At 44.4% G+C, this 72,089-nt stretch overlaps 1 protein-coding gene across 1 annotated transcript; it reads right to left on the reverse strand.

The window, feature by feature from the left end:
* Nucleotides 1-35,885: 35,885 nt before the first annotated feature.
* MGAT2 (alpha-1,6-mannosyl-glycoprotein 2-beta-N-acetylglucosaminyltransferase) lies at nucleotides 35,886-58,033 on the reverse strand. The gene is made up of 2 exons (XM_068254152.1): nucleotides 57,833-58,033; nucleotides 35,886-37,782 (listed from the first exon to the last, which is right to left on the reverse strand). The coding sequence occupies exon 2, from the start codon at nucleotides 37,485-37,487 to the stop codon at nucleotides 36,183-36,185; it is 1,305 nt and encodes a 434-aa protein (XP_068110253.1). The 5' UTR covers nucleotides 37,488-37,782; nucleotides 57,833-58,033; the 3' UTR covers nucleotides 35,886-36,182.
* Nucleotides 58,034-72,089: the final 14,056 nt, after the last annotated feature.

The following is a 72,089-nucleotide window of genomic DNA, read 5'->3' on the forward strand; positions in this document are numbered from 1 at the left end:
TCGCTCTCACTTCAGGTGCCCTTTAAAGAGAAACTGTGGGCTGAAAATAACGTACTGAACAACTTTTTTTTTTTTTTACAATATTAATTTGTACATTTTTTAATTAGTGTTTGCCCATAGTAAAATCTTTCCTCTCCCTGATTTACATTCTGAAATTTATCACTGGTAGTGACATGTTTAGTCCTGCCAGGTGATCTCTGCAGAATGTTTGTTACTGAGAGTTCTATGCACAGAGGGAGCTATTCCTTGGCAGTTAGAAACAGCCGTTATTACCCACAAGGCGACAAGGTTCAGAAAGCAAACTCTCAGGGCCATGGCCCTGACATCACACTGTGGGAGGGGTTTCACCACAAATCAGCCATACAGATGGCGCTGATGATCTATTTGAGAAAAGATAAAGATTTCTCATGGGAAAGGGGGTATCAGCTTCTTACTGGGATGAAGTTTAATCCTTGGAGTTCCTCCTTCACCTGCAGTGTTCCAGGTCACAAAATCAGATTTTATACACAGTAAGTAAATTCAGCTACTGAAAGCTTTACTTCACACAGAAATACTGAACACTGGGCACGGATTTTAAACCAGGGATTGTGGCTCTAATTTCCTTCTTCTGTTTTCACTACCAGTATTTGCCTTTGTGCAGAAGTATGTTCTCTTCTTTCAGCGGATATAGCTTGTAAGGTAACCGGCCTGCAGCAAGTGCGTCATCAGTGCCGGAAAGGGAGCCAAACCTCTGTTCATATCTTTTGGGAGGCTTGTTGTTACCTTAGATCAAAAGCACAGGATGTCATCACTTTCTGCGCATCGCGGTCCAGAGTCTTACACCAGTGAACGGAAGAATGATGCAAAAGCAGCTCTACTGCCCTAGAGCAATAGGTGGTAATTATAGTAAGGAGTGGTTAAACAAACCAGAACAAATGGAATCTGTGGTTGTGGCATGGGAGTTAAAAAGGGCTTGGAAACCAATATAGCAACGTGACAACCACTAAAACACAAATTCTGTGTCATGGTCTAACCTGCTGAAGAAAATGACAGCAAGACTTATGCTACATACACACTTCAGATAAAAGTCTTTGGAAAAGGCAAGATCACAGACCAATTTTACCCCCTTCCATGTACAGGATCTTCTCAAAAAATTAGCATATTGTGATAAAGATCATTATTTTTTGTAATGAACTGATAAACATTAGACTTTCATATATTTTAGATACATTACACACAAGTGAAGTAGGTCAAAGCCTTTTATTGTTTAAATATTGATGATTTTGGCATACAACTCATGAAAACCTAAAATTCCTATCTCAAAAAATTAGCATATCACGAAAAGGTTCACTAAACGAGCTATTAACCTAATCATCTGAATCAACTAATTAACTCTAAACACCTGCAAAAGATTCCTGAGGCTTTTAAAACTCCCAGCCTGGTTCATTACTCAAAACCGTAATCATGGGTAAAGGTGCGTACACACATGCGACTATAGTAGTTTGTAACGATCGTTCCCCGATCTTTACCAACGACGATCGTTACAAAAAATGAACCAACGACTATTAAGGCAAACGACGAACGAGCCAAATCGCTCCAAAAGAAAGTTCTGTCTCGGCGGATTTTAACCAACGACGATCGTTTGCAAAAGTAGTACATCGTTGGAAACGGTCGTTCGTACTAGGCTTGACATGCGCATTTCACAATTTCTTCATGAAACTTCTCATTTTTATGCGCAGGCGCAATAGTTGCTTTACGTGATGTAACGTTCGTTCTAACGATCAGATCGTTACACACCTTTTAAAACTAACTTTACTTAGGTCGTTCTTTCATCAATTAAAAGTTCGTTCGTCGTCCTCAACGAACGATCGTTGTCGCATGTGTGTACGTAGCATTAGACTGAAGACCTGACTGCTGTCCAGAAGGCCATCATTGACACCCTCAAGCAAGAGGGTAAGACACAGAAAGAAATTTCTGAATGAATAGGCTGTTCCCAGAGTGCTGTATCAAGGCACCTCAGTGGGAAGTCTGTGGGAAGGAAAAAGTGTGGTAGAAAATGCTGCACAACGAGAAAAGGTGACCGGATCCTGAGGAAGATTGTGGAGAAGGACTGATTCCAGACCTTGGGGGACCTGCGGAAGCAGTGGACTGAGTCTGGAGTAGAAACATCCAGAGCCACCGTATACAGGTGTGTGCAGGAAATGGGCTACAGGTGCCACATTCCCCAGGTCAAGCCACTTTTGAACCAGAAACAGCGGCAGAAGCGCCTGACCTGGGCTACAGAGAAGCAGCACTGGACTGTTGCTCAGTGGTCCAAAGTACTTTTTTCAGATGAAAGCAACATTTGCACGTCATTCGGAAATCAAGGTGCCAGAGTCTGGAGAAAGACAGGGGAGAGGGAAATGCCAAAATGCCTGAAGTCCAGTGTCAAGTACAGGTCAGGCGCTTCTGCCGCTGTTTCTGGTTCAAAAGTGGCTTTATCTGGGGAATGCGGCACCTGTAGCCCATTTCCTGTACATGCCTGTACACGGTGGCTCTGGATGTTTCTACTCCAGACTCAGTCCACTGCTTCCACAGGTCCCCAAGGTCTGGAATCGGTCCATCTCTACAATCTTCCTCAGAGTCCGGTCACCTCTTCTCGTTGTGCAGCGTTTTCTGCCACACTTTTTCCTTCCCACAGACTTCCCACTGAGGTGCCTTGATACAGCACTCTGGGAACAGCCTATTCGTTCAGAAATTTCTTTCTGTGTCTTACCCTCTTGCTTGAGGGTGTCAATGATGGCCTTCTGGACAGCAGTCAGGTCGGCAGTCTTACCCACGATTGCGGTTTTGAGTAATGAACCAGGCTGGGAGTTTTTAAAAGCCTCAGGAATCTTTTGCAGGTGTTTAGAGTTAATTAGTTGATTCAGATGATTAGGTTATTAGCTCGTTTAGAGAACCTTTTCATGATATGCTAATTTTTTGAGATAGGAATTTTGGGTTTTCATGAGCTGTATGCCAAAATCATCAATATTAAAACAATAAAATGCTTTGAACTACTTCAGTTGTGTGTAATGAATCTAAAATATATGAAAGTCTAAAGTTTATCAGTACATTACAGAAAATAATGAACTTTATCACAATATGCTAATTTTTTCGAGAAGATCCTGTAGTACGAGAGCCATACCTACACAGTCTATTCTATGGAGCTGAACTCCTCATCAGATACAAATCTTTACAAGATGCTGCACACAAAGATGCTGCACACATGCAACAGATCAGTATCTGCAAAAGATCTGTTCCTGCAAAACATCCGTTCTTGAAAAATGCATTCATAGTCTATATGATATCTGGAGTTACTCATACACACCTTGTTTAACGGACAATTATCTGCATATCTGACAATCATCTGAAGATCCATCCTGGTGGATCTGATCTGCAGATGACTGTCTGTGAAAGGGACTCCGAGCTCTACTTAAAAAGTAAAATAGTACTCACCGGGGGCTTTCTTTAGTCCAGCGCTGGTCGGGAGGTCCCACAACGGCGTCCTGGCTCCGCTCCTAGGCCCCGCTCCGGAATGGCTGGACGGCGGCAGCCCGGGCGACACTCGGCTGAGTGTCGGGCTCCTTCTTCCGCGTATGACGCGGCTGATGTCACACGCCGGCCGCCTCGCATCATCACGGCGGCCGGCGTGGCAGTACGGCGCATGCGCGCTTTAATCGCGCATGCGCCGTACTGCCACGCCGGCCGCCGTGATGACGCGAGGCGGCCGGCGTGTGACGTCAGCCACGTCATACGCGGAAGGAACAGCCCGACACTCAGCAGAGTGTCGCCCGGGCTGCGGCCGGTCAGCCATTCCGGAGCAGGGCCTAGGAGCGGAGCCAGGACGCCGTTGTGGGACCTCCCGACCAGCGCTGGACTAAAGAAAGCCCCCGGTGAGTACTATTTTCCTTTTTAAGTAGAGCTCGGAGTCCCTTTAACAGACAGTCATCTGCAGATCAGATCCACCAGGATGGATCTTCAGATGATTGTCAGATATGCAGATGATTGTCCGTTAAACAAGGTGTGTATGAGGAACTGCAGATATCATATAGACTATGAATGCATTTTTCAAGAACGGATGTTTTGCAGGAACAGATCTTTTGCAGATACTGATCTGTTGAATGTGTGCAGCATCTTTGTGTCCAGCATCTTGCAAAGATTTTTATCTGATGGGGAGTTCAGCTCCATAGAATAGACTGTGTAGAGTATGGCTCTCATACCAGGGCTGTGGAGTCGGAGTCGAGGAGTCGGAGCAATTTTGGGCACCCGGAGTCTGAGTTGGAGTTGTGGTTTCATAAACTGAGGAGTCGGAGTCGGGAGTCGGGTGATTTTTGTACAAAATCCACAGCCCTGTTAAATATTAGACTAAGGAGTTGGAGTCGAGGAGTCGGAGCCATTTTGGTTACCCGGAGTCGGAGTTGGAGTCAGAGTCGTGGTTTCATAAACTGAGGAGTCGGAGTTGGAGTCGGAAAATTTTTGTACCGACTCCACAGCCCTGTTTCATACTACATGAAAGGTGGTAAAATTGGTCCGTGATCTTGCCTTTTCCAAAGACTTATCTCAGGTGTGTACGTAGCATAACTATTTGCCCGAGGCAAGATATATACTTTAAAAACGTATTAGAATTTAATCTCCTCTCGTGCTGAGCATACAACTATTCTAATTACCTTATGCTGGGAACACGCAATGCTATCTCCCGCCCAATCGATCAATGGGAATTGGGCAATTATTTCTTATATGTCCGATCCGTTTCCGATGGATCCAGAAAATCGTTCCCTTTATCAATCGGGAGCAGTTTGGACCTGTACAACTTCCTGTCTGATCAACCGTCAATCGGACGGGAAATTGCATCGTGTGTTCCCAGCATTAATAGTTGTTATGTATGTGAATCTGTGTCTAAATCCTATGTAGTACAGCAAACCTGTAAAAACATTATACTGTACTTGTTGCTAGTTAATAGCATAGTAATTGCCATTATTAATTATTCATATAGCACCAAAATCAGACTGTGCTGTGGAGTTTTGCTTCAACAGAATGTTTCAGATAGTAACATACCGGTAAATGAAAACAGCTTGGACAAAATAATGGGACCCTTTACCCCACAAATTATGGCAAAGTCGTTAAGAGACAACCGTTAGAATCAAGTGATTTCTGAGAGACTTCTGCACCTGTCTTCAGGCAGTGTGGCCCACCCTTCCTGAGGTAACTGCTTTAGCTGTGCCAGGTATGAAGCATAGCTCCCAACTGTCCCTCTTTGGGAGCCCTGTCCCTCTTTCCTCCTTATTTGTCCCTCTTTCATGACGTTGTCCCTCTTTCTATGTAAATATATGTATTTGTCTACTGTAAATGTGTTTAATTGCCTCTAAACTTTATTCCCATCTTTTAAATTGCTATATTTCTTATTTTCAAATGTTAATATGAAGGAAAATGCACCAGGATAGAAAGGACCAGTGTGGTATGAATTATAAAACAACATATTTTTCTTATGAAATCTTTATGGTACGCGTGACTAGGGGTGTGCCGGGGGGCGTGGTTAGGGGTGTAGCCAGGGAGTGGCTTAAGTGTCCCTCTTTCTCATCTCCAAAAGTTGGGGAGTATGTATAAAGGGTGCCCTCTCCACACACTGCACCTTTCATTTCTTTACAGAAATATGTCATGGTGTTCAAATAAGGCTATATATATATATATATATATATATATATATAAGACCACATCACAATAGTCCATTGTTTTGTTCTTAGCTTTTCTTATGTGCTTTTATTCATTATCCTGACAGAAGAGCCACCATGACCCGTGACTGAGGCAGGGTTTTCTGACCCTGGCCACTGCCTTTTGCTACAGCATGTTTTGTGTCATTGTTCCCTTTCAAAGCAGCCCCAAAACTATATCAGTTGTTGTTTACTGCCTGGCTGGCTGGGTTTGCTATGGTGACTTTTCCTCTAGGGTGGAATAAAAATGGTTCCCTTTCAAGCTGCATATACAAGATCTGCATAATACCGTTTCAAAGAGCTGTTATAGTATCAACAAATTTGCCCCCACCTGTATGTATATATATTTCACCACTTTTACAGATAGAAATGGGCATGTACAAGATGGTGTATAATGCAGGCTAGATACACTGAGAGGCCTAGTGCACACCAGAGCGTTTTCGCTGCGGTTTGCGATCCGCTTGCGGGTGCGGATCCGCTTGGGTAATGTATTTCAATGGGCTGGTGCACACCAGAGCGGGAGGCGGTTTGCAGAAACACATACTCCCGGGCTGCTGCAGATTTTGGATTGCGGATGCGTTTCTGCCTCAATGTTAAGTATAGGAAAAACGCAAACCGCTCTGAAAACCGGCACTTCAGATCAGTTTGCCAGGCGTTTTGTTACAGTAGCTGTTCAGTAACAGCTTTACTGTAACAATACATGAAATCTACTACACCAAAAACGCTTCCCAAAACCGCAAAATGCTAGCTGAAACGCTACAGAAAAATAAAAAGCGTTTCAAAATCTGCTAGCATTTTGCGGATCTGCTAGCGGTTTTTGGTGTGCACCGGGCCGTAAGGGCTCTTTTTCATGAGCAGCTGAAAGCGATTAATTCACTTGCTAGTGCTCGCCATACGCAGTGGGCAGGCAACGCTCCCATGCAGTAGCCCCCCCCCCTCCCCCTCCCTTGCAATCGCATCTGAGTATGAAACATGAGACATGTTTTTCACCACCGGGTAAAGCCGCCACGGAACACTGCTACGTGTCAAACATGACACACGTGATGTTACTAAAGTGCTGCCATTCAGCTGAATGTAGTTGCAACCAAACGGCGTTTGTGGTCAGGAGTTGGGAGCCTGAACTTCACGACTAATGAGTAGGGATGATCAATGAGATGCAAATATTTGAGATTATGCAGGATTATGTAAAGTTGTAAGCAAATTTAGGCCTCTTTTTCACAGACTGTTGATAGGTGGTGAAATGCCTCTCAAACTCTCACAACTGCTCACTGCTGCCTGGTAATTGCTTGCTCAGCACACAGTTAAACAGTCCATGGAAAAGAGGCCTAATGCAGTTTGAAAATGGACCAATCAATTTAACTGCTACAAGACCGTGTCACGCCGATGGGCATGGCAGCCCCAGAACCGCCGATCGGTGTAAAGTCCTGGGACTGGCTTTTGCAGGAGATCGCGCACACACTCTGCCTTCAGTCTCCCAGTGGTGATCGCCGTCTATTTAGTACGTACAGCGCTGCGATCTAAGGCAGTGCTGTACAGGGGACCGCCGTGTCACTCGGCTGTCCCCTCCAGAGGGACAAAATTGCTGATTGGCTGGCAGGGGGGGGGGGGGGGGGGGAGGAAATATATTTTAAAAAAATAAATACATTTATGTAATATTTATTAAAAAAAACAAACAGCTGGGGTGCGATCAGACCCCACCAATAGAGAGCTCTGTTGGTGGGGAGAAAGGGGGGGGGAATCACTTGTGTGCAGAGTTGTGCGGTCCGGCAGCGAACCCTTAAAGCTGCAGTGGCCATTTTTGTAAAATATAGCCTGGTCTTTAGGGGAGTAAAGCCTGTAGTCCGGAAGACGTTAAACCTTGGTGGGACTTCATTGGTCCATTTTCAAGCTCATAATCATGCATCAACTCAGAAATATTTGCATCTCATTGGTCATCCCTACCTACCATTTTGAAAAGTGCTACTGCAATGTAATGTGTATGGCAGTGGTCACACTTAAGGCTCATACACACATCAGACCATAGTCTTTTGAAAATGAAAGATCACAGACTAATTTTACCCCCTTCCATGTAGTATGAAGGCTCATACACACATCAGACCATGGTCTTTGGAAAATGAAAGATCACAGACCAGTTTTACCCCCTTCCATGTAGTATGAGAGCCATACCTACACAGTCTATTCTATGGAGCTGAACTCCCCATCAGAAAAAAATCTTTGCAAGATGCTGCACACAAAGATGCTGTACAGACACAAAAGATCAGTAGCTGCAAAAGATCTGTTCCTGCCAAAAATCCAACCCTGCAAATTGCAATGATAGTCTATGAGATCTGCAGATCATCATACACACATGATTTAACTGACAGATCTGCAGATCTGAAAATCCAACCTGGTGGATCTGATCTGCAGATGAATGTCAGTTAAATCATGTGTGTACGATGATCTGCAGTTCTCATAGACTATCATTGCAATTTGCAGGGTTGGATTTTTGGCAGGAACAGATCTTTTGCAGATACTGATCTTTTGTGTCTGTACAGCATCTGTGTGTGCTGCATCTTGCAAAGTTTTTTTTCTGATGGGGAGTTCAGCTCCATAGAATAGACTGTGTAGAGTATGGCTCTCATACTACATGGAAGGGGGTAAAACAGATCTGTGATCTTTCATTTTCAAAAGACTATGGTCTGATGTGTGTATGAGCCTTGAGAGCCATACTCTACACAGTCTATTCTATTGAGCTGAACTCTCCATCAGACAGAAATCTTTGCAAGATGCTGCACACACATGCTGTAGACATTCAAAAGATCAGTATCTGCAAAAGATCAATTCCTGCTAAATGCATTCATAGTCTATGATATCTGCAGATCATCATACACACCTTGTGTAACAGACATTCATCTGCAGATCAGATCCCCCAGGATGGATTTTCAGATCTGCGGATGATTGCTTGATCTGCAGATGAATGTCAGTTAAATCATGTGTATATGAGGATCTGCAGATATCATAGACTATCATTGCAATTTGCAGGAACGGATCTTTGGCAGGATCAATGGAGAACTGTAGTAGTTTGTAGATGTTTATAGATAAAAGGTTGTTTTATGAACAGAAACAGATAACACTGGATTAAGAATAAAGGTAATGGGAAATAAGAACCCAAGAATTGACAACATCAGAGACCTTAACTTCAGCATATTAACACTTCCTGAATTTGACTGGAAAGCTCTGATGCAATGTTATTTCGCATACCTAAAATGTCATTGAGAAACTGTTAATGTGACATAGAAAAATATTGATACAAAAATGTGTAAAAGATTGTTGAATAGAAGAATTAGCATTTTGTATGCACAATGCTAATAAAAATATTTGAAATTTTTTTTTTTTGGGAATTGCATGCAGTGTGCAGGGAGTCTTAAGGAGGTCTAAAAAGTTGTGGCTGCAGCATAATATGGGACAGCACTAGAGTATAGATAACGGATTTTGGGGAAGTTTTTTTTCTGAGTTATTTTTAGAGTCACCCCCCCCCCCCCCACTCACCCACCACCATTGTGACTCCGATTTAAGCAGAACTGAAAAAAAAAACAGATCTGCTGTAAAAGGAAACCTAACCTGCGTGAATTTTGGGGAGCGAGATGACTGTTTTAATAAATGCTGCTTGCCTAGATCTTGCCTAGACCTCCGCTGCAAATTCTGACCCAGAGTAAGTATACAGATCCAGTGTGCAGGTTCCATGCTAGCTGCAGGCATAGGAAACAAGCATCTGACGATGAAAGAGCAGCATGGCAATTAAAAAAAAAACAAAAAAAAAAAAAACAAAAAACAAAAAAACAAAAAAAAAAAAATATGGCAGCCTCCATAATCTGTTCACTAAAAGTTTTTGTTAGATGTAAAACAACAAACCACGCAACATGTCCAGTGGCGTAGCTAAGGAGCTGTTGGCCCCGATGCAAGTTTAACATCCCTGGTGGTAATCCCGAGCTGAGCTCAGGCTAGCCTCTGGAGGCTCAATGCAGGTCAATGGAGGGCAGCGGGAGCTTTTACTCACCTCCCGGGGAATCCAGACGTTGGTCCAGATGTTCTTCTTCCTTTCCTAGAGGTTCTGAATCACTCTGGTGATATCGCCATCATTGATCTCACCTACATGTTACAGCGCCACCTGCAGGGCGGTGGAAAAATTGCAGAGCTGGAGCCCAAGGAGGTAAGTGCTGGGGCTGATGGCATTCTGGAAGCATGATTGTTTCCTGATTTTAGGGTCAATTTTCAGAAAAGACCCTAAAATTTGGAAATAATCATACCGCCAGGGAGGTTAACATTGGGCCCCCCCAAGCACTTTTTACAGAATTGATATGGCGCACCAAAACCTGCCAATGGCAACTACAGTCACAGGTGCAAGAAGGGGATGGGGAACAGTTTAATGATTACTACTACTCAAAGTATCTATAGAAATGATTATTATGAGCACAGGGCCAATAGAGAGCTAAAACTCTAGTTGAGGGTGGGCCCTTCAGGGTCCCGGTGTGGTCACAACCTCTGCAACCCCTATTGCTACGCCCCTGAACATGTCAATATGGCCATAGTCAGGATACATACACAACACGAAACATACATAGACCTATGACTATGGTAGGGATTAGATTGTGAGCCCCTCTGAGGGACAGTTAGTGACAAGACAATATACTCTGTACAGCACTGCGGAAGATGTCAGCACTATATAAATACTAATAAGTCATCTCAACCACTTAAAGGACCATTAATCGCAAAACAAATGTAAATTACATGTCAACACATACCAATAAGAAGTATTTCTTCCAGAGTAAAATGAGCCATAAATTACTTTTCTCCTATGTTTTTGTCACTTACAGTAGGTACTAGAAATCTGAGATAAATGACAGGTTTTAGACCAGCTCATCTTCTCATGGGGGATTTTCAGCATGGCCTTTATTCTTTTTAAAGCCACTCCCGGCAAAGGATTTATACAAATATGCTAGGCAGCCGCCCTGCTCGCTGACTAGACTATGAATGCATTTTGCAGGAACTGATCTTTTGCAGATACAGATCTGTTGAATGTGTGCAGCATCTTGTAAAGATTTGTATCTGATGGGGAGTTCAGCTCAATAGAATAGAATAGACTGTGTAGAGTATGGCTCTCATACTACATGGAAGGGGGTAAATTTGTCTGTGATCTTTCATTTTCAGACACTACCGAATAAAGAGTACCAGGGAAAATTTACAACACACTTGTCGTCCAGAAGGACATAGCCCTATGGGTACAAATAGTAAAATGCTGATAAATTTACTCTATCAATGTGACGTAATCGTTGCATACATGAGTACCACAATCAAAGTACTCTCCTGTGTGGGTCTCAATTTGGTGTCTGCTGTCCGGGTATGGGGGTCTTTGCTCATCCCCTTAGAAGCACAGCATATAATGCTGCGTCCAAGGTGTAGCTATCACACACTCCTGCGACTGCTGTCCCCATACAGGTAGGTGGTTTGTAACTGGGACAGTGGAAGCTAACTGCCAAACAAAATATGTTAGCTTGTGCAACCACCTATCGTTCGATCCCTCTGTACAAACTGATCCTATGACGGGAGGGTAAAACCTATATACAAAGTGCTAGGTGCTGTACAAGTGCGTTAACCTGAGCATGTTTCACCAAAAGGCTTATTCAGAAAGAGTGCTGTACATATATACATTGCCTACACCACATATTTACATATATTACAAAGTCCCCCCCATCATCAAAAAAGCCCAAGTCAGAGATGAATGGGGCCTGATGGGGAACTTCAGCTCTGACTTGGGCTTTTTTGATGATGGGGGGGACTTTGCCTACACCACATATTTACATATATTACAATGTATATATGTACAGCACTCTTTCTGAAGAAGCCTTTTGGTGAAACATGCTCAGGTTAAAGCACTTGTACAGCACCTAGCACTTTGTATATAGGTTTTACCCTCCCGTCATAGGATCAGTTTGTACAGAGGGACCGAACGATAGGTGGTTGCACAAGCTAACATATTTTGTTTGGCAGTTAGCTTCCACTGTCCCAGTTACAAACCACCTACCTGTATGGGGACAGCAGTCGCAGGAGTGTGGGATAGCTACACCTTGGACGCAGCATTATATGCTGTGCTTCTAAGGGGGATGAGCAAAGACCCCCATACCCGGACAGCAGACACCAAATTGAGACCCACACAGGAGAGTACTTTGATTGTGGTACTCATGTATGCGACGATCTTTCATTTTCCAAAGACTTTTATCTGATGTGTGTACCCACCTTAAAGAGAACCAGAGATGAAGCACCCTCATGTATTTTACCTTATAAATCAATGGGAACATGACAGTAAACGCCTAATCTGCTCTTTGTTTCATTGTTCTCTGTTTAATCTGACTGTTATCACCTCTGATAAGAATCCCCGACTGAGCACTCAGTCTGGCTTTGCTACGGAATGATTATAGCTAAGGGCCTTTTTCCACTACCCTGCGATTTGATTCTGATCGCAAATCGCAAGGTACATTAAACTAATGGAAACTGCAGCAGCAATTACCATTATTGCGATCCGATTGCGATGCGATTTTGGTGAAAACGCGATCATCGTCCTGCCGCGTTTTGGATGCGATTGAGCTTTTTAGACTGAGTATAGTAGCTCAATCACAATCGCATGGTGGAAATTTAAACGCTATTGCGATCGCATTTCATAGTGGAAAAGAGCCCTAAGTCTGTGTTCTCTGGTGTCTTTTCAAGCCCAAGCCTGCCCCCTTGTGGCTCTGCTATAATGACTCAGCTATAATCATTCCGGCAAAGCCAGAATGAATGCTCAGTCGGAGATTCTTATCACAGCTGATAACAGACACTTTTAGCATTGAGAAGAAACAGAGAGCAGGGTAGGTGTTTTCTCTAATGTTCCCACTGATATATATGGTAAAATACACGAGAGTGCTTTGTCTCTGGTTCACTTTAAGCATGGCTGTGTCCCTCGCCGTCGTCCTGCGATCTCCCGTTAAGCCACCATCAACTCCCGCTACGCAGCTCAGTCGGACTCAGTCTGACTGAGTGCCTCAGCCGGGGCCTTCTGCTTGCGCAGAAGGTCTGTCACTGACGTCACTGAGCCGCTTACCGGGGCTTCCTGCGGCTGAACGGGAAATCGTAGGATGACGGCGAGGGACACATCCATGCGTATGGGGCTGGAGAAAGCCCTGGGAAAGTAAAAAAAAGCATAAAGACTTTTCTTCGAGTCTCTTTAAGGACCAGAGACTGCTTGTACAATAACTAGGCTCACCGACATCATGCCACAGGGACCCGTCATTCACATCGATCTCCTGTTGCTTAAGCCACTCGCTCTGCTGTCGCTATGACTGTAGAGCTCAGTGAGCCGGTCAGGAGCCGATTTCATTGGCTCCTGACTGTCATGACTGTGAGCCAATAAAATAGACTTCTGACCGGCTCACAGAGCTCTGCTGTCATAGCGACGAGAGAGCAACGGGTGATCGTCGAAAACGTGCGGTGATTGAAATCTAACCCTGGCAGGGATAACAGGTCCAAACAGGGCATAGATTTCAATTAGCTATGTCCAGATGCGGTAAAGTTTGGTAACTAAAGCTAGACATACATTATACAATTTTTGAAACAGATTAGACGGTAGATATGATATAAGCATAACATGTAATGAAAATCGATAAAAATAAATAAATCACAGGGCACATATTGTATAGTGTATGTTTGCCATTATTATTGATTTGTATAGCGGCAGCATATTCTGAAGAGCTGTATGAATAAAAATTGTATGGGCAAATGAGAGACAAATAAGTAATGGGTAGGATGGAGGCGCCCAATGTGTGTTCGATTTTAGTATTTTAAAATACAAATAAAAAATTATATAATAAAAAGAGAGGTAATTACTTACCTCTCCAGAACATAGACACCAGTTGAACTGAAAAAAGTTTTTATTAAAAAAGCAATCTGACAATGCGTTTCACGGGTCATGGCCCACTTCCTCAGATTAACACAAAATGCCTTGATAGCATAGGGGATAGAGTGCAGGCATCCCATCCATCCTACCCACTACCAGTCAGACCTCCTTTGGAGGTAATAGCTTTGCAGTTGTTCTGGAATGTCTATCGTACTACAGGAGAGCGACCATCCAGTATCCAGCAGGACCTGGAGTACTGAGCAGGGACGGTTAATTCCCTGCAGGCCTATACGGTGGTTGCAGGAACCTACCTTTACCTACATAATTTTATTCTCCATATACCTGATGATACTGCACTATTGGGCTCCCGGTCTCTCCCTACTTCTCACCTAGGTATTCTTTGCCCTTACAAGAATCACCATAGAAAAAAAACAGATAAATAAGGATGTTTTTGAATTAAAACATAGTATTATATCACAAATTGTGGTATACATAAATGGGTCAGGACTGATTATTTTGGATTTATACAGCGCCAGCTATAATGAGATGCAAATAATTTCTCCTTGCATACAAATTACATGTAAATGTTATGCAGCTTGAACTTGGGGCCAATAAAAACTGACAGGAAGTTATTCTGATTAGATCAATTTCAAGCTGCATATAATTTATAGGAAATTTGAATGCAAGGAGAAAATATTTGCACCTCATTGTTCATCCCTATCCATGTACATGTATATTAGCAATACAAAGCTACAGTCTTCAATTTCATGACCGCTCTGTCACTCACATTTTGGCCTCTCTTCCTTGAACAGTTGAACTGTGTGTTCAGCAAGCAGTTGCCAGGCAGCAGTGAGCAGTTGCCAGGCAGTTGTGAGAGTCAGAGAGGCATTTCACTGCCTATCAACAGTCCTTGGAAAAGAGGCCTTTACAGTCCTGGCCAAAAGTTTTGAGATTGTCAAAAATATTAGTTTTCACACAGTTTGCTGCTAAACTGCTTTTAGATCTTTGTTTCAGTTGTTTATGTGATGTACTGAAATACAATTATAAGCACCTCATACATTTCAAAGGCTCTTCTTTTTCAGGACCTCTGCAATTGGACTGGGCATGCTCTCAATCAACTTCTGGGCCAAATCCAGACTGATAGCAACCCATTCTTTCATAATCACTTATTTGAGTTTCTCAGAATTAGGCCCAGTGCACACCAAAACCGCTAGCAGACCGTCAAAATGCTAGTGGTTTTTGGAGCTGATTTCAGAGCGATTCTAGGCATGTTTAGAGACGTTTTCTAAACATGCCTAGCATTTTTTGGAGCGTTTTTGTGTAGCAGATTTCACATATTGTTACAGTAAAAAGCTGTTACTGAACAGCTTCTGTAACAAACGCCTGGAAAACCGCTCTGATGTAGCGTTTTCCAGAGCGGTTTGCGTTTTTCCTATACTTTACACTGAGGCAGAAACGCTTCTGCAAACCGCGAACGTGCAGCAGGAGGCACGTTTGCGGTCTGCTAAAAACCTCAAACCACTGGTGTGCACCATCCCATTGAAATACATTAGCCAGGCATTTTCACAGGCAGATGCGGTTGGCGGATCGCAGCTAAAACCGCTCCGTGTGCACTGGGCCTTAGTTGGTTTTTGCTTGTCCACCCGCCTCGAGGAATGACCACAAGTTCTCAATGGGATTAAGATCTGGGGAGTTTCCAGGCCATGGACCCAAAATGTAAACGTTTTGGTCCTCGAGCCACTTAGTTATCACTTTTTCCTTATGACACGGTGCTCCATCATGCTGGAAAATGCATTGTTCTTCACCAAACTGTTGTTGGATTGTTGGAAGAAGTTGCTGTTGGAGAGTGTTTTGGTACCATTCTTTATTCATGGCTGTGTTTTTTGGCAAAATTGTGAGTGAGCCCACTCCCTTGGATGAGAAGCAACCCCACACATGAATGGTCTCAGGATGCTTTACTGTTGGCATGACACAGGACTGATGGTAGCGCTCACCTTATCTTCTTCTGACAAGCCTTTTTCCAGATGCCCCAAACAATTGGAAAGGGGCTTCATTGGAGAATGAATTTGCCCCAGTCCTCAGCAGTCCATTCACCATACTTTCTGCAGAAGATCAACCTGTCCCTGATTTTTTTTGGGGTGGGAGAGAAGTGGCTTTTTTTGCTGCCCTTGACACCAGGCCATCTTCCAAAAGTCTTCGCCTCACTGAGCGTGTAGATGCGCTCACACCTGCCTGCTGCCATTCCTGAGCAATCTCTGCACTGGTTGCACTTCGATCCCGCAGCTGAAACCTCTTTAGGAGACGATCCTGGCACTTGCTGGACTTTCTTGGATGCCCTGAATCCTTCTTAACAAGAATTGAACCTCTTTCCTTGAAGTTCTTGATGATCCTATAATAAGGAAAATTGTATACTTACCTTCGGTAATTTTCCTTTCCTGGAACAGAAGATGGCGACATACATTGGGTTAGGCCCCGCCCCCTGACCCCTGATAGGACAGTTCACATATAAATTCTCAGAATCCCCCCCCCCCCTGGCCATTCTCATGAAAAATCAGTCCTCGAATGGACCCGAGGGTGGGATTTGTATGTCGCCATCTTCTGTTCCAGGAAAGGAAAATTACCGAAGGTAAGTATACAATTTTCCTTATTCCTGGACAGAGATGGCGACATACATTGGGATATACAAAATCAAACAGAGAGGGAGGGAGTATGCAAAAAATACAAAGGTTTATTTCTCAACTGTAGACAAGACAGCTTCTCCAAACTTTAGAGAAGTCAGGCATGCTGGATTTACATGGTAATGTTTGACAAAGGTATGCACAGAAGACCAGCTTGCTGCCCTACAAATTGTGTCTACTGAAACTTTAGCATAACATGCCCAGGAGGCGGCCATTCCTCTGGTGGAATGGGCATGAATTTCCCTGGGTACTTCAAGACCCTTAGATTTGTAACACATTTGTATAATTTTCACAAGCCAGTTGGCTAGAGTCCTGGCTGTAGCTGCCCCTCCTTTCCTGGCTCCCTGAATATTTATAAACAATCGATCGGAATTTCTGAAGGACTGTGTAACATCAAGATATGTTTTAATGCTCCTCCCTACATCCAATGGATGGTAACCGTGGTCTAAATGAAAGGTTGGTAAGGTCAATTCTTGGTTGATGTGGAAGGAGGAGGCTACCTTCGGAACATATTGCAGAACTGGTCTAATGACTACTCTGTCTGGGAAGAACTGGAGGAGGTTGGCTGTACAGCCTAGTGCCTGTAAGTCAGAAACACGCTTTGCAGAGGATATAGCTACTAAGAATATTGTTTTTAACGTGATATTCCATAAGGAAGCAGATTCAACTGGATGAAAAGGGCTATCCGAGAGTGTGTCCAACACCACACAGAGGTCCCATTGGGGGAAGAAAGGCTTCCGTGGAGGTCTTATCTTTTGTACGGCCTGAATAAACTGAATGACCAACGGATTAAGTGCCCATCTTTCATTTGTCAAGGCAGAGAGTGCCGAAACTTGAACTTTAATTGCGGATAAACTCAGTTGCTTATCTACTCCTGTTTGAAGAAATTCCAGAATGTTCTGAATCGTTGGCATAAGCGGATTAAAGTTACGAGCTGCAAAATTTGCAAATCTCTTCCAGATTCTATGATAAGTGACATTAGTGGACCTCTTCCTGGCCTTTAGTAGAGTAGAAACGACCTCATCAGAGAGACCTAGTGACAAGTACTTTTGCCTTTCAATTTCCAGGCCGTCAAACTGAGATTGTTGACATTGGGATAAAGAAGGTTCTGTTGACTCAGAAGATCCGGAATCTGCGGCAATCTGATTGGTCGTTCTATGGCCAATTCCATCAGGAATGGAAACCAAGGCCTCCTGGGCCAATCGGGTACTATAAGTATGATCATGCATTGCTCGTGTATCAACCTCTGTAAGAATCTCAGGATTAGAGGGAATGGAGGAAAGGCATAGCCCAGGCTGAACTGCCACGGGAGTGTTAGACAATCTGTTCCTATTGCCGATGGGTTGTAATAGCGGGAGTAGAATGCTGGTAGCTTGGCATTGGTTGGAGAGGCAAACATGTCCACCTGTGGTATACCCCAAGTCTCTACCAGATGCTTGAATACTTGATTGTTCAGAACCCATTCGTGTGGGTTCGCAAAGTTTCTGCTTAATTGGTCTGCTAACACATTCTGATGACCTGGAAGGTACACAGCTGTCAGGGTTGATAGATACCTCTGGGCCCACATCATTATGAAGCTCACTTCCTGCATCAGTGTGTGACTCCTTGTTCCTCCCTGCCTCCTGATGTAGGATACTGCAGTCGTATTGTCGATTCGGAGAACAACATCTTTCCCCTTGATCATATGCTGAAATGCTTTTAGGGCTAGGAAGGCTGCTCTTAGTTCTAACACATTTGATGGAACTCCCGTCTGTCGAACTCTCCACTTGTTCTGGACCTGTACCTCCTTGCAGTGTGCTCCCCAACCTGACAGACTGGCGTCTGTGGTGATCACCACTGGGATGTCTGGCTGCAGCTGGAATCCTCTCATCAGATGCTTTTGCTGAGTCCACCACTTTAATGAGTTTTTCACAACCATTGGGAGTAATATCTTCTGTGACATGTCTCCCTTGTTCCAATGACTTAGGAAGTATACTTGAAGTGACCTCAGATTCCAGTGTGCCCACTTCACCATGGGAATTGTTGATGACAATGTCCCGATCAGACTGAGACACTCCCTTGCTGATAGGGCGACTTCTGTTATTATGGATGACACTTTTTGCTGAATCCATAGGATTTTCTGAGGAGGTAGACAAACTTCGTTCAGGTGTGTTCTGAACCTGGCTCCTAGAAAGACAAGATCTTGTGCTGGTGTTAGCTGACTTTTCTTGAAATTCACTATCCATCCCAGGGCCTGCAATGTTTCTACCAGAATTTGCTGATGGTGGAGAAGGAGAGACCGATCTTGACTGACTAGAAGTATATCGTCGAGATAATGGAACACTCTGAGGCCCCTTTGTCTTAGGAAGGCTATTACTGGGACTAATACTTTGGTGAAGGTTCTTGGTGCTGTTGATATCCCGAATGGTAAGCTCTGGAATTGCCAATGTTGACCGTCGACTGTGAACCGTAAGAATTTCTGAAAGTTCGTTCTTATTGGAATGTGCAGGTAGGCGTCTGACAAATCTACTGTTGACAACCAGTCGTTCCTCCTGACTACCTTTATGATGGTCTGTAAGGATTCCATTCTGAAATGATGGATCTTGATATATCTGTTCAGGAACTTCAAGTCCAGAATAGGCCTCCATCCCCCTGAACTTTTGGGTACCAAGAAGAGAGGTGAATAAATTCCCTTGAATTCTTCCTTCCTTGGAACCCTCAGGATTGCTTTGCTTTGTTCCAAACTGTGAACGTAATCTAGCAATATTAGACGTTTCTTTCTGTTGAGAGGCATCTTTGTCTTGACCAAGCGGGAAGTTGGAGGGGTCTTTTTGAAGCTCCAAGAGTGTCCCTTCCTTAACACTTTGGACACCCAATCGTCCTTGATCATATCCACCCAGACCTGCCAGAAGGCGCGTAATCTTGCTCCTACTGGGTGCGCCTGGGCGGACGCACCTTCAGAAAGACTTTTGGTTTGGATTTGCTCCTGAATTAGGCCTTGACTTATTGGTTTTAAGAAAGGACGATTGTGTTCCTCTCCAATTTTTGTTAAATTGCCTGCCAGGCTTGTAAGACTTGGCTTGCTGAAACCTGGAAGAAGAAGAAGAAGAAGAAGCTGATGTCCTTCTAGCTGGCTGTTGTCTGAAGGGCCTTTTCCTATCTTGTGGTAATAGGCCAGACTTGCCTCCGGTTACTTTCGCAATAGCTCCGTCCATTTCTGAACCAAAGAGATGTTTACCATCAAACGGGATCCTACACCAGTTGTTTCTTGAAGACTGATCTGCTGACCATGGCTTCAGCCATAAAGCTCTCTTTGCAGTGACATTATGCAACATAGCTCTAGCCGAGGATCTAATGGTGTCAATTGCTGCTTCTCCCATAAATTCACTTGTTAATTTCAGTTCATCTAAAGCCTTGATGATCTCCTGTCTATCCGTGTCGGAATTGAGGGCCGTTTCAATATTGTCTATCCAAACTTTTAATGCTTTAGCCAAGGATGTTAACGCAACCGCCGGCTTACATGCAGCCCCAGAAGCAAGAAATGCTTTCTTGATATCTGTGTCGATCTTTCTGTCTAGTGGGTTAGCGAATGATACTGCATTGTCCATTGGCAGAGTGACATGGCGGGCAAGTCGCATGATAGACGCATCTACAATGGGAGCACAGTCCACCAGCTTTGCATCTTCTTCACTGAACGGGTAGAGCTTTGCGAACCTGTTTGATAAGGATGGCTTCTGATCTACTTTATTCCATTCTTTAAGAAAAATGTCCTTAATAATCTTCATAAAGGGAAAATTATTAGGTTGCCTATCCAAATGAGGGTAGTATTTGTCAGGTTCCTGAAGGGACTCTTTATCTTCCTCCCAAGCTATAGCGGATTTGATAGCGGTTACAAAAGCTGGTATGAGCGCGAAATCAAATCCCACTGGAGGAAGGCTAGAGGATGATGTGCCTTCCTCTGGTTGCAATTGTGGAACTGCTGTGGCTGGATGTGCGACTGCCATCTTGTTGAATGTATCCTGTACAGCCTGCTGAATGAAGGATAATACCTGCTCATTATCCGCTTCTTTATCTTTCCCCAGTTCCGTAAAGCATGCTTCACATACCATTTTGTCTGGAAGTGCGGGTTGCGCACAGGACCAGCAAAGAGATTTTCCCGGCTGTGAATATCTTTGCGACTCTATATTAATTGTATTGGGGGAATTAACTCTCCTAGGAGGGCTGTATGGCTTCCTATAAGAAGGATATGCGTAATAATCAGGGGAGTATCTTCTCCTAGGAGACCTGCGGTCTCTGGAATCATGTCTATGCCTTGGAGATCTGCTCCTGCCAGACCTATAATCCCTGCTAGAATAATATCTTTCCCGAGACTTCCTAGAAGGAGATTGTCTTTTAGATGAACGCCTTTTAGGCGATTGTCTTCTGTCATGTGATCTCTCCCGTCTCTCAGGGGTTTTCCTTCTGGATGAGCTTGCATCATGGGAGGAATGCTGAGCAGATTGCCCTTCCCTGGATCCTGAGCGTGACCGGGTATGGGCTCCCCCGGAGGACTGGTGACTGTTAGACACCGCTCGTCCCTTCTCCCTTCCCCGCGGACTGTGGAGACATAAAAGAAAAAGGAGTATGTTCCACTAAAAAAATCCGTGTTTTTTTTTTTTTTTTTTTAAATATTTTAGGAAGGGAGAATGCACTCTTTTATATACCCTATAGACCCGTGCTGCTATGAATACTGGATGCACCTCAAGTGAGTATGTATCTAAAAAGGATAGTAGAGTGATCATTGATCACTCTGATACCTTTCACGGTGAGAAGACTGTGATTTCCTATGTCCTACCATCTAAAAATAGACATTGCAAATATCAGCAAGCAGCAGTCAACCGATAAGGAAGATATTACCTATTTCCGTGGAGATCCAAATACCTGCTCCTCCTGATGGGTACTGAAAGAATTCCTTTTGGAACCAGCAACCTAAGCGATTCCGCAGTGAGTACTGCACCCGCAAAAGGTCGTGGAGAGATGCTGCTGCCGACGCTGATTAGCTGACCACCGCTTCCACCATTGCCCGCGCCGGCGTCCTTTTAAACATCCGGAATCCGGAAGAAGATGCATCCACCAATCAGATCATCCTCCCGCTCCCAAGACTCGCGGGAAGATGGCGTCGGAAGGCCTTGGAACGCGGAAGCAGCAGGGTCTATGCTCTTATGCCTTCCGACTTTTAGGCATAAGAGCTGCGAAGGGGAGGGAGGGAACCCCGCATCTATAGGCCCCTTTTAGAGGCCGCAATGCACGCAACAAGCGGGAGAGGCTGAACCCGCGCTGTACGCCCGGCTGGAGGTAAGCTACCCCCCAAAAAAAAGCGCTCACAATAAAAATTTTAAAAAGGAAACAAAAAGGAATGCGAACTGTCCATTCGAGGACAGAAAAAGAGAATGGCCAGGGGGGAGGGATTCTGAGAATTTATATGTGAACTGTCCTATCAGGGGTCAGGGGGCGGGGCCTAACCCAATGTATGTCGCCATCTCTGTCCAGGAAATTGTTGATTTAGGTGCAATCTTAGTAGCCACAATATCCTTGCCTGTGAAGCTATTTTTATGCAACGCAATGATGGCTGCATGTGTTTTTTTTGCTGGTCACCATGGTTAACAATGGAAGATCAATGATTTCAAGCATCACCCTCCTTTTAACATGTCAAGTCTGCCATTCTAACCCAATTAGCCTGACATAATGATCTCCAGCCTTGTGCTCGGCAACATTCTCACCTGAGTTAACAAGACAATTACTGAACTGATCTCAGCAGGTCCTTTAACCACCCTGGCGTTCTATTAAGATCGCCAGGGCGGCTGCAGGAGGGGTTTTTTTTAAATAAAAAAAAAAAAAACTATTTCATGCAGCCAACTTCACTAGAGGGCGCTCCGGAGGCGTTCTTCTGATCGCCTCCGGCGGCCAAAAGTAACACGGAAGGCCGCAATGAGCGGCCTTCTGTGTTTTGCTTACTTCGTCGCCATGGCGACGAGCGGAGTGACGACATGGACGTCAGCCGACGTCCTGACGTCAGCCGCCTCCGATCCAGCCCTTAGCGCTGGCCGGAACTATTTGTTCCGGCTGCGCAGGGCTCAGGCGGCTGGGGGGACCCTCTTTCGCCGCTGCTCGCGGCGGATCGCCGCAGAGCGGCGGCGATCAGGCAGCACACGCGGCTGGCAAAGTGCCGGCTGCGTGTGCTGCTCTTTATTTCATCAAAATCGGCCCAGCAGGGCCTGAGCGGCACCCTCTGGCGGTAATGGACGAGCTGAGCTCGTCCATACCGCTAAGGTGGTTAATGACAGCAATGAAATCCAGTGGAAAGGTTTTTTTTAGATTCAGTTAATTTTCATGGCAAAGAAGGACTATGCAATTCATCTGAACACTCTTCACAACATTCTGGAGCATATGCAAATTGCTATTATAAAAACTTTTCTAATTTCCAATATTTGACAGTCTCAAAACTTTTGGCCAGGACTGTAGGTTCCTCACCATTATCGGATATGACTCATGTGAGACTGAATACATTTGGGCCTGATTAAAACACAGATTCACAAAAGAAAAATAATAATTTTCGCTTTAGACTCAGCAGATGCTGAAATATTCTGGAAGAGTCTATTGTTTGCTACAGACCTTGACCTGTGACCTTTGTCTGCCTACAGATTCTTGGAGACTCTGAATAATTGATTCTTAGCGATAGTGGCTGTACAGTTATCATTCCTAAAACTGTCCCCTGACACAATGCTTGACTACAGCTGAACAGCTTGTTCTGCTCTGTGGATAAGGGAGGGGGATGTGTAGAACAGCAACAGTCATTCATGTTGGTTGTTTAAAACCTGTAATAACTTTCACTTACCTGGGGCTACTGTGCCCGCGTCGTCACTCAACGATCCCACTGGTCCCCTGCCGCGGCTCCATTTCATTTTCGCCGGTCGCGCGCATCTTTTTTCGCACTCTCATCGCCGGGAGCATCCTGCACAGGCACAGTACAAGGTTTTCCTCACATTGCGCCTGCACAGGACACTCCTGGCGACGAAGGTGCGAAGACGCAAGGCCAGAGCCGTGCAGGTGCAGTGGCCGTTTACTTGTAAGTTGGCGAAAGTGAAACGAGCCGCGGCGGGGGACCGGAGGATCGTTCCAGGACGCCGTGGACTGGCAGAAGCCCCAGGTAAGTGAAACTTTTCCTCGAAGTGATCAGCCAGAGGGTTACTAAATGAAGTTGTGGGAAAACTATACTGATGCTACATTTTTACCTGAGATCTCAATCTTCTTAGGAGACAACACCCTAGTGTCTGTTCATAGCTTAACCCTGTGCCACCCTGCCCCTCACACTCCAGAAACAGCAGAAGACTGAAGAAAATGCTGCCCACTGACACTTCACTGGCTGCCATGGTAACACCACATCCTTGCCAGCTTGGGGAAGGCTCAGAAGTCAGCGTGAACAATGCCAGGCACCCTGAATTATTGAGGAAAGATGAACGCTATGCCGTTAAATAAGCGGAGTAAAAATAAACTCCAGCTCCCAATTACAACAGTAGCTTTGTTTTTTTTGGCTCCAGAACCTCAGCAGAGAGGAGCGTCTGTTCTGAAAATGCTGATCAAATGCTAAACTTTATGGATTATGAGAGGCAAATGTCACAATATCTGGTCATTGGCAGCAGGGCCAACTCACTGACATAGCCAGGCAGTATAACAGAATGCAGATGTACAGTGTGTGCTCTGAGTTACTGCATAGCTGGGAAACATGTCAGCTCGTTTCCAAATATACAGCTAATGAATGTTCAGCTGGATTATTGACACCAGTCACCTGGAAGCCACACTATTAAATATGGATAGCCAATCAAATGCATGTAATTCTGGCATTATGCACATTGTATGGTAAGGCTATGCAAATTCAAAATGGACCAGCTGTTGCATTGGATTGGTCAATTTTCAAGCTCTATAAAATTACTGTAAAATTAGCATCAACTTAGAATTTTTTGCATCTCATTGTTCATCCCTAGAATCAATTAGTTTTCATGGTCACTGCAGAGACAATCGCCACTTTTTTTTTTAATCACAACTAGTTTCTCTTGTGACTTCAATGTCTGAGTTCCCAAATAACACTTAGGCCTGGAACCCACTAGAAAGCCCTATCGCTATGGGGGCGATTTCCATGCTCCTATACAATTCATTAGAATGGAAACACTCCCAAAACGCTGCATGTCCTGCGATTGCGAGTTCCTTAACCACAATCGCTCTAGTGGAATCTATCCCATCCATTTACATTGGCAGAGCATTTAGGGAAATCGCTAGCGATTGAAAGCGTTCTCTAAATGTTTAAAAATGAATGGGTTACAGGCCTTAACTGGGAGTAGATGGTAGATTTTAAGCTACTTTCACATGTCACATTGCGTTGCCTCAAACTATAATTGCATGTAAAACACTACCTGATCATATTGTACAGCGCTGCGTAATATGTTGGCGCTTTATAAATACAATAAATAAAATAGTGTTCACATCAGCAGTGTGATGGAACAATGCAAGTTTACAGTTGCAGTGAAGCATACTTTTTATGCTCTGTCTGTGGCCCATTGCACATGTAATGCATTGTGATCCTCTTTTTACAGGCTGAAACTAGCCTAAGGGCTCATTCACACTATGAGCACTTTTAGTTTTTGAAGAGCAATGGCGATTTTGAAAAGCGCTTGAGCAATGTTCCACAATGTGAGTGTTCTCACACGAATGATGAGCTTTTTTTCCAATCGCAAACGCGGCTCCTGCACCATTTCCTGAGCATTTGTGCTTCAATACAAATAGAGAAATTGCAAAGCCCTTTGAAAAGCTATTTGGCGAGCGCTCTCTAAAAGAAATACGTTGTATTTATTAAGTTTCAGGTCAAAGAGTTAACTTCCTGATTGTCGTGGGCGGGCGCAAATCCCAAAACTAAAACACTTTGAAAAATGCAAATCGCTCTGAAAAGTGCAGGGAAAAGCACTTACAAAAGCCATCAGCTCTTGTGCTGGCGATTTCTAATGTGAAGTAGGCCTAATAGCTTACCCATGGTGTAGTCTACAACTTGATGCTAAAAGGGCTTTAATAACACTGCAATAATGCCAAAGGCAATGAGCTGAATCCGCATGATCAGTCTGACATTTAGGCCACTGACTAGACCTAGAGAGCGAAGCTAAGTTCCCACTAGCAGATTACGAGCAGATGGATGGGGGATCTCCGGCGACGAACGATTGTTCCCCGATCCATTTGTCCAAATCTGCAAGTGTCATTTGCGCCATCGGAAACAAAACGAAGCCCCATTGTGTCTTTGGGGTCCCCCTCAGAAAAATCTCTGCACTGGCTTGGTCACGGGCTGCTGCACATTTGCATTCCTCTTTGCGCTCCTCCATCAATCAGGCTTCAGTTGCCAGTAGCTTTATGTGCATGTGCATTACATTCTTTTGCATACTGCACATGTGCATAACACTCCCAGTGACGGAAGCGCGTGTGCAGAGTAACCTGCGACCAAACCAGGTCAGAGCGAACGTATCAGTGGTGAGCTGGGCGCAGGGCGAGGAAAATGGCGACTCTGCCTGCTGCTGCTCAAATCCCCGGTGGCGATAAATACTATTCCACCTCCAAGTTGTAGCAAATTGGAGGGAAGAGTACCCTCATGCGCCCCGCACAGTATAACATTACTGCTATGGCGGCACCTAGTTTTGGCATTCGGTGCTGAGCGCCGAGACCACCTGCTTGGAGACCAGAGGTTTTTCTGAAAGACAGCGGCACAACAAAGGGAACCCCAAAGGCATTGGGGGACCTCAAAGACTACAGGAGGCTGAAAGATTACCTAAGTAAGTAAAAGCCATCTTTTTTTGTTCACCCTCTCAGATGTTTTACTGTTAATGTGTCCACTGATGATACAATTTTACCAAATCTTTGTAGAAGAAGGGTAAAATGAGTGAATATAACCAAATAGATACTATAGGTAGTTACTTATATTAAATAGAAGTAGTAAGATTGTACAATTAAGATTGCATCATTAGTGCATACCTCGATTAAACATTATTGGGGACTGTCAATCATGGCATTTTCAAATCAAAGGCAGTCTTTCCAGAGAAACTCCCATAGGTAAAGTTAGTCATGTGACACAGCATCCCTTCAAAAGACATGCAAAGAAGAGTGGCAGTTGTTTCCCCAGCACAGAGCAGGTCATCTCACCTCACCCACCTTCTCCCTCTGCTGCTGAGAGATTACCTCTGTGTGTCCAGCACTGCCAAAAAGAAACACACCTGTCCTATTAGTTTTATTTTGGGTTGAAGCAAGATAAATATTGGTCCCAAGGTTCTCTGCCCAGAATCTAAATCACAGTGCAGTTTATTCTTTACTCATCTTACTAACCACCGCAGTTTTTTTTTTTTTCTCCAAACAGCGACAATGCTAAAAACAAAAACCTGTGTTATACTTACCAAGGAAAACAGAGTGTAGTGTATTTACCAGCACAACAAACACAAGGTGCTTGCAGAAGATAAGCAAATACTTCAGGTTTTGGCAACCTTTTAAGCACCTGATGATTTACCTACTGTGAACTTTGGCAAAGACTTGTTTGCTTTTTAGCTCGTTTGTCATGTTTTCCTCCACCTGGCTGAAGTATAACTGACCTAGAAATCCCTCTGAGCAGTTCCTGCATGCAGGGATTGCTGAAAAGTAGCACTGAATCAACAATCACATATAGTATATCTAAAGTCTTGACATCTAAATAAAAAGGCTTTGTTCCTATTGCCAAACGTAGACGGCCGTGCGTTCGGAACGCAGTGCGTACGAACGCACGCCATCTGCGTTTGTATGCATTGCTGATCCCATTCACTGAAAGTGAATTGGACAGCCGCGCATTTTGGGAAAAAAATGCATGCAGCATGCGTTCCCGGACCGCATGGTTTCGGAAAGCATGCAGTGTGAACATCAGACAATGCACTCTATGCACTGTCTGATGTTGTGCGTGTCGGCCTCCTGCACACGTTCCTGGAACGCGGAAGGAAATGCGTGCAGTGTGATCGAGGCTTAATTGTTCTACACACAGGTAAGTTTTCATAGCCCAGTGAGCTTTTTATGCAGCGGACAGTAGAGGGTGCAGTCGGGCACATGGTTTTAAGGGCCCTTTTCCACTAGCAATCACTAGCGTTCACGCTGAACGCTAGCGATTGCTGAATCGCAATTATCGGCGATTCCCCGACGTTCGCGGCCGCGATTTTGCTATGCTATGCACTGCATAGCAAAATCGCGGCAATTATCGCTCCGCCGCGCTTTCGCGTTCCCGGCAAAAACGAATCGCAGTAGTGGAAATGACCTACCGCGATTCCCATGTTAAAAAGCAAACCGTAGCGATTGTAAAATCGCTAGCGGTTTGCGTTTTTGCGATTCAGCCAGCGCAAACGCGCTGGTGGAAAAGGGCCCTAAAGGAAACCTTAAAGTGAACCTAAAGCCAAGTAAAAAAAAATGAGATTAACTCACCTGGGGCTTCCCTCAGCCCCCTGCAGCCGATTGGTGCCCTCTCAGCCCCGCTCCGATGGTCCAGGACCCGCCGGAGAACACTTCCGGTTTGGCCGTCACCGGCCGACAGGCATGGCAACGTGAGTGATCGCCCCCTATGCTGCTATTGCGGCCTCCTGGCCTACCTGAGCATTGTTTCGGACCCATCCCTTCATGACCACCATGTACCCATCCTCTGATGGTTACTTACAGCAGGATAATGCACCATGTCACAAAGCTTGAATCATATCAAATTGGTTTCTTGAACATGACAATGAGTTCACTGTACTAAAATGGCCCCCACAGTCACCAGATCAACACAATAGAGCACCTTTGGGATGTGATGGAACGGGAGCTTCGTGCCCTGGATGTGCATCCCACAAATCTCCATCAAATGCAAGATGCTATCCTATCAATATGGGCCAACATTTCTAAAGAATGCTTTCAGCACCTTGTTGAATCAATGCCACGTAGAATTAAGGCAGTTCTGAAGGCGAAAGGGGGTCAAACACTGTATTAGTATGGTGTTCCTAATAATCCTTTAGGTGAGTGTATAAGCAGGGCTGAACTGAGGCTCAAGAGGCATCAGCCTGTGGGTGCGACTGTACCTCCTTGAGTGCCCCCCTCATTAAATATGCAAAGCGTTCTGGTACAACTCCCCCTCTTGGCGCTGCCGGGATCTCAGCCTGTCGCAGTTACAGCATCTCGTCTCTGACACCTTCTAGTGGCGGCTCTTATAATGTGCATCACTGGAGGAGTCAGAGAGGAGACAGTTCAACACGCTGAAGAGAGATCCCGGCGCCAACAGGGGAGTGTTCCACCACGCTCCACATATTGGGGGGTGGGGTCTACCTAATACTGGGTGCACGTCTGGCTACCTATACTGGAGGTACACCTGGCTATCAAATCTGGGAGGGGGGACTGCCCAATACAGAGGCCACATCTGGTTATCGATGTCTGAATGTTCACAGTTCATTCTGGGTATTTGTAAATTGTTTCAGGTTGTGTTTTTTATATGGCAATAAGGCATGCAACGTAATGTAACCTATTTATGCACCCATTACTCTCTCTGGCACTCCCTCCCCCACCATTCAACATTTATGTGCCAGCATGATTAATGAAAAGGTCACATCAGTTTTAACCACACCATGGTGTGTGAAAAGTTAGGAAAAGGAAGTACATATATAGCAATACAACAACATCATCATATACAGGCAAAATAAACAGGTTATTTAACAATAAGAATGGGAACACAACAGTAGGAAGTATTATTTAGTAGCTTAGGAAACAGTAATTAGCTTCCTCTTGAATAAGCAGCTGAAATGCTGATACTAGAGCAGATCTAGGAAACAGACTCCACCCTCTGCCCCTTGCTGGTCTCCTCAGCTTCAGGTGTCCTTTAAATAACAACCGAAGTGAGACGTATATGGAGGCTGCCATAGTGTCGGAACAACACCTGAAACAAGCATGCAGCTAATCTTATCAGATCTGACATTGTCAGAAACACCTGACCTGCTGCATGCTTGTTCAGGGTCTATGGCTTAAAACAGTGATGGCCAACCTTGGCACTCCAGCTGTGGTGGAACTACAACTCCCATGAGGCATTGCAACATTCTGGCAGCTCTAAGCATAACTCGGAAGCAGAGGCATGATGGTATTTGTAGTTTTGTCACAGCTGGAGTGCCAAGGATAGCCTTCACTGGCCTAAAGAATTAGAGGCAGAGGAACAGCAGGACAGTCAGGCTACTGGTACTGCTTAAAAGGAAATATGGCAGCCTTCATATGTCTCTCACTTCAGGTGTCCTCTTAAGGGCAATGCAGACACCCGCCCCCCAGGTTCTTCACTTTTTATTGTTGCAAATGGTCACCTCAGCTTGACCAGCTGACCAGAACAACAAATGCATTGCATCTTGCATTTTTTGGAAACTCTGGAAGGGCTTTTATCTGCAGAACTGATATTCCCAAATGATATCAGACAGCTGCAGCAGACACTAAAGGGTTATTAATGCTCCTGATCTTTCCTGACAGAAGTCTGAACTCAATCTCACTTTCTTGTGACAAACCGTCAGGCAATACTTTCCATTTTATTAAGAGGCCCCCCCCCCCCCCAAAAAAAAATAAAGATTTATCAAAATTAGAATAAGGAAAAATAGGGAAAAGGCTGCAGGGCTGAAGCAGCACCTATGCCCGGATGAAGAATTCTGATTGTTTGATATGAGTGACTGCTCTAGTTTTGCTCCAATTTTTTTTGCATGTGTTTTAATAAATCTGCTCCATCATCTCTGAAAATGCAGCCAGATGTGCATACAACGTGTGGAACTTGCCTCAGAGAGAAAAAGTGACCCATGGCTTTTGTTTGCGAAAGAGCTCAGGTACACTTTAAAGTACACCTGCGAGTATATAAATGCAAAAAATGGGATACTACTCTCTGGAGAGGGAGGCCCTCTGGATGCTCTATCTCTTCCCCAGTTGTCCTCTGACAGGCCGTTCCAGCGCTGAGATCCCCGAAGCTTGTGGCCGCACTGCGTCGGCACGGTAACATGGTCTGTGCTACTGCGCATGCACGAGCCGTAGACAAGCCCTTGTCAACTGTCTTTTGGGGGACACAGTACTGAAATGGCCCAGGGGAGCATCTGGATTATCCTGAAGCTTTCCTCTGAGGAGAGTACCCCTTTGGGGCACTTTTTTTTCCTTACATGTACACTTTAAAGCAGACCATAGTGAAATGTATGTTGCTCTATAACAGTGATGGCTAACCTTGGCACTCCAGCTGTGACAAAACTACAAATCCCATCATGCCTCTGCCTCTCCAAGTTATGCTTAGAGCTGTCAAAGTATTGCAATGCCTCATGGGACTTGTAGTTCCACAACAGCTGGAGAGCCAAGGTTAGCCATCACTGCTCTATAAACATCTAGAGGTGGCAGGTAGATGTACGTCTCACACACTTATAGCAACAAAGATTCTGCAGTGCTGCTACAATATGCACATTACATGATCTGAGGCAGCTCTGGATCATGTTGACACGCAGATGGGAAGGCAGATGCCTCATGTATCATAGGGACGAGTTAAAGAGTTGCTTCTGTACATATTATATCTTCCAGAGACATGAGAAATACTTCATGCACAGCTTACAATACTTTTTACATTTCTTTCTTCATAACCTGTATACAGACTGTCACTTAGCAATTTTCTTGTGTATATAATCCCCAGTTCTAATACGCACAGTACCTGTATCGGAATAATAGTTTCCATCCAAACCAACAGCTCGGGTTTTGTAAACTGACACTGCAGCTACTGCAAGGTGCATGCAAGTATCTTATGCATATGCAACATCCTTTCTTATGTACACAGCCAGCATCAGGTTTACAGCAAACCTCATTCATCAGCTCTTTGACTTGACTCTTTCTGCTATGCACAAACCAACAAGAGCCCCATTATAGTTTAATGTACTCTTCCTGATTTGTGGATGATAGGAATCAGTGGGCCTGGACTCCAGCAAGAGAGAAGAGTCTATTCAGGGTGGGCTCGAGATACTTAAAGGGAACCAGAGAGGATCAAGTATACATACCTAGGGCTTCCTCCAGCCCCATATGCACGGATCGCTCCCACGCCGCCGTCCTCCGCTGCCTGGATCCGCCGATACCGGTTCCCGTCATTACTGCCAGTCGACCGGCGGACGCGGCTAATTCTCCGCATCACAGGGGGCTCCCTCCATACAGTTACGCATGTGGCTGCCTACTGCGCAGCCGCATGCGTACGGGTATGGAGGGAGCCCCTGTGATGCGGCCAATTGGCCATGTCTGCCGGAAGTGACGGGCCCGGTCCTGGCGGATCCAGGAAGCGGAGGATGGTGGGGTGGGAGCGATCCAGGCTTATGGGGCTGGAAGAAGCCCCAGGTATGTATAAAATATTTTTCTATTTTAAAAATGCATTCCTCTCTGGTTCCCTTTAAAGGGAACCTAAACTGAGAAGGAGATGGATGATTCCTTTTAAACAATACCAGTTGCCTGGCAGTCCTGCTGAACACTTTGGCTGCAATAGTGGCTGAATCACAGACCTGAAACAAGCATGCAGCTAATCCAGTCTAACTCGTCAGAGCACCTGATCTGCATGCTTGTTCAGGGCTGTAGATAAAAGTATTAGAGACACAGAATCAGCAGGAGAGTAAGGCAACTTGTATTTTAAAAGGAAAAATCCACATCCTTCTCAGTTTAGGTTCCCTTTAAGGTGCGTACACGCACTACAAAAGGCAACAATGGGTCCGCCGGACCCTCCCGCTGGACGGTCTTTCAGACGACAGTAGCGTGTGTACGCGCTGTCGGCGGACTGATAAGGCTGTTTCTGAACGATCCGCTGTACAGGTGCTAGATGGTTCTCGGCTGAGGGGGGCTGGTCGGGGCACATTCTGCTTAGAATCTAACTTGTGTATGGAGACAGCAAGGTTATTCCAGACCCCGCTTTGTATGAAAATCAAACAACCTGGGGAAAAGGGGGGGAGGGAGTGGAGAGGACAGGACACATACCTCCCTGTTACCCAGCTCAGTCTGCCCTTCAGTTATGATCAGGCTAGAGAAGACTCAAAGAGGAGAGGGGAGAACAGATGTAAATAATGCACTGGGGAGTTGATAGGGGGGGGTCTGAGGGTGTGGGCGGGTGTTTGAGTTCCCGCAAGGGGCAGATTAGGGTCTGATCTGATGGGTAGCAGTGACGGGGTGACGGGTGATTGATAGGTGATCAGGGTGTGATTAGAGGGGAGAATAGATGCAAGCAATGCACTGGCGAGGTGATCAGGGGGGTCTGAGGGCGATCTGAGGGTATGGGCGGGTAATTGGGTGCCTGCAAGGGGCAGATTAGGGTCTGATCTGATGGCTAGCAGTGACAGGTGGTGATTGATGGGTGATCAGTGGGTGATTAGAGGGGAGAACAAATGTAAACAATGCACTTGGGAGGTGATCTGAGGGCAGGTCTGCGGGCGATCTGAGGGTGTGGGCGGGTGAACAGGTGTCCGCAAGGGGCAAGTTAGGGTCTGAACTGATGGGTGGCAGTGACAGGTGGTGATTGATGGGTGATCAGTGGGTGATTACAAGGGAGGTTAGATGTATACAGTACACCGGGGGGAGGGGCGGTCTGGGGTAGATCTGAGGGTGAGGGGTGATCAGGAGCCCCCAGGGGGCAGTTTAGGACCGAATCTAAAAAAAAAAAAAAGTGTTGACAGATAGTGACAGGGAGTGATTGATGGGTGATTGGGTGCAAAAGGGGTCGGGGGGGAGGTGTGTGAGGGGTGCTGTGGGCGATCAGGGGGCGGGGGACAGATCAGTGTGTGTGTGTGTGTGTGCTTACCAGGAGGGCTGCCTCCTGCCCTGGTGGTCCCTCGATCACTGGGACCACCAGGGCAGGAGGCAGCCTGTATAATACGCTTTGTATACATTACAAAGCGTAGTATACGCTTTCTATGTGGCAGATCGGGGGTTAACAACCCGCCGGCGCTGCTAATTGGCCGGCGGGTTGATGTCGCGGGTGGGCGGAGCCTAATGCCGGCGATTGCGCGCGCGATCGCCGGCAATCCCCTCATCCAGGACCCGACGCCTATGGGCGTTAGGCAGTCCTGGGCGTGCCACTTTGCCGACGCCCATAGTTAGTGGGCGGTCGGCAAGTGGTTAATAGAACTGCAAAACTTCCAAACATTAGGCAAAAATTTACGTCATGGAGCATTTATACAGGGACAAACTGAAAATTAAGCCATAGACAGTTGCATAATGGTTATTAAAAGACAAAGTGAAAAGAAAAAAAAAAAACTTATGCTGTAATTATTTTTATGTGTAGTACTGATGATTAATAGAACATTAGTAGACAAGAAAATAATCTAATTTTTAAATTTTTAGATATATAGCTTTCTTCTTCTCTTGCAGTTTACAAACTCCACTCTGTATTTTAAACTATAAAACAAGCAGAACTAATGACCCTTTCAGATTCTCTGAAGTAAAAATCTTATCTACGGCCTTGTACGATCGCAGCCATCTGCGCCGCTGATCCCATTCACTACAGTGAATAGGGTCAGCGCTGCTCTTGCAGACAGAACGCATGCAGTAGTACGATAGAGCATCGCACTGCTGCGCAGCGCCTATGACGTGAACGGCAGAAGGGCTGTCTATGCAATTCTGCTGTTCTTGCGTGTCGCACATACGTGCTTCCAAATACGCAGAAAAGCGCATCATGAACGCGATGTGAACGAGGCCTAAATCATCTGTCTGTTTCTTTGATGTATACGTGCTTCAGAAAACAGCGATCCAAGTGGAGAGCTCAGAGAGGCTCTTTTGCATAGATAACAACTAAAGTTTCTTAACTCTTCCTGTACTGGAAACAATAGACTCATATCTGTGCTACTAATGTTCTATTTCTTAAGGGGCCCATACACCTAACGATTTTCCCGCCGATATACAGCAGATTCGTTCACGGTGATCGAATCTGCTGTGAAATCGTTGCGCAAACGTTGACCGAACGATCAATTTCCGACCAAAATAGTTTGTTCCTGTCCGTGCAGAAAATGTTGCTCGATCGCCGGCGGGTCGGGAGTGCGTCGATAGCGGCGTTCGAATGTCCGACGACCAACGCAATACATTACCTGTTCCGCCGGCATGTGTCCTTGCTGTCACCGCTGCTCCTTTTCCGCTGGGCTCAGAGTCCGGCAGGCTTTACTTCTTCCTGTCTCAGCAGGAAGTTTAAACAGAGCGCCCACCACTGGCGGCGGCAGCAGCTTCACAGACGGTGATCGGTTTGATGCTGAAATCGATTCGCAATCTGTTTGCAGTAAAGGCAGCCATACGATCCCTCTCTGATCGGATTCGATCAGAGAGGGAACTATCTGTTGGTCGATCTGTTGGCAAATTGACCAGTGTATGGCCACCTTTAGCTGTATTACACATACAATTCATTGGCCTCAATTCACTAAGATCATGCTGGAGATAAAAAGGCAAGAGAAAACTTGCAACCACACAGGGAGAGGGTTATCTTATCTCTTCATTCCTTAAGTTACCTCCTCTGTAGTTATTTTCACACGCAGTTAATTAACAGTCTGTCTTTAACTTTAGCATTCTGGAGTTATTTTAAGGATTAAAGTGTTAAATTTAAAGAGAACCAGAAACGAAGCACCCTCATGTATTTTATTACATTTATCAGTGGGAACATGACAGTAAGCACCTATCATGCTTTTAGTTTTATTCTTCTCAGTCTAATCTGTTATCAGCTGTGATAACAATCTACCAACTGATTCAGTCTAGGTTTGACCTGGAATCATAGCTGAGTCACTCTTCTCTGGAGTCTTTTCAAGCCCAAGCCTGCTTCCTCCTGGCTCAGATTTCCTACTCAGAGCTGTTGACATGGGATGGGCTGCTGCTGCCGAGAAAAAAAGCTCTGAAACAGACAAGTGTATCTGTGTGTTTTGTGCAGCCAGCCATTATCTACTGTATGCAGTTTCATTTCTATGAGAGACACTTCCTGCAGGCAGCCACACAGCATGCCAGAATAATAAAGTTGAAAGCACACAGATGAAAGCCTGCAGCAGCCCTGCTTGTCTATAGTCTCAGAGGCTAGACAGCACATCCAGAACAGCTTATAACCTGGAAGCAGAAGGGATATGAGCCGGCGGCCATATTGGATATTTCCTGGAGCAATAATGGATAAAAAACACTCAAAAAGGCACACCAGAGTGGCAAAATGATCAGGTAGAGCATTTATTCTTTACAAGCTATAGACCGATACGTTTATTTTGTATGAATCGTTCATCTCTGGTTCCCTTTAAAGGCAGTTAACTTTAGGTTTGCCTGAGGTAAAAGGTTTCCTGAATGCTAAATGCCTCATCACCATGGTGAGAACTCTAGAAACGTTATTAAAGATAGGAGATAAGCTTAGTGAATTGAGGTCTCATAAGTTTATTTTCACTTCAGATTCCTTTTAACCTTGTGTCTTTGTCCTGGAGAGCACAACATGCTCAAGAGCTATTCAGCTTATAGCATAATATAAACACATGGGAGACAACGGCAAATGTTACATAAAACAGACATCATGTCAGCTCTCAAACAAACAGCAATCTGAGATTGCTTAGTTATCGTTTTTATTTTGAAAAGGACTTCCATGGGCGTTATACACAATGCATCCTTGACTTTGCAATTAGTAAGAAATAAGGAGGTGTAATTCATTTTACCCCAGATTCCACACGAATAGAAATGATGGACAATCATAGGACCAACGACAGACGGGAGGGAAAAAAAAACAAACAAAAAAAAAAAAAGTTGCTGAAATTAGAGAGTAAATTTGTAAACTCCTTAAGTGGGAACATTCCGCCTAGACAGAATGCTTTAGTACAAATGTAGAAAGCCTTTAGAGTCTCTCCCTCATTGCAGTCTACGATAGCTCTTACATAGTTCATGGTCTCTAATATCTCCCCACCCGCCGTTCTTCACTAATGGCGACAAAGCACCCATTGAGTGTCGCCGGCTAATCACCATGTTCTCGGGGAATAGGGAAGGTTGGTTGCCTGTAAACATAGCCTCAATTTTGGCACTTTCTGTGGTTGGTTTGCAAGATTTCTTGTGATGCATTCCACAACTCCCAATGTGATATATCCTAGGGACTTCAGCCACCATAACTTTCCAGAACTTAGGAAGACAATTAACTGTCAGGTGCTGCAGAGTCCAATCCCAATTATAATCATCGTAAGAGCAAAAAGTATCTGTACACTCAATTAGCTTCAGGTACGTGTCTCTGGTTATGGCCATCCCCATGTTGTGTTCCGTAGACTTCCAAGTTTTTATCTCAACTTTGTTTGCTTTATCAGCGAACATCGGAACGCGAGCGTATGTTCCAAGGTTCAGCACGTCACAGTCGGGACATTCTTCAGTTTTCCTGTTCCACATCTTTTTAAGGACAAAGTAGAAGTCTGGAGATAGGTAGTGATCCTCTTCGATGAAAAAGACTAGGCCCTTGTGGTCTTTTAAGACCTTAATCTTTTCCCAAACAAAATGCATTTTCCACCACCAATGGTGCTTGGTTTGTGAGAATTTAGCCTCACGGTAATGCCCAAAAGAGTCAGGATATTCCGCATTGATGCAACCAAGTTTGAGGGCATCTTTCTTCTCTATGTCTCTAGGGCAGTCCTTTGGGTCGTGTCCAGGAAATTCTTTAGGATACAACTGGATGCTGAATGGGAAAAATATCTGAAGCACTTGACAAAAATCCACACTGGCGACAATTTGATTCAGTTCTGGAGACCAGTAGTCATGGCTAAATATTAAAAGCACATTCTCGATGCCCTTTGCTTTTCGTAAAGACTCTAAAAGTTGCCGTAAATAGTCAGGACGATTGTGCACTTGCACTACAATGACCACATCATCCTGTGGCCGGTTAGTTATTTTTTCCAAGTTTTTAATAGTTTGGTCAAAATTCAGCTGAAAAACTACTGATCTATAAACCAAAGTCACGTTGTCCACCTCTTGCTTTTGTACTTTCTCAGGAGTAGACTCGTTGGCAATTTTCCTACTCCCTAGAGACACTTGTGCCCTGGCATGGACCTTCTCAACGTCCGGATCCTGAACAAAGTCATTTTTCTTTTGCCGACCACTATTCCACAGCGCGAGGCCACAGGCTACCACCACTAAAGTGAGGATGATGACTTTCTTTTTATATATACGGCACCTCATGTTATAGATGATCTGCAGCAATCACAGGAAGGGAAGTTGGAATAACACACAGGGCCTGCCTGTGGGATCCAAATCAAAGCCCAGATGGAAGCATTAAAAGCACAAATGTCTTTGGCTAACTCATCCTCCCATCTGACGAGGATATGAGCAGCAGCTCTAAGTGGGCGATCGCATACATCTTGTTTTCCTCCCAGCCTCGTGCACATTGAATGAAGCAGATCACTGACTGGGAACAGGCTCCATGCAACATCTGCTGGTAAAGGACACACTGCTTAATGTGCTCACCGCGGCTCCCCTGCAAAACAAAGATAAAGAGAATATTATCCTAAAGAGCAAATACAGGAAACACGCAGCTCACTAAACTAGTAAAAAGCTTTCCTGTGTGAAGCCACCTTCAGCTCAGGCCATTTCTTGTGTTAGGGAGAATGTGCGCACACAGACACCATCCACCCTGCCACAATGCATATACACCGTACATAGCCATGTCAGCAAAGCACAAATGAGTGAATATACCTGAATAAAAAAAAAAAAAAAAAAAATTAACTTCGTTCTGACATGATAACATGATGAGCAGCACATAGTGGTTAGCACTCTCTTGCAGCGCAGGGTCCCTGGTTCAAATCCCAGCCAAGGCACTATCTGCACAGAGTTTGTATGTTCTCCCAGTGTCTGCATTATTTCTGGGCACTACAGTTTCCTTATGCTGGGGATACACGGTACGTTTCTGTACCGTGTATCGGCCAGCTGATAATATTCAGCTGGTCCAGTCACGCTGCTCGATCCGCGCCAGCGGACAATGGCAGGGAATAGAGCAGCTGATAAGGAGCGCCGGCGGGGACGAGCGGTAATCGATCCCCGCGCGCAGGGATCCAGGGGCTAATTGGCCGGCGGATCGACCAGTGTATTCCCAGCATATACACATCCAAAAAAAACATTCAGATATGTTAACTGGCTTCCCCCTAAATTGACTTGGATGGACATATGACTATGGTAGGGATTAGATTGTGGACTCCTGTGTGGGACAGTTAGTAACAAGACTATAGACTCTGCACAACACTGCAGAAGATGTTGGCGCTATTATAAATACTGATGATGATGAAGAAAAAACTGTCAAGTGCCAACACTACAGTGGTTATAGAAAACTGCAAAGGCTCAAAACATGTAAATGAAAAAGAATGACTATTTGACTGACCAGAGCATTTTGGAATCAGTGCAAGTAGTAAACTTATCCGAAAACCCAATTAGCTTCTTCGGGAGGGGGGTGTCGCTGGGGGGGAATGGAGGCTGGACAAATACCACAGCTGCTGGTTAAATCAATAAGCCAGAAAGAGCTGTGATTTGTTAATCTTAGCTTGTGCCACATGCAGATAATTAACATATTTATTGTCATCAACGCAGCTTTAAAGTGTACCTGAGGTGACGTGTGACATGAAAAAGATTTATGTACAGTGCCAAGCATATTACAGTAAAAACTCAGGTTCACCAAAACAAAATAATAATAATAGTATTCAGAAAGGATATGGATGCTAGTACTAGGTCAAGTCAGTGTCTGCTTGACATGCTAAAGCTACTCTGGGGATGTACCGGTACTTCATGAAACAACAAAGGGCTGCCTGTACTTATGGCACATTATAAAGAGGTGACGTTACATCCTATAATTCAGACCAACTTTTTCCCCAACTGCCCTCTGTCTTGAAAAGCCATATACAAAAACAGCTGCTAGATGCACTGCACATAGAGCATGAGTCACACAAAATCATGCTATTTGCTAGTTTGTTTCAGGGCTCTAACTCAGCAATAAAACAGCCCACTCAAGTTCCACCTTCATATATGTACTGTATATGGATTGGTCCAACTGCAAACCTGCATGCAAATTGCAACAGAACTAAAAAAAATAATTTTTATATATATATATATATATATATATATAGATAGATAGATAGATAGATAGATAGATAGATAGATAGATAGATAGATAGATAGAGAAATATTGTTGGCATGTAACCAGAGTACCATCTCTCCTACCTTCTGTAAGGCCCAGTGCACACCAATAACCTAGCAGATCTGCAAAACGCTACAGGTTTTTGAAGCAGATTTCAGAGCGATTCTAGGTATGTTTAGAGAGGTTTTCTACAAACGCCTAGCGTTTTTTGGAGCGTTTTTGTGTAGCAGATTTCTTACATTGTTACAGTAAAGCTGTTACTGAACAGCTTCTGTAACAAAAACGCCTGGAAAACTACTCTGATCTAGCATTTTTCAGAGCCGTTTTCCACTTTCCTATACTTTGACATTGAGGCAGAAACGCCTCAGAAATCTACAAAATGCTGCAGCCCCTGAGTTTGCGTTTGTGGAAAAAACGAGCCGCTCTGATGTGCACCAGCCCATTCACTTTCATTAGCCAAGCGGTTTTCCCCCTGCAAGAGTTTTAAAAAACGCTTCAGAACCTCTCCGGTGTGCACCAGCCCTATCAAAAGTTTCCTAAACTCTTAAAGGACCACTATCGCAAAAAATTGCAAAAGTTAAAATGCATGTGATCATACTGTATATAAATAAGAAGCATTTTTCTTGCAGAGTAAAATGAGCCATAAATTACTTTTCTCCTATGTTGCTATACTTAAGGGGCCCATACACTGGTCGATTTCAGCTATCGATTCTATGGAATCGATCAGAAATAGATTCCATCAAATCTATAGATTGATCGATTTGGAGCCGATTTCGATGGATTTGATCTCTTTGACAGGATGGAAAATCTAGGTCGATCTGCTGCTGGTAGAAGATCCATGGCCCAGAGAGCTGCATTGGATCTAATGGTCCAATAATGCATTTAGATCGATTTTCAACAGATTTCATCCTGAAATCTATTGGAAATCTGTTGCTAGTGTGTGGCACACATCAGATAGATTCCTGTCAGATTCGACCTGACAGGCATCTGACAAATCTGAAGGTCGAATCTGCTGCAAATCTTTAAGTGTATTGCCATCTTTACAGTAGGTTGTAGAAATCTGACAGAACCAACAGCTTTTGGACTAGTCCATTTCTTCATGGGGGATTATTAGCAAAGCTCTCATTCTTTACATGCCCTGAAAAGGATTTATACAAAGATTTTGGCAGCTGGACAGAGAAACTGCCATTCATTAAGTGCTTTTGAAAACAAACAAAACCCTCAGAATCCCCCACGAGGAGATGGGTTAGCCCAAAACCTGTTGGTTCTGTCAGATTTCTACTACTTACTGTAAGTGACAGCAACATAGGAGATAAGTAATTTATGGCACATTTTACTTTGGAAGAAATGTACTTTGTATTTTTATGTGTTTACATATATTTTACGAGTCCTTAGTGGTCCTTTAAGTTACATACGCACTCTTCAGCTGGGGAGCACACTTATGTGAGTCACATGGGTTTTGCCACACAGTGGAAAACGCATGCAAAATCACATAACATGTTCGCCTATGGATTGCATAAAAAACATTGGTGTGGGATCCCCAATGCAATTTTATCAGCAGCTCAAAAATCACACAGCTAGTTGCTTTTCTCCACATGCAGTATTCAAACTACATGCGATTCACATACAATGCTTTTAAGGTATGCTTTATTTTAGTTAAAATAATTTAGTGATGTCATTTTTTTTACTCTTTTGAAAAGGCAAATTAATAAAAACAAACACTTGAAAAACACACAAAAATGCCAAAACACTCAACGGTGCTGCTGAAAGATCCAACATGATGGATCTATAAGCGACCACATGGGGCACCTATGCACATGCTACATTCTGGGCCAAGATAGCCTGAACAGCCACCTTGTCCGAGTTCTGTCTCATGTGTGTATGCGGCTTTCAACTGGAAAATGGATTCAAGGGTGTCACAGCTTGTAAGTACAATGCAATTTATATATTGTGCCTTTATTACCATTACCACAGCACTGCACTACTTAGAGAGTAAAGAATGCTGCCGCAAGGTTGGTTACAAGCCAACCCCACTATTGCTACATGATACCAATCCCTTGCTCACTCCACTGGATACCCATAAAATGGAAAATCCTCCTTAAAAATCGGCATACTAACATTAAAATCTCTACAAAATTTGGGCCCCAGATACCTGAAGGATTTGTTATAACTGCATCCCATCTCCCACAACCTCAGATCAACAGGATCTAATAACTTGACAACCTCAAAACCTTTGTAGTCAGAGTCTTCTGTCATGCTGCCTCTACCCTTTGGAAAACCTTTCCACGCCCATCTAAGACAGCTCCAACCCTAAGGCTGCTTTCACATTGGGACGTTACAGGCGCACGTTAGAGCAGCCTGTAACGCCGAACAACACACAGTAATGAATAATCAATGGGCTGTTCACAGTGCCCACGTTGCGTTACATTGTAACGCTGCACGTTAAGTGAAAGTACTGCATGCAGTATTTTATAAACGTTATTAGCCGCGTTAGACTGTGCGCACATGCTCAGTAATATGTTTTGTTTTTTTTAATATATTATGTGTAGGAGAGGAGGCGGGGAGAGTCCGCTATTGTAGCCAGCCACATGGCTACTTAATATTCACTGCAGTGTTTTCTTCCTGGAGCGGCCGCTGATTGGCTGGCGGGACCACGTGATGTGGAGTGTTCCGATCACGTGGTTTCCACATCGCATAGGACAAAAGAGGCGCACCAAGAGCTGCATAACGCAGCCTCTTGGTAGCGTACTCCAACACCACCAGGCGTTGCGTTAGGGGCACGTTATGCGACCTATAACGTCCCCTAAAATGCAACGTCTTGGTGTGAAAGAGGCCTAAATCAAAACTGATAAGCCAACTCTAATCTGGCATTTATGACCACATAACTTTATCCCCTGTAACACATCAGAAATAGCAACTATGTACTGATCGGAGGCAAGTCTATGCCCTTGTGGAGAAAAGTGCTTAACAAAAGCTTTTCTGTTGATAAAAGGTGATAATGGTTTCTGGAACTGGATCGTCATACGCTTTTCAGTTAACTTTATGATGAACATATACAGGTGTTTTGAAATGTATCCATAAAGTACTGTAACCACCTACATGTGTAGAGGGAAGCAGAATAAAATCTTACATTTTTCCTGAAAGCTGACATTTGTGCACAGCAGTGCTCAGGATTCTGAGCTTCTATGGCGCACTGAAAAAATTGTGTACGTTTAGGGACTCTACTCATCTACGGTATACTACATCTAGAGAAGTTATTTATGAAGTAGGAAGAAGGAAGTAATGGGTTGAATATTTCCACTTCACAAGGTAAGACATGCTTCATTAACTACAGACAATGCAGCAAGTGCTGCCAATTCACGGCTAGCAGTGAACAATATAACATGTGCTGTGCCGAGCGCAGAACTTCCAAGCCACATCACCACAAGCACTGACTAAGCAAAGAGAGAACAAGCTTGCCAAGTCCACAATACCAGGCACACCGCAACAAGCACTGAACATACACAAGAAGAGCATAACACAGTGAAACATGACACGCTATAGAACACAATGCAAATACATGTGAAACCACTCCTCAGCTTCTAACTGCCATTCAAGGACACCTGTACTGAGGGGTATGCAGGCTGCCATATCGATTTCCTATTAAACAATGCAAATTGCCTGACTGTCCTGCTACTCTGGCTGCAGTAGTATCTAAATCACAAATCTGATACAAGCATGCAGCTATTCCAGTCAGACTTCAGCCAGAGCACCTGATCTGCATGCTTGTTCAGGGTCTATGGCTAGAAGTATTAGGAGGTAAAGGCTCACCAGGACAGACAGGCAATCTGCATAGTTTAAAAGGAAATAGGTCAGCCTTGATATCCCTCTTACTTCAGGTGCACTTTAAAAAGAACCCAAGGTATGAGATGTATGATTTATTTCCTTTTAAACCAGGGCTGTGAAGTCGGAGTCGAGGCAATTTTGGATACCCGGAGTCGGAGTCGTTGATTTCATAAACGGAGTAGTCGGAGTCAGGAGTCGGATGATTTTTGTACAAAATCCACAGCACGATTAAGTATTAGTCTAAGGAATCAGAGTCGAGGCTATTTTGGGTACCCGGAGTCGTGGTTTCATAAACTAAGGGGTCGGAAGATTTTTGTCCCGACTCCACAGCCATGTTTTAAACAATATCAGTTGCCTGGCTGTCCTGCTGATCTTTCTGGTATGCAGTGTATGACTCACACAAGCAAGCAGCCAATTTTGTCAGAAACATCTGATGTGCATGCATGTTTGGGGTCTACGGCTAAGGGCCTGTACACACTGAAAAACGCAGGCAAAAACGCAAGCGCATGCGTTTTTAAAGTGCCTGTAGTTTTAAAAACGCATGTGCTTTTGCCTGCGTTTTTTTTGTGCGTTTGCGTTTTTCTTGTAATTGCTAAAGAATCCTTTGTTTTTTTTCTAGTTTACATTTCAACAGGAATCAGGACATTGCAGAGTCTTCTGGGATACTGACTTCTGAAAAACGCAGGCAAAAACGCAAGCGCATGCGTTTTTAATGAGTTTTTCATGCGCTGCGCTTAAAAAAGCGCAGCAGGCACTGCGTTTGCGTTTTTTTAAAAACGCATCGCACCAGTGTGTACAAGTCATCACGATTTTCATTCTTTTTCAAAAGACCTTGCGTTTTTAAAAACGCAACGCAAGCGCAGCAGTGTGTACAGGCCCTAAAAGTATTAGAGACTGTGGATTAGCAGGACAGCCAGGCAATGTGCATTGTTAAAATATGTCAGCCTCCTTCGGTCTCTCTAAATCATCTGTAGCTCTAATCTTAAAAAATAATAGTACAATCAGTGGCTGGGTGCACACTTGTCTGCCGGTTCTTTGTGTGTGCTTTTCTGCACACAATAAGGCTGTAGCCACACTGGGAGCACGTTTTGACCATCAGAGCTTTCTGAGAGTTTTAAAAACAAAACAAGAAAATACAAAAACAACTCTTCCATTGACTTGCATTAAATTCCAATAAATTCCAGTTAAAAATCACTGCAATCGCGATTCTCTACCCCCCCCCCCCCCCAAAAAAAAAAATACCCCACGATTGTGATTTCCTACAAACGCTCAGAAAGCACAGATGGTCAAAAAAGCACTCAGAAAACACTCACAGTGTGTCTACAGCTTAGTGTTTGTATGTGGTAAAAAAAAAAAAAAAAAAAATTTCACAGAAATGAATGTAGTTCACTGAGGAAATGAACACAATCGTGTTTTTTTTTGCATAGAAAAAAACGAATTGAAATGTGTACTGGCGCATTGATTAACATTGGCTATCAGTTTTCCTATGCAGAAAAAAAACATGAAAACAGACAAGTCCCTGCCTTAGGCCCTGTTCACATTGCGTTCTGGTCGCATGTCTGTCAGCGATTTTTTTTTTGAGGCATCTTTCCATTGCCCCCCCCCCCCCGATTCCTAGCGCTTGGGTGGGCGATTTATTTTTGTGCTTAGCGGTTTTCTAAGCATTTTTTTCCGAGCGGTTTTGTAATTCACTCCCTGACGCAAGTCTGGAAGTGAACTCTTTAACCTGGAAAAGAATACAATGCATTTATTCTTAAAAAAGCAAACGCAATTGCCTTAATGCGCGTTTTTGTTTGCGGTCGCCGATTTTCCTATACCTTCCATTGACGCGGAATCGCCCCAAAAATGGAACACGCACAGCTTTCCAAGCCGACCCGCGCTGATATGAACCCTCTCATAAACATGCATTGACCATGAGAGGGGGAGTTTTTAAAAAGCGTAGGCGGCCAAAAAAGACGAAAAACGCCTGCAGTGTGAACAAGCCCTTAGGCCTCGTTCACATTAGGGATGTTTCTGTGCACTTTTCAGAGCGCATTGCCCTGTGCGTTCTGCAAGGTATTGATTTTCCCATGTAATTAAATATGCCTGGTTCACATCTATGCGCTGCGCTGAGCAGTGTTACAAAAACGTAGTGTTGCCTGCATTTCTGTGCATTGAGCTGTAAAGCGCACATCAATGCAATTGAATAGGACCACTTTTTTTAGCGCATAGAAGCGCATACAAGCGTGTACAAGCGCATGCGCTTTTTACCCCTAATTGGAAAAAAAAAAATACATTTACTGTATATACTTGAGTATAAGTCTAGAAAGTTAGGTCTGATTCACTTCATAAAAGTATAGAGGTCGACTTATACACGAGTCACGGGCAACACTGAGCACACTGAGTAATGTGTGTACTAATAGTGACATTCCCATTTGCAGCAATGTACCCAGTGGTAAGTGATGCTTTGAGGAAAGGAAATGCCAAGAAGGCACAGGTCTGAAAGGAGGGGGAATACTGAGCAGCATAAAAGAGTGAATAATTGCAGCACTTGGTGGCCTGGAGGAGATATTGGCTGCACTTGGCTTCAATACTGTATGCAGTGCTGTCATTAACCCCTCCTGAGCCCCAAGTGCAGCCATTAACTTTGCTGTGTAGACTTATACTTGAGTCAATAAAAAAAATTCCAGCTTAAGGTTGAATATTGGGGTCAACTTATACACGAGGTCGATTTGTATTCGAGTATATACGGTACATATGAAAGCTTTGACAACTGCTACAATAAGAAAAACTGGCCTAAAAAAAGCGCAGCGCAACGCACTGAAGCATTTTTTAACACGCGCTAAACCAAAAACTGAATAAGGCAAAAATTCTAATAGCAATCAGGATGATTGAGTACATACAGTGTAGAGAAGAAAAGTTCTGGATACAATAGCTAAATACAGAAAAAAAAAAAATACAACATACTGTTTATTATAAATGCACGAATTGCAATCACTGTACAACCGCTAGCTAACCTGTAACGAACAAAAGCTGTTCTGGGGGGGGGGGGGGGGGGGGGGGGGTACTCACCTCGGGTGGGGAAAGCCTCTGGATCCTATCGATGGCTTCCCCCGCCCTCCTCCATCCCACGGCGGCGGCGAAAAAGCTTCGGGAACGGCGGGGATATAAGTATTTACCTTCTCAGCTCCAGCACAGGAGCAGTACCTGCTCTCCGCTCGGAGATGGGCGGAAATAAGCGATGGATGTCAGGCCGCTCTACTGCGCAGGCGCAAGTCTCCTGCGCATGCGTAGTAGAGCGGACCCGACAGAGATCGGCTATTTCCGCCTATCTCCGGGCTGAGAGCTGCAACAGCGCCCCTGCTGGAGCCAGGGAAGGTAAATATAGCAAGCCTTGTCAGGCTTGTCGAGCACGGATTGCGGGACGCTTCAAGGGAGCCAGCCCTGGATTGCCTGCAGCTACAGGGATGGGGGAAGCCTCATTAGGACCCAGAGGCTTCCCCCTCCCGAAGTGAGTACCCCCCAGGGGAACTTTTTTTTTTTTCTGTTACAGAGTCTCTTTAAATTAAAAATCATTTCAAATGCAGCCATAATCACTCCAAAAATTGCAGCAATAAAATCAAAACAAAAGCATTCCGCGACTGCGATCTCCAGTGGGCTTCATTAGAGCCAAAATGTCCTGCAATATATTACTCAATATTTTTCTTACCTTCCTGGAATTAGGTTTTAAGTTCTAGTTCCTGATTAATTTGCTTCTCACATCTTGAGCATGTGTAGTGTACTGTTTGCATTTGGCATAATTTACAGTGCCATCTGGAGCAAGAGGTTCTTTTTATAATGAGCGCATATTACACGCTTAGACTTTGATAACACCGCTCTTAGTGTTGGCTACATTGTCACACATCTCCCTTCTCAATGTCTCGTGCATTACCACATCATTGTGAAACCCCAACAGGCATCTATCTCGTCCCCCTCCCATCTTAGGCCCAGTACACACTGACAACGCATGTCCCCCGACAGGGAACATCGCTGGGCCGGGCTGCGCGCACATGTTTCAGCTGTGTAGCTGGCGGGGGGGGGGGGGGGGGGGGGGGGGGAGGGGGGGGGTTGGTAGAGGCAACATGACACGAGCGCCGTACATGACGTCACCAGGAGGGCAGGTGAAAGTACGGACAATTGGATTGGCGACCGCCAGGTGTGGTTGAGTAGACCGCCAGGTGGCTCGCTCACGGGTTGGGGGTCACGGTGCCGCACACACGCCTGGTTGTCAGCTGAGACAGTTATTGACCACCTCAGCCGACTTAATTCAGCCGTGTGTACGAGGTTTTAGGCTATGTTCACATGCTGTGGACATATGTGCAAAACATCATTAACTTCCATGTAAATGTCTAAAGCATTAGCGGATACCTGAAGTGCCCCCTCACTTCAGGTTTCCTCTAAGTCGGCTGAGGTGGTCAATAACTACTGTCTCAGCTGACAATCAGGCGTGTGTGCGGCACCCGTGACCCCCAACCCGTGAGCGAGCCACCTGGCTGTCTGCTCAACCACACCTGGCGGTGTGTAAAGGAAATGAATATGGCAGCCTTCTTATCCCCCTATAAGAAGGCTGCCATATTCATTTCCTTTACCAGTTGCCTGGCAGTCCTGATCTATTTGGTTGCAGTAGTGTCTGAATCACACACCTGAACTAAGCATGTGGCTAATCTTGTCAGAAACATCTGATCTGCATGCTTATTCAGGGTCTATGGCTATGAGTATTAAGGTGGCCATACACTGGCTGATATGGCCAGCCGATAGATCCATTTCTGATCAGAGAGGGATTTATCTGCTCCATTCCCTCCACACAGATTTTCAATTGATTTCAGCATGAAATCTTTGAATATCTGTGTGCGCCTGCCTGGGCCCAGTCTCTGCTTCTCCCCACCAGCTGGTCAGTCTTCACTTCTGTGTCCCTGGGCACCTGTGTGGTGTAATACAGGGAACAGACACTAGGGGAGCTGTGACCACTAGAGGCCTATAGTATTAATGTGAATCCGAGGTGATAAGAGATATGGAGGCTGCCATATTTATTTCCTTTTAAGCACTACCAGTTGCCTGGCCGTGTTGCTGATCCTCTGCCTCTAATAATTTCAACCGTAGACCCTGAACAAGCATGCAGCAGATGAGGTGTTTCTGACATTATGGTCAGATCTGACAAGATTAGCTGCATGCTGGTTTCTGGTATAATTCAGCCACTACTGTGTGCAAAATGATGAGCAGGGCTGCCAGGCAACTTGTATTATTTAAAAGGAAATAAATATGACTCCATAAATAAGACTCCATAGTCTGCTTTGCTGGGTGGTGGCAATTGGTGTTTATAACATTTTCTTTTTCTTTATTGTTCTACTGTTCACAATAATGGTATTGTTCCTCTGTTTATTCACTGTTATGGTATCTATGCTACTCTCTTACATCTTATGCTGGGCATACACGGTAAGATTTTCTCTTATCAATCGAGCCACTGATAGCTCGATTGATAATTTCCGACATGTCCGATCACCGCACGGATCGATTCCCCGCTCTATACCCGCAGGCGGACAATAGCGGAAATCGAGCAGGAGATAAGGAAGCGCCCGCAGGGACGAGCGGGAATCGATCTGGGCGGCCGCGGGTATGCGGCGGGAGTCGATCTTACCGTGTATTCCCAGCATTACTCAACTTTCCACATATCTCACAGTCTTATACACCAGCTCTCACCCTCACCATGGCTCATTGCTAGATTATTTAACTTTTTAGTGTACCCAACCACCATATGGTTTTAATGATTTTATATTTATTGATTTTGACATATTGCTATGTGGAGGCCTGATAAAATGTCTATCCCAAAACAAGTTGATGTTGTCGCCTCTATACTTGCAACTGCACTAACTTGATGTTATCACGGCTGTATGTTCGCCATCCTCGGCTATGGAATATGGTTCTTGAATATTTATGAATTTTTATGAATATTTTGCATGACTTTTGTCTTCAATAAAGACTTTGTATTTTTGCATATAAACCTTTTTGAGTTTTATACATATCCTTGTATTGGCATAAAGCTAGACATTCATATTGTAAACAATTCCACCTCTTGTATACCCCCTCCACCCCCATTCCTCTAGGTTGTAAGCTCGCAGGGGCAGTGCTCTCTCACCATTTTGTGTCTTGGAATTGAGTTTATTCATCATATTCATTTGTCACTGTAATTACCATATCTACCAATTCTGTATTTTGAACCAGTGTCTAACATTGTCTTTTTTATTATGTGCTCCATGTATGTTTCTTACTTTGTACAGTGCCACCGAATATATTAGTGCTTTATAAATCAATAATAAAAAGTACAAGTGTACTTGTACTTAAAGTGAACCTGAACCAAGTAAAATTATTTAAAATACACATATGATGTACCTGCAAATGAATTGTACATACTTACCTCGCTGTCAGTTCCTCTTAGAAGATCACCATTTTCTTCTTACATCGATCCCTTCCAGTTCTGACAAGATTTTTTCAGAACTGAAATATATCAGTTGCTGTCAGTTATAAGTGAAAGGACAACTGATGAGCAAAGTAATGTCCATGTTTCCCTATGGCTCACATGGGCAATATTACAGTTTAACAGTGTACTGACCAGAAAACTGTTATGGGGGGTCATCACCATTTTTAAAATGGAAAACTGAAAATTCTGTCGATCGCAGTGGTCAAACGGGACACAAGAGAGGAGAAAGATTGATGTGTAGACTACACGGGAGGCAAGTAGGATACGGTTAGGTTTATTTTGACTTTTAATTTTCAGTTCAGGTTTGTTTTAAGCACTCTTCAATTATCTAATTAAACAATACACTGTACTTCCATTGCTGTTTTTAACCCAGATTTAAAATTATGGCATATCAGTCTAATCCTTTACAATAAAGGCTGCCATACACTGTTTGATTGCCACCAGATCGACCAACAGATAGATCCCTCTCTGATCGAATATGATCAGAGAGGAATCCAATGGCTGCCCATACACTGCACACAGATTTTGAATCTATTTCAGCAAGAAATCGATTCACAACCTGTGGAACTGCTGCTGCTGCCCTGCCTCACCGCCCCTCCACACCCAGCCAGCAGCAATATTATTACCTGTCTGCCCGCGCGAGTCCCCAGGTCCGTGTTGTCCCTTCTTCCAGCATCCTCCTCCGTCTTCACTTCACTTCCTGTCCTGTGACAAGTGGAATTTCAAACATTAGACCACCCTTTACTATTTGAACTTTGCCTTCTCACGGGACGGGTCAGGAAGTTAAGAGAAGACGGAGATGACGCAGCCAGACATGAAAGACTGCAGGGACCCGGGGACTCGCGCCGGTGGACAGGTGATATGACTGCTGCGTCGGTCGTCATCGCATTGAATGCCGCTAATGACTCGCTTCTGACCCACCGGTGATCGAGCTAAATTTTCTGCCTGGACAGATTGACTGAATCGATCGATTCCGGGTGGAAATCGGTCAACAATTGCATTAACGATTTTACAGCAGATTCGATCACAGTGATCTGCTGTACATTGGTGGGAAAATCAACGTAGTGTATGGGTACCTTAAAGGAGAACTGTAGTGAGAGGTATATGGAGGCTGCCATATTTGTTTCCATTTAAGCAATACCAGTTGCCTGGCTATCCTGCTAATCCTCTGCCTCTAACACTTTCAGCCATAGGCCCTGAACAAGCATACAGCAGATCAGGTGTTTCTGACAATTTTGACAGGTATGAAAAGATTTGCTGCATGCTTGTTTCTGGTGCGATTCAGACACTTTTTCAGCCAAATAGATCAGCACGGCTGCCAGGCAACTGGTATTGCTTAAAGTGAACCTCCGGACTAAAAATCGACTCGGCGCCACTGAAAAGGCTTGGTGTTTCTTTAACAGTTTCACAGCATCAGAACTTTGTTTCTCTTGTACAAGCCTCATTTTTAGCTGCACAGAAGAAAACTGCCCGGGCTTTTTTCCCCTGATGCTGTGCAAAGCATGATGGGATTTCTGATGTTGTTCTCGTTCTGCTGTTTTGGTGCAATTTTTTTTTTTTACCATTTTGATTTTGACATTTGAAGCCTAGCGTGTGCAGCTGGGAGGGGTAATCAGGACACAGGACAGTTGGAACTGTGTCTCCTGCTCCTTGTCACCTCCTTTCAACCAAAAAGATGGCTGCCCCATGACAAAGATGGCAGCCCCCATGAATCACAAACATTTGCCTGTTCTTTTAAAACAGGGTGGGTAAGAGATTATATTACCTATCTATTCTAATTAACATAACTAATGTAACTTGATGACAGTATGTTTGTTTAGGCTGAAGTTCCCCTTTAAAAATAAATATGGCAGCCTCCATATACTTCTCACTACAGTTCTCCTTTAAAAGGGAAGGTTCAGGGACCGTTGAAAAAAAAATAAAAATCCGCATCCACTTACCTGGGGCTTCCTCCAGCCCGTGGCAGGCAGGAGGTGCCCTCGGCGCCGCTCCGCAGGCTCCCGGTGGCCAACCTGACCTGGCCAGGCCGGCGGCCAGGTCGGGCTTCTTCTGCGTTCCAAAATGCGCCTCACGGCGGCGCGCTGACGTCATCGGACGTCCTCCGGGCTGTACTGCGCAGGCTCAGAACTACTGAGCCTGCGCAGTACAGCCCGGAGGACGTCCGATGACGTCAGCGCGCCGCCGTGAGGCGCATTTTGGAACGCAGAAGAAGCCCGACCTGGCTGCCGGCCTGGCCAGGTCGGCCACCGGGAGCCTGCGGAGCGGCGCCGAGGGCACCTCCTGCCTGCCACGGGCTGGAGGAACCCCTAGGTAAGTGGGTGCGGATTTTTATTTTTTTTTCAACGGTCCCTGAACCTTCCCTTTAAGAAATTACCCAACACTAGCTCTTTTTTTTTTTTTTCTTTTTTTATTTATTTATTTATTTATTGTTGTTTTTTTTACACCAGTGTCATTGAGCTCACAATTCGGCAGATCTGAAAATTCGAGTCTAACCTCAATTTGCATAAACAGAAATAGAGCTTTACACAATGCAAATCAGAAAGAGAAACTAAGGGCTAGTTCACAGTAATCAGTTGCGTTGCAGAATCATTCTGCATGTCAATTCACTGCCCATGCAATCCTATGGGCCCGATTGCGTTATTCTAAACTCGCTGTATGCAGGCTTTGTATTAACTTTATTTCCACTCTCCTTTGGAGTTCACACTTATAACACGTGCATTATGCAACTGATCACTGAACGTAGCCTAAAGTTTCCAAATCTAATAACCCCATGTAAGGTTCAGAGTATACTTTGGGATTTGTAAAGCCTAGGATTTTTCATCTGATCACTGCTCCTCAGCGTGCCCGATACTCTCTCCTGTTCCACTAAGGATGCCCAATCAGGAGAACATTAATGCCCAGGCACACCCAGACAGTTGTTATCAAAGACAACTGAAGTGAGAGGCATGTGGAGGCTGCCATATTTATTTCCTTTTAAACTATACTAGTTGCCTGGCTGCAATGCTGGTCTATTTGGCCGCAACAGTGTCTGAACAACACCAGAAACAAGCATGCAGCTCAACTTGTCAGATCTGACAATGTCAGAAACCCCTGATCTGCTGCATGCTTGTGCAGTGGCTATGGCTAAAAGTGTTAGAGACAGAGGATCAGCAGGAGAGCCAAGCAACTGGTATTTCTTAAAGCGCAACTGAAGTTAAAAGAACATGGAGGCTGCCATATTTACTTCCTTTTAAGCAATACCAGTTGCCTAGCAGGCCTCCTGATCTATTTGGCTGAAGTAGTGTTGGAATCACAGCAGAAACAAGCATGCAGCTAATCTAGTCAGATCTGAAAATAATGTCAGAAACACCTGATCTGCTGCATGCTTGTTCAGGGTCTATGGCTGAAAGTATTAGAGGCAGAGGATCAGCAAGACTGCCAGGCAACTGGCATTGCTTAAAATGCAATAAATATGGCAGCCTCCATATCCCTCTCACTTCAGTTGTGCTTTACATGGCTGGCAACCTTCACCAGGGTGATAACAGAATATACCTAGGATTGCTAGAAGGTTACTGAATTACAGCTTTATCTGATCGCAGTAATAAATACACATCCACAACAGCTTCTCTTTTACTTTATACAGCAAAACCTTGATTTAAGAAAAAAAAAAAAATGTTGCACAAGTCTGCTGTCAAGCAACAGGTATTGCACAAGCCTTTATCAGCTCAATTGTGGGCTGAGCCTGACATGAACTAAGTGTAAACATTCTGCTAGCAGTCCAGCACGGTATACCATAATTACTTTTCAGTGCTGATTATCTCCAACCCAGCCGAGATCGAGGTATGTAAGGTTAACAATCATCTTGTCATGCTAGGGTCTCAAATCTAGCTAAACCACTATCCGCATGGAGTTTGTATGATCCACCCCATATCTGCGTGGCATTTCCTCCTTGCACAACAGTTTCCTCATATTCCAAAAAGCTACTGTTCGTGTAACTGGTTTCCCCAAAACTGACTCTACAATATGACAGCGATATCAGACATGTTCACACTGTTTCAGCTCTATGCCCTATAATACCTCATTGGTTAGTAATCTGCACAGGACGATAGGAAGTGCTAAAATTCCATTTACAACAAAACAGACATGTGATATGAAGTTTGACGAGGCAGGTTTTTCCTTCTTGCTCTACAGTGGGCTGAACTTTGAACACAGCTAGCGAAATGTGGAAGTTTAAGGTCTAAAACTGCTTTCCAAATCTGATTAAGCATGTACAAGGTTTTTTGTCAGCTCAAATGAACTCTGCTTCCTGTACAGCAAAAATGCCTCAAGTCTGAATGCACAATCATCTCCAAAAGAGACCAGGAAGAAAACTTCCCGAGTTCAGTACATACCACTGCTAATTTACTATCAGTATAACATCTAATACTGTGCTTACTGGAGGGGTAGGGGAAGGCTGAAATGCATATGTATTTTCATGTGTTTTAAAGAGGATCTGAACTCAGAACTTCCGCTCTGCTCTGAAAGATAAGCAACAGCATAATAACCTTTAAGGCTTCTTTCACAGTGTGACGTTAAAGTCGCATGTTAGAAAATGTCACAACGAAAACGAACGCACAGCAATGTTAACTCTTGGTGACATTCACAGTGCACACGTTGCGTTTGTGTGTAACGTGTAGAGTTATTAGAAAGTGCTGCATGCTGTGTGTTATACACGTTATTAGCTGTGTTGGACTGTTTGCACATGCTCAGTAATGACTTGGAAGCATACATTTCATTGCCTGTATGCTCTACTGTATGCAACCATAACGGGGCATTAAGTTGCGTTGTGAGTTTTTGGGACGTTGCTTTGTTAGTTTGCGTTGCGACTTTATCGTCGCATCAAAACGCAACCTCTCATTGTGAAAGTGGCCTAAAGAAAAACATACAAATCCAGCAATACATCTGAAGTGTCTCTACTTCCAACTTTCATGGAAGAAGACAAAGGGTTAACATCCTGTGTTTACAGATTAGCTGCTCTGCTGAGGTTGCCAGCTTTAAAGTGGACCCGAACTCTTGTACAGGACAGAAGGAGAACAGAGAAATCCACCCTGTATGTATTTAGAGAGTTTAACCTAGGGGTGCCCATTGTGTAGATTGTGATCTACCGATAGATTGCAAAGGACTTCATGGTAGATCCAGACCATACTACATTTTCCATTCTGCACATACATTTGTGCTCATAAAATTGTACATGGGTAGATCATTTTAACTCACTTGGCTCATTTTTAAAGTAGCTCACAAGATGAAAAAGTGTGGGCATCTCTGGTTTAAAGGAGAACTGTAGTGAGAGGTATATGGAGGCTGCCATATTTAGTTCTTTTTAAGCAATACCAGTTGCCTGGCAGCCCTACTGGTCTATTTGGCTGAAAAAGTGTCTGAATCACACCAGAAACAAGCATGCAGCAAATCTGGTCATATCTGTCAAAATTGTCAGAAACACCTGATCTGCTGCATGCTTGTTCAGGGGCTATGGCTGAAAGTATTAGAGGCAGAGGATTAGCAGGATAGCTAAGCAACTGGTATTGCTTAAATGGAAACATATGGCAGCCTCCACATACCTCTCACTACAGTTCTCCTTTAACATGTCTAGTTCCCCTCATCAGTGACTAATCAAGTTTTAATTTGATCTCAGCTGAGTCAGCTGGCTGCCACAGCAGAGCAGTTGATCGGTAAACACAGGATGTTGACAATATTTTCTGCTTCCATGAAAGCAGGAAGTAGACACACTGTAGATTTATTGCAGAATTTCTATCAGCTGTAACAAAACTATTTTTCTTTAAAGGTTAATATGTTGTTGCTTATCTTTTTAGAGCAGAAAATAAGAAGTTCTGAGTTCAGGTTCCCTATAAAGGCACTATCTATGGCCTTAAAAAAAAAAAAGTTAATGTTCTCTCCACAGCAGCTAATGAAATAGATAGATAGACACACACAATTACTACAAGCTGCAAGTTTTGCATACATGCAAAAATTTATGTAATATGACCAAGCTCATTAATTTACATGGGCTGAAATTTTTTATATCTTCAAGTTTAATATAGAAATATAAGTTATTACATTAAAAGGTGTTGTAGGCTTACATAAACATCATATGAATATGGGCTGAGAATTTTAATTTTTTTTGCGTTGCGAGAAACCGCTTATGATCTTGCAAAGTGCTTTAACCTTCCAATATTAATAAATGAGCTAAAATCAATATAGAGGTATATTGCACCATTGACAAGTGCTTTATTTTCAAGTATACCGGTGTCCAAATATGTATGCTATAAGACTTCAAGATGTGTCATAACTTCTACTTTCACTTTTCTCCATCCAAACTGCTCTCACTGGCTAACTTTCTACAGCTCTAGTTATTTTGTATTTATATAGCGCTGACATCTTCCACAGGGCTGTACAGAATGTGCAGTTCTGTCACTTGCTGTTCTTCAGAGGGGTTCACAATCTAATCCATCCCATAGTCACATGTCTATTGCAGTCTAGGGCCAATGTAGGGAGAAGCCAATAAAATTATCTGTACATTTTTGGTATGTGGGAGGAAACCCGTGTAGAAGACACTGGAACATGCTCAGTCTGGGATTCGAACCATGGACAAGGCAAGAGTCCACTATGCCCCCGTGAGTTATTGGCAACAGTACTAGATACATCTTTAAACCTGTGCTTGTACTGTAATGAAGACTGTTGGGAACTTTAAAGCAGGCAACATGGTTTAAAGGGAACCCAATAAAATAAAAAAAAAAAAAAGTTAGCTACTTAACTAGTTAACTAGGTAGAGAGAAGCCTCTGGATAGTCCAGATACTTCCCATATCGTCCTCTCCCTACTGTCGCCATGCAGTGACCCTCTGAACATATATAGCAAGAGCTTTTCAGATAGGTTCTTGTTGCCACGCTCTCCCCACAGAGTACGGCTGTATTTCACCTGCACAAGTATGGGTTCCCTGCAAGAGCGGCTTGGCACTACTGTGCAGGCAAACTCGCACAGGCTCAGTACAAGAGGAGCACAGTCCTGGTGTTGAGGAGGACATGGAAAGCCTTGAGAGATTCAAACTTTTTATTTTGAAAATGCCTTGGGTTCACTTTAAGGGAACCAACAGCTTTTCATAAACTAAAGGAAGGCAACTGCAAGAGCCAGGCTCCCTGCAGCCCTGTGGGATATTACTGGACGCTAGTCGAGGCTCAAGGGGATCCAGCAGGAAACCCCATAGACCAACTGCTAATTCCTGATTGTGGCAAGCTAGTCACGTCCATTTATTTGTAAGAAATGGGTTGCATAAGCTTCCAGCTTCTTGGCTGGGCAAACTCTCTGACGATTTCAGAACTACAGTCAACATTTTTGAGGACATTAGTTGTCCAAGGTTCCAAATTAATTTTGTTTTTGAGATCCTATGTAACTCATGTAGGCTGTGTAGTTTGCCTCCTCCTCCTCCCCCGTTACTTGTTTATTGTTATACACTTAAAACTTCCAATAAAGACCAATTTGGGGGAAAAAAAATGCATAACCTTTGGGCACATTGCTCACTTCAGCTGCCGTCTCACTCACGCACCTTTACTGAACCTATTCAGTTGGCATGGATAGCTTTTCTCGATGTGTCCCCTATTCCTTACAAATTTAGTGGACACAACTATATTGCCGCAAACAGGAAGTGGCCATCATGGGTTCCCTTAAATAGACTATTGCAACATGAGAGAGACACACACACACACACACACACACACACACACACACACTAGACTACAGGGAAGAAAACAAATCAGACAGCAGAAAACTAGTATTTATCACTCCTTACATCTGCACATACATTGAATTCACACTACACGGCTGCAGCATAATAAGTGGAGGCAGGGGGACCCCTGGGGTACACACTGCTCTGGGACACTTACAGGCCCACTCATGTAGTGCCAGTGGGGGGAAACACAACCACCACCCCCCAGGTACTGGCACCCCTACCACACATGATAGAGCAGCCCTCTCTACATGCCAGTCTAGACTCCCCTCTCCCTAGCACCAATATACAGCATCACGTGACTCATTCCCACAGCAGGAACCCGAGTCCCTCCCCCGCTCCCCTCACCTGCGGCTCCGGCTGCCGTTCCCTGACAGTATGAAGCTATGCTTCCCCCCAGTGCGCTCCCTGACCCAGCAGTGTCTGTCAGGCCCCGCCTTCTCACTCCTCTCATTTGCTGGCGGCACCCGTGACGTTCCGCTGCGGATGGCAGCCGCCCGCCAGCCTTCCCGACTGCAGCCCACCAAGGGTTAACAAAGCGAGTCTGGTCACCGGCTGCGCTCATTGGATGCGTCCCAGGAAGTGTCCGGAGCACAAGCCAATCAGAGAGGATGCAAGGGTTGTACACGCGTATAATCGGTAGGACCAATAGGACGCCTCGTTACGGTTCGAGGCGGTTTCAAATAAGAGGAATAAGAATAGTGGGTCAACCGATAAACAGACAAACTTTAAAGCCAACTACCAATAAGAGAGCTGGTCACATAATCGGGGCGGGGCTGAAGATAAATGACAACCCTGACAGCCGATCAAAAGGATGGTCGTGTCTTTAGGAAATAGTTTGCTTTAGTATTTCTGATTCAAAAAGGGGAGAGCCGCGGTGATTTGGATTGAAGAGCAAAAACGATAAAAAATAGTGTATGGATTTATGTCCATAACTGTAGTGAGACTCCAACAAAATGGCTGCTTTCAGCTATAGAAGGATGAAAAGCTGTGTCCTCTGTAACGGTAGAAAGCAAAGCAGCCTGGCTTATAGCTACATTATAGAAGATAAATAAATAATAAAAAAAAAAATATATATATATATATATATATATATATATATATATATATATATATAATATTTTTTCCCCTATAATGTAGCTACATACTAAGTTGCTTTCTACTTCAACAGAGGACACAGCTTTTCATCTTTCTATTATATTATAATAATCATAAAAATTAAAAAGCAAACTTGCTTAGAAGACAGGCCTGGGAACTATGACCACCAGAAGGGTTTTTGTTTCTACTTACAGAAGATGAGAAAAAAGGCATCTGATCTGGATGGGAGAATTGGGGAAATTTTTTTAGGTCAACAGCATTGTATGTATGGAATCCTTGTACTATAATAATTATTGATAGTCACGCTGGTGGCAAACGGATTGGAAAATGGCTGTTGGCTACTGTACAAAAAAAAAAAAAAAAAAATTATTTGGTGAGTGCTGTGAGGAAAAAAAGTTTGAACATTAGATACTTGCATACCCCGTTTTCCCAAAATGAACATATGCCCATAAGTAAGCCCTAGCAAAAATTTTGAGCATGCTCAAAATATAAGCCCTACCCAAAAGTAAGCCCTAGCGGCAGTACTACTATTACTGGAGCCGATGGTCTCACGAGCGGGACCATGGCTCTGTCATTGGGCCAGTCACTGCACTCGCTACTCAAGGAGTGCAATAATTGGCCCAATAATGGAGCTATGGTCCCATCTACGAGACCCATCAGCTCCAGTAGAAACACAAGTTGTCCTACTTATTCCCCATAGGCTAAAGCTTGGGGACACAGCGGCATGGAGCTGGGGGAAAGAATAGGATGCAGTGGGACTAGTGTTGGGCGAACAGTGTTCGCCACTGTTCGGGTTCTGCAGAACATCACCCTGTTCGGGTGATGTTCGAGTTCGGCCGAACACCTGACGGTGCTCGGCCAAACCGTTCGGCCACATGGCCGAACTAAGAGCGCATGGCCGAACGTTCCCCGAACGTTCGGCTAGCGCTGTGATTGGCCGAACGGGTCACGTGGTTCGGGCCCGAACGCGCTCTGATTGGCCGAACGGTCACGTGGTTCGGGTAAATAAATACCCGAACCACGTCATATCTCCGCCATTTGTCTGTGGGTTTAGCTTTGGGTAGGCAGGCAGGGTAGTTCGCTCTCCAGCCACGCTAGCCAGGGTCCCCCCCCAGTCATTGTGTGTCGCTGCTGGGAACAGTAGTACACCGCTCGCTCAACCACACTATATATAGCATTGTTTACTGCCACTGTGCACCTCGCTCAGCCACGCTATATATAGCATTGTGTTTTCTGACACTCTGTGTACACGGCTTAGCCTGACTAATATAGCATTGTGTGTACTGCCACTGTGCACCTCGCTCAGCCACGCTATATATAGCATTGTGTTTTCTGACACTCTGTGTACACGGCTTAGCCTGGCTATATAGCATTGTGTGTACTGCCACTGTGCACCTCGCTCAGCCACGCTATATATAGCATTGTGTTTTCTGACACTCTGTGTACACGGCTTAGCCTGACTACATAGCATTGTGTGTACTGCCACTGTGTACCTCGCTCAGCCACGCTATATATAGCATTGTGTTTACTGCCACTCTGTGTACACGGCTCAGCCAGACTATATAGCATTGTGTGTACTGCCACTCTGTGTACACCGCTCAGCCAGACTATATAGCATTGTGTGTACTGCCACTCTGTGTACACCGCTCAGCCAGACTATATAGCATTGTGTGTACTGCCACTCTGTGTACACGGCTCAGCCAGACTATATAGCATTGTGTGTACTGCCACTCTGTGTACACCGCTCAGCCAGACTATATAGCATTGCGTACTCTGCCAGTCAGTGTGTATATTGCTGGGATCAGTAATACTCCACTCACCGCCAACCACTATATGAGCTCACCATGAGTTCCTCAGAGACCTCCGCTGTGAGCAGCACTCCCAACAACAGCAACAGCCAACGCCCCACGCAAGCTATAACATCCACTACAGCAGCCAGTGGTCAGCAGCAGCCCTCTCCGGAGGAGAATGTTGTGTCCATCGGTCCGTCGCCAGAACGATTAATGAGGGCTGCCATTGAGGAGATGATGGGGCCTGATGTGGAGGAGGAGGTCGGGCTCAGGCCAGCATCCCAAGTTAATGTTGAGGACGATGAGGGGTCTGTGTCTTCCCAGTACTGCCTGCAGTGCCCGGGTCCACGGATCCATATAATTTTTTGGGCAGCACTATCAAACTGTGGTACTATGAGTGAGTTGCCATGGTCCTTCTGTGCTGCCTGTCACACTCACCGTCTGTCTGCAGATGGATTGTTCAACACAGCTACGCCATCTGACATGTAGTCCTGGACCTTGACCATCTTCTCTAGGCGATTGGTGTTGGAGGACGTGGAACTGCCCGATTGCTGTTCTGTGGGCTGCTGCATGGGTGTCAGAAAATGTTCCCACTCCAAGGACACTGCCAATACCATTCCATTTTGGGCACTAGCAGCAGCTTGTGTTCTTTGCTGCCCTCCTGGTCCTCCTGGGTTTGCTGAAGTCAGTCTGTCGGCGTACAACTGGCTAGAGAAGGAGGAGGATGTCAATCTCCTCTCTAAAGTCTCCATCCTCAAGGGCCTGCTGGAATTGTTCCATTTTTGACCTGTCTGACACTTTCTTCAATCAGTTTTTTAACATTGTGTTTGTACAAACTGGGTATAAACCCAGTAATTGGTGTTGTCCAGATTCCAGAATAATGAATAATAATGAATAGTGAATAATGCGCGGGCCGCGTTCAATGCAGTCTAGCATGAATTGAGCCATGTGTGCCAGAGAATCCTGCCAGACTCCTCTATCTTCATGTTCTTGTAAGCGTTGTGATTGTTGTGATGCACCATATTCGTCACCAGCATCACTTTCTTCCTCTTCTGCTGTCCTTTCCCGCTAAATTGTGGAAGTCCAACGTGCACCGCTCTGTCCCTCGGCAGTGGGGGCATCCAATTCCTGCTCCAACTCCAGCTGTTCCTCGTCCTGTTCTTTGTCATAGCTGGGACCAGCGTTTCCTGAGGCAGGTTGCCTGATGTTGGTATCATCACGCTGATCGTTTTCATCTTCAGAATCCCCCACTTGCATCATGCCAGCGGTTTCCATCTTCAACATTGATTTCTTCAGTAAACACAGCAGTGGTATTGTAATGCTGACTGTAGAGTTGTCACTGCTCAGTCACGCAATGTGGATTGCTCAAAATTTTGGAGGACTTGGCAGAGATCCAACATGGTGGCCCAATCAGATCCACAGAAGCTTGGTAGCTACTAGCTGCTGGAATGCGCCTCGGCACTGTGCAAAAGCGTGCTAGCATGTGCAGCGTAGAATTCCAGCGCGTAGGCAGGGACATCACCCAGCGAGCGATGGTGCGCTGGATTGAAGCGCTCCTGCATCTCTTGGTGAGTCCTTCAGAAGTGGTACTGGACTTTTAACAATGTTTTTTTTTTTTTTTCCTTCAACAGAAGATCTGCCACGTTGGAGTGAGGAGGACGCCGCCGACCCCGACACCAAGCTGAACCCCGGCGAACTCCAAGCAGAGGATCTTCAGGAACCCTCAAGGCTTTGAGCAAGCTGAGGAAGATCAGCAGTCCCGACGAGACCTCTCCTCATATGCGACTGAGTGCAGTGGAGCTCCCCAGAACAACCTCTCAGTTGTCACTTTGTCACTGGTCACTTTGTCACTTTGTTACTTTGTCAGTTGTCACTTTGTCACTGGTCACTTTGTCACTTTGTCATTTTGTCACTTGTCACTTTGGCACTTTGTCACTTGTCACTTCTCACTTTGTCACTTGTCACTTTGTCATTTTGTCACTTTGTCACTTTGTCATTTTGTCACTTTGTCACTTTGTCACTAGTCACTTTGTCACTTGGTCACTTGTCCAGATGATCTCGGTACACCTCCTGAGATTCAAATTCCTGCACACATTGCTCTGGGATTTGGGTGTGATGAATGATGCATCTAACTGGCCACCGGAGGCAATTAAGGCCTTCAAAACATTGAAAGCAGCTTTCTGTTCCGCCCCCATTTTGCGTCATGTTGAGTTGTTGACGTCATGTTCATCCTCGGCCTCGCCTTGCATTTCAGTGCGAGGTGCATTTTCCACAGAAAAAGGTTGTGAATCCGGGCACAACATTTGTGGCTGTTCCATTGACCTTTCACAGGTAGAAGATTGTGGGGGTGGGAATAGCTCCTCCGAATAGCCCATTGTGTCCTGAAAACTACTCATTGCATTGCTTTGCGCACACATTTTTTTGTCCTCATGCAAGGCCTGAGTTGCACCTGAAAGCGTGGCCTTCTCCTCCTGCGCCTCCTCCTGTTCCATCACGTCTGCTGCTGCTGGGTTAGCGTTGACGCCCGGTCCCTGTTTATTGAACCTCTTATCTTTATTACATTTATGACTGCATGGCGGTAAAAAGCATGCTATCCGCACGCTTCTTGTCCTCATGCAAGGCCTGGGTTGTTGTGTCTCAAAAAGCATGGCCTTCTCCTCCTGCGCCTGCTCCTGTTCCATCACGTGTGCTGCTGCTGCTGGGTTACCGTTACCGGTCCCTTTTCCTGGAACCTCTTCTCTGTATTACATTTATGACTGCATGGCGACAAAAAGCATGTTACCTGTGCAAAGAAACATGACATTTTCCACATTTAAAAGACAGTTTTTCCTTTGAAACTTTACAATCAATTTTCTCAAAAACTATAAGCTCTTTTTCAAATATTTTTTTTCCTCTTGTACCCACTCCCAAGGTGCACATACCCTGCTAATTTGGGGTATGTAGCATGTAAGGAGGCTTTATAAACCACAAAAGTTCGGGTCCCCATTGACTTCCATTATGTTCGGAGTTCGGGTCGAACACCCGAACATCGCGGCCCTGTTCGTCCCGAACCCGAACATCTAGATGTTCGCCCAACACTAAGTGGGACATCAAAGGACATGGGGGACAGGGCTGCATGGAGCTGGGGGTAAGAGGAGGATGCTGGGGGACAGCAGAGAACACAGGACGCAGGAGAACAGGGTAAAGAGGAGACTAAAGGTACAAGGGGACGACAAAGGCACACAAGAGGTGGATCCAGCAGAGAAAGAGGCGGTACAGTGTGGAAGGCAGGAATTCACACAGCACAGGAACTTGTGTGTTCATATAAATATAAGACATCCCCTGAAAATAAGTCCCAACACATCTTTTGGAGCAAAAATTAATATATGACGCGGTCTTATCTTCAGGGAAACATGGTAAGTAGTGGATGCTCCAGAGCAAGCCCACTGCTGCTGCAAGGACCCTCTTCTTTGTACTGCTATCCATGTTTGGAGCAAAACCTTACTGCACATGCATAGCTCTCAACTGTCCCTTTTTAGGAGGGACAGTCCCTCTTTTGAAGCCTCACCTCTCTGTCCCTCTTTCTCCCTCATGTTCTTCTTTCAGGACTAACGTACAGATTCATGTAAATATACTGTATGTATTTTTCTACTGAAAAAAAATGTATGGTTACAAACTTTATTCCCATCCTTTAAATTGATATATTCTTTTTTATGTCAAATGTTAATATGAACAAATACTAGTGATGATAGAAAGCACCAGGGTGGTTTGAATTCTAAAATGACATCTTTGGCTTATTCATTTTTAGTGGTATGCATGGCTAGAGGTGTGGCAGGAGGGTGACTTAAAGCATACCTCCCAACTTTTTGAGATAAAAGGGGCACTTTTAGAAATGCCCGTGCCACACCTTTAACCACTTAAGGACTGCAGTCATAAAACCCCTTAAGGACCAGACACTTTTTTTCCATTCAGACCACTGCAGCTTTAACGGTTTATTGCTCGGTCATACAACCTACTATTTAAATGAATTTTACCTCCTTTTCTTGTCACTAATACAGCTTTCTTTTGGTGCTATTTGATTGCTGCTGTGATTTTTAGTTTTTATTATATTCATCAAAAAAGACATGAATTTTGTCAAAAAAATTATTTTTTTTAACTTTCTGTGCTGACATTTTTCAAATAAAGTAAAATTTCTATATACATTTTTGTCCAAATTTATTGTGCTACATGTCTTTGATAAAAGAAATACAATAAGTGTATATTTATTGGTTTGGGTAAAAGTTATAGCGTTTACAAACGATGGTGCAAAAAGTGAATTTTACCATTTTAAAGCATTTCTGACTTTTCTGAACACCTGTCATGTTTCATGAGGTGCTAAAATTCCAGGATAGTATAAATACCCCCCAAATGACCCCATTTTGGAAAGAAGACATCCCAAAGTATTCACTGAGAGGCATGGTGAGGTCATAGAAGATTTTATTTTTTGTCACAAGTTAGTGGAAAATGACACTTTGTGACAAAAAAAAAGTTTCTATTTCTGCTAACTTGTGACAAACAAAAAAGAAATCTGCCACGGACTCACCATGCCCCTCTCTGAATACTTTGGGATGTCTACTTTCCAAAATGGGGTCATTTGTGGGGTGTGTTTACTGTCCTGGCATATTGGTGGGTGCTAAATTGTAAGCAGCCCTGTAAAGTCTAAAGGGACTCATAGGACTTTGGGCCCCTTAGCGCACCTAGGCTGCAAAAAAGTGTCACACATGTGGTATCGCCGTACTCAGGAGAAATAGTATAATGTGTTTTGGGGTGTATTTTTGCACATACCCATGCTGGGTGGGAGAAATATCTCTGTAAATGAGATTTTTGGGATTTTTTTTCCACACAATTGTCCATTTACAGAGATATTTCTCCTACCCAGCTTGGGTATGTGTAAAAATACACCCCAAAACACATTATACTACTTCTCCTGAGTACAGCGATACCACATGTGTAACACTTTTTTTTGCATTTTTTCCTATGAGTACTTTTAGGATTTCACAGGTCATTTTGAGGCATTTGGTTTCTAGACTACTCCTCACGGTTTAGGGCCCCTAAAATGACAGGGCAGTATAGGAACCCCACAAGTGACCCCATTTTAGAAAGAAGACACCCCAAGGTATTCCGTTAGTAGTATGGTGAGTTCATAGAAGATTTTATTTTTTGTCACAAGTTAGCGAAAATTGATTTTTATTGTTTTTTTCACAAAGTGTAATTTTCCACTAACTTGTGACAAAAAATAAAATCTTCTATAAACTCACCATACACACTCACCATACACCTAACGGAATACCTTGGGGTGTCTTCTTTCTAAAATGGGGTCACTTGTGGGGTTCCTATACTCCCCTGGCATTTTAGGGGCTCTAAACCGTGAGGAGTAGTCTAGAAACCAAATGCCTCAAAATGACCTGCGAAATCCTAAAGGTACTCATAGGACGTTGGGCCCCTTAGCGCACCTAGGCTGCAAAAAAGTGTCACAAATGTGGTATCGCCGTACTCAGGAGAAGTAGTATGTGTTTTGGGGTGTATTTTTACACATACCTGTCACAGGAGCCCTGGTGGCTGGAACGCGAAATGCCTTCCAAACGGTTCCAGCGCACAGATCGTGCAAACTGTGGTCGCAGTCAATGCGAAGAATTCGTTGGGAATTGGCCGCAGACAAACCAGAAGGGAGCCTGTGGGTTATGGAAATACACTTTACACACTATTTCAGGGTATAACTGCCACCACTTCTGCTTTCCTGGGCCAGAAGCACCCACTGACTAGCTATTTCTAGACCTGCAAATAAACGGTTAAACACACTCTATTCTGTCTAGCTAACAACAAAAGTAGCGTCTCTCCAGAAGTCTGGGTTCAGTTTCTGTGTGTTGAATAATAGGGTAGCCGAACAAACAACTTACGTTAGTGTCGGTTTATTAATGCAATATAAATAATTAATACATACAGAAAATCGTTAAAATCAACAATTATAGAAACATTAATAGCCAGTATGAAATAAAAAGGGAGAAAATACTTAGGGTTTGTGGAAATATGTCAGTTCTGGCAAAATCATAAAGTTCGGTTTCAGTAAAGTTCTTTGTTTCAGTCAGAGCAAGATGGCCGCTAACCATGTGTCCTCTGGCTAGCAGCAGACAGCTCTCATACATATTGAATTTGGAGGACTGAGGTCCGCCTGCCGGCCATGTGCTTTTGATGAAGCTGGTTTGGGGGTGTGGCAATGCCGGCCCCCTCTGAGTTACCAACCAATGACAGTTCATTCCCTCTGAGAGATTTAAGGGCTAAACTTATAAAATGCTGTAACTCATGAACGATACATGTCATATTTAGGTGGATAGCAGATTCATACTTGTTGGAAAATACAGATTAATATGACATCAGACATGGCTAGGGCAGCGGTTCAGGTTCCTGAGAAGATTCATACCGCAATAACTGGACGGGCTATTGCGATGAATTTCATATCAGCACGTTGGCCAGATTTTACCGAATAAGACTATATGAATTTCATAGCTGTGTGATATACGGTTTTCGTATACCGACAGGAAATCATACCACACATGCTTTCAGTTCTGCCCTTCATCGGTGTCATGAAGTCTGTGGGAAGCAGGTTTGGAATAGGCTTCCTGCTGGGTGTAGCTTCCTTGCTCTCCCTGTATGAAAAGGGCTCACCAAATGGTGGGCAATTGACATCTGCCTGAGGTAATTAAAAATAAACATTCTCCTGGACACAGGCCTGGCCCAAGCTAATTAACACATCAAAAGACATCCTGCATCTAAGTACTGCTAGCTCTCTGCTGAGGAAAGAGGAAGCCCAGATTGACTGCAGAGGCTCCTATAAAACCAATCTAGATTCTAGCACGTCAATGGCAATCGGTGCAATAAACCGATTGTGATTGCGTTCTCGTTTCTCACGGCTGTTCCGTGACAATACCCATGCTGGGTGGGAGAAATATCTCTGTAAATGACAATTTTTTTATTTTTTTACACACAATTGTCCATTTACAGAGATATTTCTCCCACCCAGCATGGGTATGTGTAAAAATACACCCCAAAACACATTATACTAGTTCTCCTGAGTACGGCGATACCACATGTGTAACACTTTTTTGCAGCCTAGGTGCGCTAAGGTGCCCAGTGTCCTATTCACAGGTCATTTTGAGGCATTTGGTTTCTAGACTACTCCTCACGGTTTAGGGCCCCTAAAATGCCAGGGCAGTATAGGAACCCCACAAGTGTCCTCATTTTAGAAAGAAGACACCCCAAGGTATTCCGTTAGGTGTATGGTGAGTTCATAGAAGATTTTATTTTTTGTCACAAGTTAGTGGAAATGACACTTTGTGAAAAAAAAACAATAAAAATCAATTTCCGCTAACTTTTGACAAAAAATAAAATCTTCTATGAACTCACCATACTACTAACGGAATAACTTGGGGTGTCTTCTTTCTAAAATGGGGTCACTTGTGGGGTTTCTATACTGCCCTGGCATTTTAGGGGCCCAAAACCGTGAGGAGTAGTCTGAAAACCAAATGCCTCAAAATGACTGTTCAGGGGTATAAGCATCTGCAAATTTTGATGACAGGTGGTCTATGAGGGGCCGAATTTTGTGGAACCGGTCATAAGCAGGGTGGCCTCTTAGATGACAGGTTGTATTGGCACTGGAGTGCAGGAAGCGCAGGATGTTCTCAAATCGTGACCTGGACATGGCAGCAGAGAACATGGGCATGTGATTGATGGGTGTCTCAGGGGGTGATTAGAGGGGAAAATAGATGCAATCAATGCACTGGGGAGGTGATCAGAAGGGGGTCTGAGGGGGATCTGAGGGTTTGACCGAGTGATCAGGAGCCCACACGGGGCAAATTAGGGCCTGATCTGATGAGTAGGTATGCTAGGGGGTGACAGGTGGTGACAGGAGGTGATGGATGGGTGTCTCAGGGTGTGAATAGAGGGGGGAATAGATGCAGGCAATGCACTGGCGAGTTAATTGAGGGGGTCTGGGGGGGCTATCTGAGGGTGTGGGCGGGTGATTGGGTGCCCGCAAGGGGCAGATTAGGGTCTGATCTGATGGGTAGCAGTGACAGGTGGTGACAGGGGGTGACGGGGTGATTGATAGGTGATCAGTAGGTGATTACAGGGGAGAATATATGCAAGCAATGCACTGGCGAGTTGATCAGAGGGGGTTTGGGGGGCTATCTGAGGGTGTGGGTGGGTGATTTGGTGCCCGCAAGGGGCAGATTAGGGTCAGAACTGATGAGTAGCAGTGACAGGTGGTGGCAGGGGGTGATGGGGTGATTGATAGGTGATCGGTAGGTGATTACAGGGGAGAATAGAGGCAAGCAATGCACTGGCGAGTTGATCAGTGGGGGTCTGGGGGGCTATCTGAGGGTGTGGGCGGGTGATATGGTGCCCGCAAGGGGCAGATTAGGATCTCATCTGATGGGTAGCAGTGACAGGTGGTGACGGGGTGATTGATAGGTGATCAGTAGGTGATTAGAGGGTAGAGCAGATGTAAACAATGCACTTTCAGAGGTGATCTGAGGGTGGGTCTGCGGGCAATCTGAGGGTGTGGGCGGGTGATCAGGTGCCCACAAGGGGCAGGTTAGGGTCTCATCTGATGGGTGGCAGTGACAGGTGGTGACAGGGGGTGACTGATTGGTGATTGACAGGTGATCAGTGGGTGATTACAGGGGAGAATAGATGTATACAGTACACAGGGGGGGGGGGGGGAGGATCTGAGGGTGTGTGGGGGGGGGTGATCAGGACCCAGCGCTGGAAAGGTGGGCTTCAGGAGGATCATGGAAGCCTTTGGACTATCCAGAGGCTTCCATCTACTGAGGTATCTATTTTTTATTTTGATTGCGACTTCAGACTTCCTTTAAAGTGTCAGATTACGTAAAGCTCCTGTCCAGGCAACAATGTCGTTCCTTAATTGCTCCCTTTCTGTCACACTACAGTAGCTAGCAACATAGGTTGAAGTGTGTAAAAATATTTGGTAATGGTTTTCTTTTGAGGAAAACACTTCTGCTGCTCTATATAGTCCTTTCTAGGCACAGCAGAGCTGTGCTGCCTTTTGGGCCATTGTACATTAGAGTATAGACAGCAGGCTCTTCGCAGTCAGCCAAGACAAGCATGCTTGTCATTGGATGACCACTAGAGGTAGCAGTGTTTTCCTCAAAATAAAAAAGTATTTCCAAACATTCCTATACACTTATGGTAATCCTGTCAAGCTACTGTACTGAAAAGGGAGGGCACCATCATTTTATTAAAGGCTCTGCCTCCACAACAACGTTTAAGTCTACATAAACCCAAGACAAATTATCAAAGCAATCATTTTCATTAATGGCAATTATAAGTATTAACTTTAGAAACGGAATGGAATTCTTCAAGTTTAAAAACCCCTGAAGCTGTGTTGCCTCTAAATGTGCACCTGTCCATATAGACTTAAAGGGAACCTGAAGTGAGAGGTATATGGAGGCTGACACATTTATTTCATTTTAAACAGTACCACTTTCCTGGCTACCCTGATGACCTATTTGGCTAAAGTAGTGTCTGAAGTACACCAGAAGCAAGCATGCAGCTAATCTTGTCAGATCTGACAATAAAGTCAGAAACACCTGATGTGCTGCATGCTTGTTCAGGGTCTATGGCTGAACGTATTAGAGGCAGAGGATCAGCAGAGCTGCCCGGCAGCTGGTATTGCTTAAAAGGGAATAAATATGGTAGCTCTAGCTACAGGCTCCCTTTAAAGGGAAATTCTACTTGTTTTATGAAATTGGCATAAAGCTACCACTACTACAGGTGTCTTTAGCTGCCCAGGGCAGGAGTATTTAGGGTCAATATGTAACAGCAAGAGAATGACAGCTGTAACTTACTCTGTGCTATCACTGTGCATTTATTATGTTCTATACATCGGGGAAAATAAGTATTGACCATGTCAATGTTTTTCTCAGGAGATAGTTTTCTGCTGGAGCTATTGACATGAAATTTACACCAGATGTTGGTAACACATGAAAAAAGTAGAAGCAAAAAGACCTGGAACGTCAATAAACCAGCTGAAATCTGTCAGTATTTAGAAAGCAATCCTGCTTCCTCTCCATGCAAATTAATATCAGCTGCTTTAGTTCAAGTTTATGGCCTATGAAAACGTTTTTCATTAACAAAGTAAATAACACAAGAAGCATCTTGTGCTGGGTAAAAGCAAAGACCTCTCTCAAGACCTTCACAACCTTATTGTTGCAAAACAAAAACATATCGAGGGCATTGGTTACAGACATAGCTGTAAGCTTCTAGATATCCCAGTGAGCAGCATTTGGGCCATAATCCAGAAGTGGAAAGAATACCATTTCATCACAAAGCAGAGAGTTGTCCAAGAGCCAAGGACCACTCATGGAGAGCTTCACAAAAACCATGTACAATTGCTTCAAACAAAACATTAAAGGGTACCTGTTGAGAAACAAAAGTGCCCCAAATTGGTAAAAAAAGGGGAAGCCTCTGAATAATCCAAAGCCTTCCTCCAGCGTGATTCTGCACGGCGTCCCCTAAAAGGCTATCGATAAGCCCTTATTCATAGCTCGCGCATGCACAGTGGCGGGTAAAATGGCCTTTGCAGGTTCTTCCAGTGCCCTTTCACCCACCTCCTCTCACATGTCCGTATCAGTTGGATTCTAGTACAGTGGATGTTGTACCCTAACATCTGTTAACAGGCTGTGACCCTCGTGTGGTGTATTACAGTACACCCTGCAACTGATGGTGCTTGACTCCTGTTCCTTTATTTACGCATCTGTACACGCTTTCTTCCTGCATTGATGGACATTGCAACCGATGGTCAAACGTGGTGGGAAAATATTGTCTTGGCAGGTGAGACCAAATTTACTGTTTGGATGTCATTGCACTCACTATGCTTGGAGGACAAATGGCACTGCTCATCAGCCCCAAAAACACCATACCAACAGCAAAGCTTGGAGGTGAAGGAAGAATGAATGGTGACAAGTACAGGACACACTCTTTATAGGAATCTGCTTCCATCTACTACCATGTTGAAGATGAAACGAAGGTGGACATTTCAGCAAGTTTCAATATGGTTGGGAATGAGTCCCAGGTAACAAAAAAGGAACTCTTGTTAGTATAACGATCCATACTTGAGCACACCACTATGCTCAAATAGTACCAGGTTTCTTTATAGGAGGATCGATTTAAATCAAGTGAAGCCACAAAATAGCGATCTGTTTCCAAAATTTTTGTTTCACACTTTATTATATTCACAAAAAATTATTTTTCTTCTTCAAAAAGGTAGAAAAATTCTTTGTAAAGCAGCAGAAAAATTTGTGGTACAGACATAAAAAGCAATACAAGAAGCATATCATAGACACAGTGTGCTTTGTTTGATGAATAAAGGTAATTTTAGTTCAGGCGACGACACTAGTCCGTTTCGGGTTATTGACCCTTCGTCAGGCCTTTACAAAGCATAGAGAATTATCTTGACCAGAGGATACATACAGTCATAAAAATGAATTTAATTAGTAAAGAGGTATCTGTTCCAACCAGACACAACCCGGCACCTGACTGATGGCTGACAAAGGGAAACTCAGCTGCAAACACAGTGTCACACTGTGTTTGCAGCTGAGTTTCCCTACACACTGTGTCTATGATCTGCTTTTTGTATTGCTTTTTATGTCTGTACCACAAATTTTTCTGCTGCTTTACAAAGA

Source organism: Hyperolius riggenbachi, chromosome 9 (genome assembly GCF_040937935.1).
Source record: "Hyperolius riggenbachi isolate aHypRig1 chromosome 9, aHypRig1.pri, whole genome shotgun sequence".
NCBI classification, from domain to species: Eukaryota; Metazoa; Chordata; class Amphibia; order Anura; family Hyperoliidae; genus Hyperolius; species Hyperolius riggenbachi.

Coding starts and splice junctions, on each gene's coding strand:
- MGAT2 (XM_068254152.1), bottom strand. CDS start 37,487: ATGAGGTGCCGTATATATAAAAAGAAAGTCATCATCCTCACTTTAGTG.